The sequence below is a fragment of the Numenius arquata genome, chromosome 12 (genome assembly GCF_964106895.1).
Source record: "Numenius arquata chromosome 12, bNumArq3.hap1.1, whole genome shotgun sequence".
In the NCBI taxonomy this organism is placed as follows: Eukaryota; Metazoa; Chordata; class Aves; order Charadriiformes; family Scolopacidae; genus Numenius; species Numenius arquata.
Genome location: NC_133587.1, coordinates 36,668,059 through 36,732,303, shown reverse-complemented (window position 1 = coordinate 36,732,303; position 64,245 = coordinate 36,668,059). Strand labels below are relative to the sequence as shown.

Here is a 64,245-nt window from a genome sequence, read left to right as displayed (position 1 = left end):
CGGACAGCTCCTGTGGTTCTTGAAAGACTATTTCTTGGCAGGTTCTGTTTTTGACTCTAATTGAAAGGTTAATCAAATCAGTCATACTTGTATGTTGGCTAAATAAACACACTGTCTCCACTGATGATGAAACAGATGCATCACCACTCACGTTTCCCACGGGGTTCATTTGTTCCATGATTGCATTTGGTTTTCTTCAAGCTTCTCCGTGCACCGTCTGACAGCATTTTGGATAGTTTTCATAAGGACGTTTACCTTTCAGATGCTATTGCATTCACATGTCTCTTAACTCTTTGGCAAAGGTGTCGTAGATCCTCAGCACTGCTTCGTTGTGGAAAACGTGGAAGTTAATCCTAAAAAAGGTGAGGCACAAATGCATTATCGAGTCTAGCAGTTTATGTTGCTGAGACAGAACCTGCAAACACATTCAAACCCGGGTTCTCTCTGCCTCTTCTCCCTCTGTGCTAAGTTTCATTCTGCAGAAAGCTGTTCTAGCCTCTAGAACCCAGTCCTGCAAATTCATCTATCTCGTGTTTGATTTCACGCACAGTTAAACAGCGCCCCTGACTCATTACCTGTGTGGCTCTCTCTTTAGCACTTACATTTGATATGCCAGTTCATCATTCGTAAGGCATACAGGAGATATGTTGAGTCATAGAATGGTTAATTGGAAGGGACCTTAAAGATCATCTTGTTCCAACCCCCCTGCCATGGGCAGGGACACCTCCACTAGACCAGGCTACTCAAAGACCCGTCCAGCCAGGTCTTGAACACCTCAAGGGATGGGGCAGCCACAGCTTCTCTGGGCAACCCGTTCCAGTGTCTCACCACCCTCACAGTAAAGAATTTCTTTCCAGTATCTAATCTAAATCTCCCCTCTTTCAATTTAAACCGTTACCCCTCATCCTATCACATTCCCTGATAAAGAGTCCCTCCCCATCTCTCCTGTAGGTCCCCTTCAGGTGCTGGAAGGCTGCTGTAAGGTCTCCCCAGAGCCTTCCCTTCTCCAGGCTGAACAACCCCAGCTCTCTCAGCCTGTCTTCACAGGAGAGGTGCTCCAGCCCTCTGATCATTTTCATGGCCCTCTGCTGGACCTGTTCCAACAGGTCCATGTCCTTCCTGTGTTGAGGACTCCAAAGCTGGACACAGTGCTCCAGGTGGGGCCTCACGAGAGCAGAGTAGAGGGGCAGAATCACTTACCTCGACCTGCCGGCCACGCTTCTTTTGATGCAGCCCAGGATGCGGACATGTAGGAAATATTTATTCAAGGTAAGAAGTTTTGTTTATCACATTTCCGAAAGTCCAGAAACTACAACAGCTGACACTGGTTTTAAAGGAAAAGGTTTCCAAAAACTTTCTGCAACCTGGTAACCAATACAATGAATTAAACCTGAAGCCATTTAGAGATTAACACAGATTTAGGTAATTTCAGCATTACACATTCTGAAGTGCATTTGAAGGGATTTAAAAAAAAGTGTACTTTTTTCTACACTAAAAAACCCATAGTATTGACGCAACGCATTATTGAAGTTCTTCAAGCTGGGATTTCTCTCACCTATTTTCTGTATTCAAAAAGATGTACATAACTCAGGTAGTTTGCTAAACTGTTAAAAGACGCTAAATTGTTAAAAAACTCTCTGAAGGGGTCTTTAAGTCAGGTTTTAGAGACATGCTCTCCCTCCACTGACAGAAAACAGAGACCAGACTTGCCAGGTAGGTCTACATGTCGGAACAATTTAAGTCCTTTGCATAACTCATCAGCCAACAATTAACTCCCACTGCATTCCTTCCTCCTTTTTTCACTATTTTTAAAAGTTAAAGCATAAAATCATGTCACCGGCTTCCAACCTTAGGTCTCCACATTAAAGACTTTATCTATCTCATTATGAAGAGGTAACTGTATTATGGAGAGCTGAACATCACACTAAGAAAAAGCTCATCACTCTGTTGTTACAATTAAATGGCATTTGGGGAAACGTACCATTTTCTTCCACCCTGTACTGTACCTTTTTAACTTCTGATGCACCTAAAACCATCTTGAGCCAAAGTGTAACATTCTCATTAACTACATTTTGTCACCTTCCCAAAAGTCACACTGATAAAAATTTTACCATTATTGTTATCATCCTGTAGTCCCTTACTGATTACAACAGAAATGCCAAATACAGGAGTAAGTCGGAAAAGCTGAGGAACCCAGAGCCAGCAGTAACTTTTAAGCCATAGCACAACAGATTTGAAAGTAATAATTTCTCTGTAGAAAGCTTTGCATAAGCTAAAAATAGCAGCTTACCTCCATTTAATGATACTGTATTTGTAAAGGCTTCTCTGTAAAATGGTTCTGCATAGAAATACAAAATGTTTGGAAAAAAGAGCATGATAAGCTATTGTTTAAAGTAGTTTTTTATCTTGTACTTTGAATTGCTCTGTGAATGGTTCACAAGGTGCTGTAATACACTTGATGACGTACAGAGAAGTAGATATCTGCAATCCCCAGCTGGAGTTTAATGGCTTGCTGATCAGAGAAAATATGCTTTTAGGGTAACTTTTTCATCTACTAGAATCTAAACTGATAAAAATGGAAAATTCAGATTATTAGAACTGTGTGTGTATTAGGAAATAAAACTGAATATAGAATTGGGAGACTGGTTTTTAATATTTATTTAGTAAAACTCACTATACAAACAGAAGTTATCACAACAGCATAATATGCGGGTTTATATTTTCTCCTTCCTTCAAGCTATTTCTTTGTTGCAGTAAAAACACATATATACATTTACAATTATTTCCCTTTAAAGCACTGGGATTTCATGTATTAAAACATACCTGGTAAAATAATTTTAAAATAATTTTACATTGCTCAGAAAAAGATTTGAGTAATTTACTCTTACCAGAGTGCCATTGTTGCACAGTATTCAAAAAAATGAACCACCACTAAAATATAGAGTAAAACATTTAAAAGTACATTTATTTAAAATGTGGGCAAAATATCAATATAAAAGAAAATAGAGTATAAGAAATAAAAATAAAGTACAAAACATTTTCATCTTCAACATCCATAATTTAATAGATAGCAAGCCCTTTTATTTTTACATCCAAATTACACTTCTGGCTGAAGTACCATCATTTACGTTAAAATGTTTAAAAACAGCCTAATCGTGATAGCTAAAGTGGGCTCTTTTAAAATGGTAGTATAATACAAAACATAGTAAATTATGTTTCAGCATAATAAAATTACACATCCTAAAAAAGATGCAGTTTATTTTTGCTTTCCTGCTTTAAACTGCTCATCATCCCTAGGAAAACAGCTGGAAAACAGCATCCACAGGAAGTTTTAGTTGCTTTGTACAATGGCTGAACAGCTAGATTTAATGCTCCAAGGATTCCGAAGCAGTAAGGCATTTTACTATCCATCAAGTAAATTTATATGTATGTTTGTTAAGAAAGAACAACTTTAAGAAATGACTGCAAAATAGAACTTTTATAAAAAACGCACATACAGACATAGAACCCCTACTGGTTCCTACGCTGCATTTATCAAACAGGGTTTATAGTCTTCAGTAAAAAGCTGTTTTCCTCACCTGCAAGTAACTCATGACAAATATTTTCCTTAGTGACAAGTTTTTTTTTCCTATTGCTTAATATTCTAGTATTGTGACTTTCTGACAACCCTAACTCCCACCTCCACTGAAGTATTTCCTATCAAAAATTAATTCCGCTTTGAATTTAAGCTAGGTTTCTGGGTGTTAGACTACCCTCCTATCAAGTAAACATTACACATCCTAAAACATTATAAATAATTAGTTTGTAATTAAGAAAAACTTTCAGTAAACTACCCTCCTATCAAGTAAACATTACAAATCCTAAAACATTATAAATAATTAGTTCGTAATTAAGAAAAACTTTCAGTCAACCACAGCTCCCTAAGCAGCAGAGAGCCTTTACACAAAAAGGATATGATTCATAATCCAGTGTTTGAGTAAGTACTCCAGTCAGGACAAACTCAGCGTTGTGGACATCTGGAAATATCAAAAACATGCATACATTTTATACCCTACAAACACATTCTTCCTCATTCTACATGTGTGTCAGAAAAAGCCATTCTGTACCTTTCTGCTCTCCACGCAAAGGCGTTAAGGCAGTATTGCCCCACCGCTCCCAGGGCCCTACTGTTACCCATCACACACTGCACTAGACATCCAGTGCGAAAAATACTGCATGTCTTGGGGTTCTACAAATAGATAAAGTGAAAATCCCCAAATCTTCAACTGATTTGGTGAATACTGAGACAGTAATCTTGCCTCAGGCAGGACAGTAGCCTCAGGTTCAAGCCTACCCTTCCAAAGATTTATGGTGACCAGGCTATAAAATACCTGTATTAGGAATACCCAGCAAACAGCTGGCTCAGATTTCTCTGTGGTTTGAAAGACAGACCACGTATTCCTTTACTATTACACAAAAGCTTCAAAAGACATCTACCTGTAAAATAATAATAATTTTTAAAATCAGAACAGCTGTACTGTTCAAATTACATTGATAGCTTATACATACCTATGGCTCTTGCGAAATATTCTCGACATAAATGAAGATCATTTTCACAGGAAATCAAGATTATCTCAGGCAGACTCTAAACAAAAGAAATTATTTGTAAGCTCAGAATAGCACAGTAAGGTATTACCACTACATTTTAGAAAGCAACACTGTACACACCTTATTCTGTTTATGCTCCATGAGTTTTCGAAAAGAAGGTTGTTTAGATAATACCTTTCCTCCCGCACATTCCACAATAGCTTTCATGGTGGAAAGACTGGGACAAATTCCAGGTGTAATGTAAAAATACTTTCCCTAAAAAGAGAAGAGAAAGAATATGAAAAAGCGTTATTTTGTTCACTGATTTCTCCAAGGTGTTGTTTTGTTATCATGTGATTATTCTCTTATACAATCACGGCGCAAGCTTTGTAAACTGGGGTTAGATACCATAGCTTATAGCAACAAATTCATCAGCTGTTGAGTTCTTAATTACCACTGATCTGTTTTCACTGTAGGGGCAAACCCACAATTTTCATAAATTTGAATAGCGTAGGGATGCTTATTTCAAGACCTTTGAAATAGCAACCAGGAAACCTTCAAGTGACCACAGGTTAAACTGTGGTTCGGAAAAAAAAAAAAAAAACCAAAAACCAAACCCTACAAAATAAAAAATAATAATAATTTAAAAAAAACCCAAACCAAAAAAAACCCCAAAGTTAACTGCAGCTTGGTAAAACATTGCAACAGTGCTCCTTGCTTCTTTAAGCACAGGGACATCTCAAGCGTTGCAAAAGAGCTTTCAGCTTTTAATTAACAGCCAATGGATTACTTTCTGACAAAAAATATCCTACTGCTTGAGTGAGACTGATACACGTGATCAGATCAAAGTGGATTATCTCTGCTTACCAACTAGGAATAAAAAAAAAACAACCCACTTTGCTATTTAGACTGCAAAACTGAGTGAAAAGTATTATGTAGACCTAATAACAACATAGGTTCTTATTCATTACAAATTGCAAAAATAGCCATTTTAGGTGGTTTGCCTCAAGAAAAAGTCTCAAATTCAGTTACACTGAAGAATCTCTAGCAATTTGGATCTTCAGATACCTCTCTGCACTGTAATATAGTTTTAACCAGGGGCATGAAAACCATCTCACATCACCCTTGCAAACAGCCTGGTGGTGAGTGCAGTCTTCAAGGAGAATTGGACTGTAACTCCCTGAAGCTGACGTGCAATCTCACTCTCAGACCCCCATTTTTATGAGCAAGTACTTTAACTACCAGGCTGCTCTTAAAAAAAAAAGTCCCTTCCGTAAGTGGCATTTTACAAATAATAGAGCAATGTTCTAAATTTTGTAAGGGAACAAATACTGAGCATGTTTTGCTCACATCTACAGGATCCAGTCACTTAGAGAGCTTAGATCCATCCCCACGCTTAGGCAGGAAATAGGCATAAAGGCAAAAGCACAATTTAAAACAAATTCTTCATGTTATACGTTCGTCTATTTTATTGTCCCTGACTACAAAAGCTGTGGTCCTAATGATGAAAAAATTACATTGAAAAGCTCCAAGTATTTAAATGTTCTTCTAAACTGCTTACCTTGAACAGTGGAGCAACCTGAGCTCTCTTTAGAGACTCCTCTAAGCTAAAGCAGAATAGCACCTCAGCTTCAGCATCTCTGAGCACAAAGTTCTGCTCATCTGAAAAAAAACAGACTGATGATGTAATGCAGGAGAGAAAAAAAACATCCATGTAACCCAAGATCTATTATGATCAGAAAACATTAGTGGGAGGGTGACTCTAAATGGTAAACATTCACTAATTTTTACATTATTATAATATTACCTTTTATTAGGCGTCTTACGAGGATGACCCATGATTACTTGGAGAATAAAATTGTGTGTGTGTTTTACACTTGTGTATCTAGCAACAACCACTGCCTTATAAAGTCCCTTTTTCGAACTTATTGGAGGAACTTGTAAACTTTTAGTTGTTGATTCTCCACAAAGAAAGGAGCAGAATGATTAAGTTCAAGTTCAAATCACTGTGACAACGTATGACAGAGGCTGTCTTCAACTCCTCATGCAGACTTAACAGAACAAACTTTCCATCTGTTTCCCAGGTCCTATTATTCAGCTGATTTTTCTTTTTTTCTTTTTTTTTATTTTTAATTATTATTAAGAGGGATGGAATTTCAATCTTATCTTTCCACAAAAACCTGCGTCAAATATATTTCTAAACCACATTTAATTCAAAAGACCTAAGCCTACAGAAAAATAGAATTTATATGGAGAACAAGTTGGTCTTTCCAAGGATAATTCTGAGAACCCCTAAGAGATTGTGTTAATACTCTTCCATAAGACAAAAGATAACCAATAGGACAATTTTTCTAAACAATGGCCATATTTTCCATCACTGTACTAAATACAAAAGTGAAGGCCGCCCATTAGCTACAAATTGACTAAATTTCAGTAGACGAGTAAAGTATTTCAGGTCCTACATCAAGAGAGTCATCCTTCTATATCCCCAGACCTCCTTTATCTAACGGCTTTCAAATGGATTGATTTCTCAGTTCACTGATGCTGAACCAAGCAAGTTGCCTTCTCCAGAGTTATAAAAATGTTTGCTGGTTTATTGATTAATTATCCATAGATTTACGTCTTTGTGATGGTTAGGCAGCAATGTTATATAGTTGCTCCTTTCAAACGTATTATATAAAAAGCATAAAGCAATCATAAAACAAATTATCAGCCTTTTAAGAAGATTTTCTTCAGATCCAACATCGTTGTCAAGCAGACTTAAACATCTATTTTTTTCTTTTCAGCTGTGAACAGAAAAGCAGTGCAAACACAAAGTCTACATATTCCAACACAGTTACGGTACTAGACTAATTAATTTTAATTATTTAAATGCATTTTTGGTATTTCCAACAGTGGCTTAGCTCCTTACAACTAACATTTTCGAAAAAATATTGAAAACAAAAGCATTTGGGGTTTAAAAAGCAATGTAATCAAATCTGCAAATGGCTAAACGGGAAAGAAAAATAATGCTTAACAACATCCAACTACTTAATCACTCTAAAGTCAACTTTCAAAGTATTTTGTTACTTCATTTAATGGAAACTGTATTAAATCAAATGAAAATTAAAGAAAACAAAATGTTCTGTTGAAAAAGAACTTAATAAAAAAACCCCATAATTTCTTCTTATGACAGCTTTATTTAATGATACGAACATAACCTTCTACCTCAAGTGAAATACAAACTAGCTGCCAGTATAATTGTTTAAACATAACATGAGTTATTAACTATGCCTGTCAGATTTGCTGTAGACTTAAAATCTCTGCTGTCAAAACTGAACTCTTTACAAAACTGGCAAGAGACACTAAAGTCAGAAGTCAAAACAATTAAGTCTATTTAAATATGCATACTTAAATCAGCAAACCTTGTGTTTACTACATAAGTCAATACTAGTTTAACTTACCAACAAACTTCTGGCATTTGAAACACTCTTCTAACCACTCTGGAGTTACTATGTGCTTGACTACAGAAATTGCTGTCAGGAACTTGACAGTTCGGGTCACTTTACTGGCAATTAGATGGGTACATTTCTGGGCAGATTCTGCTACTTCACCTCCAAGGATATATAGTTTCTGAAAAGTTGTACAAACACAAATCAGAATGGAGTAGTCCTTTAAAAACTGGAGGAAAAAATGAATCATAACATCACCATCAAATAAAACTAAGCTCTTAATGAAACAGTAAATGTGGGAGAATTCTGTATTACAGTCATTCCGTTACTAAAGATGATTAAAGGACAGAATTTACAGTATTGAATATCCAGACGTAAATTTCATCTGGCAAAACCGAAAGCTACATTCCGCTTCTGCAGTATTCCTGTTTGGGGTTTTGGGTTTTTTCAGTAAGGAAAGAAATAAGATACAAATTTAAATTTTCAAGTGATACATGCTGTTAAATTTAAGCAAGCAGAAAATGTAATGATTTTGCTCTTTTCTGTGGAAGGTGTAACACTTCCTGTAGCTACAGTAAACTAAATTTTGCTGTATTTTCTTTGAAGAGCAAAGCAACTCATGAAAAACATGTATCCTTTAAATCCACTAGTTCCACATGTATTTTTGATGACACTGAGTAACCACCCCGCTTTCCTTGGTTTAAACTACCAAATACAAACTAATTCTTCACAGTTTTTATCTTGTCAATTAAGATACAAGTCATTATCTGAAGGGATTAGCAATACAACTTATCAACTGGTGAAGCATATCAAATTACCATAGGTGTTAGTTACAAATAGAGTGCTTCCTCTCATAAAAATTTAAAGAATGAAAAAATATTTTGACAACTTTAGTATCTACGCACCATGGATTTCTGATTTTCTACGACAAGTGTTTTGTACCAAAAATAAAAACCCCACCAATATCTTTAAGCATAAATATTTAACATACTGGGGTGATTTTATTACAACAGTCATCAGGAGTCACCCAAGCGAGAAGACCTACTGGGTTATTAGAAGCCCTGAAAGATCCCTGGCATCCTTCTGTACTGCTCTGATGATAACGAACAAGTAGGATAGACAGGGACAATGTTTTCAGCTTGTCTTTACCATGCTGGCTTACTTTGATGGTTTGCATAAAGATGATACATGAAAGTATTATTCAGTGATACTGAATCTCTCTACTATTTATCTCCTTCAGGGTATGTAAAAACACATTCTGAACAGCACACTTGTACACCTATGAAAGGCAAAGGCTGTTATTTCCATAGTTAATACATGTTCACCTCAAACGCTGTATATCTACGAGTGCAAAACTTCTAAAGTTTTCCATCCTGATGTTCAAGGACCCCTTTGGGCATACAGGAAAAAAGACCACCCCTCCATCTCAAGATGATGGGAAGTATCCAGCCTCAGTGAAGTACCCAAACTCTGAAATGTCTTGATGATATCATCACTGCCAAGGTTAGATTCAACTTCACAAGCCTTGAGGCTGAAGTTCATTTCTTATATTTGTGAGCCATAGCTGTTACCAAAACAGATTTTATTAGCTATTTTTGAGCACATTGACTCAGCCTCATTTACTTTTGATTAGCCAGAGCAAGCATCAGTGGCAGGATCTTTCATACACTACTGAGGTCAGTGGTTAAAAAAAAACCCCTGTGCCTCAAACCTGAGCTAATACATGACAAATAACATAAATAAAAAATTCTTTTGGAACAAATATTTATTAGCTACTAAGGTTCAAGGAGTGATTGGATTTTTTTTTACTATTAAAAGAACGTTATAAATTATTTAGAGGTAAGTTTTGGTATAGCTTTAATAGGGAACAGAATAAAATCTCCATGGGAACTTATTATCTCACACCTGCCATAAGCTTTGTCATCAGCTTTCTACAAAGCATTTGGCATTACAGATAACAACTAGATTAGAAGAGTCTTGGGTCTCATCCAGTAGAACTATCACAACTTTTCTCACCTAAATTTGGTCATGAAGTTTGCTGATTTAAAAACAAACGCGGAAGGGGCCTTCTTGCTTTTTCACATAATCATATGGAAGGAACAAACAAGTAGTACAGAAGCCTGAAGTAGTTAACTAAAACAGAACAGTTACCAAATAAAGGTCATTTCACGTAAATCTACACTTTAACCTCAGCCCCAGTAAGTATGGGGTTTTATCCAATAGATGTATCCCAATCAAGTCTCAGATTGCAAAAATTCAACATCAAGAAAATATTTCACACATGTTTCAATGTAGTTCACAGGAGATAAACATGAAAGTCACCTTAATGTACTGTTGAACTTGCATAGGTTCAAATCCTGTGAAGAGCACCATCGGTGTCAGTTCTGGGGTGAGTTTCTTAGTAGGTGGTGGTAGGTCTTCAATCCTACAAAATCCATTAAATACAGCAGAATGTCAAGTTTGGGCCCAAATTTGTATTATTATTATTATTATTATTATTTTAAAACTACATAAGTGCACTCTTGCAACTTTTATCAATGGAAGTACTCAGATGAATGAGAACTAGGCAGGATCAATCTTCTGAAGAAAAAATTGTTATGCTGAGAACAGGGCATTTTCTCCTGCTTCTGTTCTCTCACAATTCTCTTACTGCTTCACTCTCTAGTTATTATTTTATTGCTGCCAGTTGAGTAGCTGGAAATATGCGAAAACTATTGATAGTTATTTCAATTAGTGGGGTACAGGATGGAAACAACCTGATGGCCACCTGACACTTCTGTGGAAAGGTCAATTAAGGGTTACTGGCACTGAGTACACACTCTTCTTACCTTGCTCTTTTGGCTGATGGCTGAAGACTGGATTCATTTTGCTTTGGTTTCAAAGGCAACCTCACACCCTGAAATTAGATCATCTACATGTTTATATCTGAATTGAGAAGGGAAACTGGCTTCTGTTCTAAAAGAGGAAAACTATACACCGATATTCTGAGACTATATTAAAGAAAGTTAAACACAGATGAAGAAGGCACATTACTGAATGTGTAGTGGTGCACCTATTGCTTACACAACTGATTCAAGAGCAAAGCTGAGCATTAACTAAAGCTTCTCCACAAAGTTATGTAAAGATTTAAGTGTACATCATACAAAATAGTGTGGGAGTCTTTTCCTTTAAATAAAGCTGGTAATCATCAATGGAAAACCCAAAGAATCAAATGAGAAAGAGACTGAAAAAGCTGTCCATTTGTTAAATACATGAAGACTACAATATTCTTCCAGGTGCTTAAGTATCAACAGGAAATACTGGTACCTGCATTTTAAATGCTTGAGTTCCCTAACTACAGAAAGAGAAGCTCCAGTGGATGCTCAGGAACTCACTGGATAGACACTCCTGCCTCTCCAGTACTAGAGCAGCCACTACAGCATTTGCCCAGAAATAGAGAAATGTAGCTTTTAGGCTCTCCCTGGCCTGAGTAACTTGAAACCACAGCTCTCACTTGGAGGAGCGTTTTTAACCTTTAAATTACACTTGAAATGTAATGAGGAATGCTAGAGGCACAGGCAGTATTATTCCAGCCTTGCTGTGAGGACAGGCTTTTGGGAGGAACAGGCCATGGGGTTTGTTCCCTGCTCTCAGGGATGTGTGGTTTTATGCTAAACAATCGCTAGCAAGAGTGGTTAGAAAGAAAAGCGCATGCGCTCACTTTTTGATAGACATTTCAACTATGAAATGAAAGCTACATGAAAATGCAAAAGGTAGGTGCCATCAACACTGTAAGACAGGCACCTGTCCTCAAAAGAGGATCCCAAACTTTAAATCCCAAGACAAATAGAAATGCCTACTGTGAAGGCAGTGAAGTACCTTGTCTAACACCTCCACATGCCCAGCATTTTCTATTACCAAATCATATTTCATATATGGGCATCCTGAGGGAAGCTGGGTAAGACTACCTCCAGGAGTCCCTTTTTAATGTAACTTACGAGATTCTTACTTCACATGGGCAAGAAGAGTCCCCATATAGTAAATGCAGCCTAATTTAGTACCTCTCTTTCCTTCTGATCCCTTAAGTTCTCTCCATTTGCTACATAAGACAAAACACGGACCACCACCTGGTCTGATTAAGTCACACAAAGAAGGTACACACACAATTTAAAGATTCAGCTGCATGGGGACACAAATGGTGGTGGTAACAAACCTAAAACTGAGCTAGTTAAAAGCTATTTTAAATATTAATAGTGCACACTGAATCTCTTCAAGGATTTTTTATTTTGCCGCTAGTAGAATGCATCCTTCTTCAGGAAAATATGAAGTACACCAATTTTTAAAGGCAGTTTATTTCCTACAAATTAGTTTCCTACAGCCCTAAAAAACAGGGGTCTATAAGCAGAAGAACGTTTCAAACTTATGGCCGGGGATACAGTATGACCATTTCTAAAGCTGAAAGGTATTAAATCAACAAATAGTGCCCAAACCCCATTTGAAGTATTAGTACAAATTAAGTTATGACAGTTCTTAAGCTCCTCTTTTCTGAAAAGTGAAAAAAACAACTGAGATAAGAAGAGATCCAGAACACAAGAGGTATGGCAAAAATGTTTGTGTGCAATATAAAATGTTATCCAACAATCATCTGCTGTACAAATGAACTGACAGCTCACTAGCTCAAATTGGGATTTTCCTATGTCAAGACAGACACTGTGAAAACAGTTGTACAGTACAAATCTGAAATGGGAAGAGAACTTAAAATCCAAAATCTGAAATAGTTTTCTACATACTCAGAACAATGAAACAGTTTGGAAGATAAGCCGCAGTTTCCACCTCAGCTCTTACACCTGTCTTATGTTTTGCATGTTTCACAGAACACAGTAAGTGACAAAACCTAAATGTTTTGTATCTTTTTTAAGGTACATTCTTCCTATCCTTACTGTTCACTTACACTGCTGTTATTTCCAGCGTTACCAACTACACTTTTTAAAGCAAGCTATATTTTTAAATTATAAAGTATGTAGTATATATGCCCATGGTTTTAATTCTTAGAATATTTCAAAGAGATGATATAAAGTAGTTCCACCCTTAATTTACATTATCTGTTTTGTCAATATTGTAACGGAATTCTTACTGATTTTTGGTGCTTTGCCTTAAAAACCTTTACATGGGCTGATTTTCAGATAGTGTAAGGTATTGGCTCAAAAAATACCAAGTCTTTTCTAAAGTTCTGTTGTAAAAATTGAAGAGTGAAGCACTAGCCCAAGATGTCTCACAAGTAACTTGATTTTGTGCATCATAGTGCAAGCTCTTAGTTTTGCAAAGACTGTTGCTCCGATTTCTCAAAATAAAACGGAGAGAACACTAGCAGGAAGTAAAGCCAGGAGGTTCAGTACAGCTCTGCGTAAGTCCTTCTGGCTTGTTGCTCACACCATAGACACGTGTGTTCACACATTAAAAACACTAAAGAGTAATCTTACCAAAAAAGCTGTATATATACACAATAATTCAACATACCATTAGAAGTTCCGGTGACACCTTTAATGGGACTCTCCAAGCATCTAGGAAATGAAGAACAAGACAAAAATGAAACCATTGCAAAGTTATTTATTACAGAAGACACATACTTCTACTGATTAAACAGGTACATATATAAATGCTACAAGAACACAGGATTTTGGGACTGACACTCTTACCCAAAAGGTTTAGAACTAGATGTTGACTAGGAGAAAGCGGATCCTGAAGATTGAATACTGTGTATCGACTGTGCTGTATCTGCCGTAAAGCTTCAAAATTTCCTAGCAGTATGTCACAGAGCCATTGCGCATTGACACATGGTATTCTCCACTCTTTAGCCTTCTCATACTTCAATCCACTGGCCCTTATTGTTCACAGATGAAGAAAGAAAATTTATTTTAATAAAATAGTTAAAATAGCAATTTCTAATAATAAACCTAAAATACCAATATTTCTGTGTCGGCCTGTTATATATTTTAACTAACAAAGTAGATACTCTGAAAAAATACTTTTGCTTTATGTGCTAGAACAAGTCAATTAGGGGAGTATTTCTACTCTAAACGGAATCAAGTTAGACCTGAATGTAACTTAATCTTCCTACGCCCAACATTTTAAAACAATTATTTATGAATAAATAAATAACTACTTTACTTATAGATGATGTAACAGTCAGCATCACTTACAAAATAATGTAAAACAGCGGAAGTAAAAATGACTCTTCTTTTGCCTGTCTTCAGAAGGCCAAATTTATCATGTAACAGTGTGCGGTAATTTAGTTCAAGAAAAAACATCACTAAGTTTATTGCTATCAAATTGCAAAATTGATTAACATTAACATTCTTATGATGCGTTGTAATTAGCACCTCACTTTAAGAAAAGCATTAACTGGCAAGAGGCAACTGAGAATGTGAGTACCGCAGAGATAAACCACTTACTCTTTACAGATGAGAACTGTATTGCTGCGACACAGGTAGCCCGTGTATTTGGCACCCGCTAGGTAGGCCATTAGTTTGAGGTCATCTCTGTCACTATCCACAAATCCTGTCACAGAGATTATCTACAGATAGAAAGAGACAGTTACAAGTAACTGAACATCTATGGTACTTACAAAACACTCCCATTGAAAGTATTTTTGTTACTAACATTTTTACATTACAATGAAATACACAGTATCATATCTGTGGCACACCGGCACTTAATTAAAACATGGCTTGCAGAATACATAGAGAACAATTTCAAAGTGATTTGTTTATACATAAACATTTCAGGTTTTTGGCACTAGTTCTGACTCTAGTCAGAACTCTAGGAAGAGCAGTTTTCATTTTGCTGGTCAGCTTTTTCTCACTTCAAGACTACGAAGACCACAGTTTTACTATGAAAGAGCTCACAGCTAGTTTTCTTCTCGCACATGTCTCCTCTCCTGCTGCTGCTGCTGACTATATTCAGGGAGACAGAGAAATGCATATACTTGCCCTACTCTACTTATAAACATCTCCTGAACGCCCTGCTCTACCCTGCCATGAAGCCAAATAAACTGTGCCAGCTGATCACAGGTGGTGAACTGTATGTAATTCCACCTCTCCCGTTCCTATCCTTAGTCTTGTCAAGTTTTCGTTTTTGCCATTCTCTCCTTTTATTTCAGAAAAAGGCACCAGCAATTTTGTTGTTGATAATAAACTACATTTATTATATATTACATTTGTTACTAACCACTGTGTTCACATGCACGTTGTTATATTCTAATTTTCCCAAACCTGTACTTCTTTTCATGCCTTTTAGAACAGGCTAGTAGCAAGGCCGTCATCCTGTACATCTGCATCCGGCACAAAGAAATCCAACGCCAAGACATACTTTGGCATCTTGTTTCATGTTGCACAGTGTATTTCAATATGCAACCAATTCAACTGGAAGTTTGTTTCAACCCCACAAACTCCAGCTTCCCCGGTGCTCCTCTTTGCACGGGCTACTGGAACTGTGACCTCCTGTTCTCTGATTAACAGAACAGACTTCTTTTTATGGTACGTGCTAGGAATTGACCCAGAAAAACCCTCAAAAAATCCCCTCAAAATATTGCGTTTTGGTACAGGGAGCAGATACTGTTAGACATGCTGTTAGTCAAAAACTAAGCAGCTCGGATTCCTGCTGTCTTGCTACATACAACTCGTGTAATCTTTGCACCTCAGTTTCTCAGAGAACAATTCACAAGAGGTGTTACTCCTCACCCCTCAGAACTCAGACTTACAAAGCACCCTGGATCACTGGGCAGTATGCACCACATACACAGGAGCTTAAGAAGGTCGTCTTCTAAGACAAAAGAAATGTGTATTTTACTCTGAGTAAGCGCTTTCTAGCTATATTTTAACTGCTTATGTAACAAACCAAGCATTTATTAGAAGCAAGCTTTTTCTTCTTACATGTTGAGAGCATGGCTTTCCTCCTGGCGGAAATGCCACCGGAAAATGAAGGGCTCGATGAGGTGGTACCATTTTCTTCTTCTTCAAGATTGAGTTCAGCCAATGTGCTGTAATACATCTCTTCCTTTCTCTTAAAGCCTATGAATACATGTGTAAACAGCTTTTAAAAACCAAAATACACATTTGTTTTATTTTAAACTTTTCCTACAATACAAAGCTTTGATTTTAAACCTTTGTTTTCCTCTACTTTTTCAGAATCCCTCTTCTCATAGCACCTTCCTTATTGTTCTCTGGGATAAATCTACTACATGCATTATGAAAGTCTGTTATACCATAAACCACAAATCATAAAAAAAGAACATAATGAAAAGCTTTAATTTTATACTTACAATCTAAGCATGAAGCACATACTGGAAAGCCCTACCTTTCCAGTAATAAAATGAGAGCATGCATGAATACACATTCCTAGTTTGCTTACCTGAGCATACATGTTACTGACTTGGCTTTCACAAAGAAGATGGGTACACCTGCTTGTAAGGGTAGGGTCCACTGTCCCACCATGTGCTTGAATGATCTGGTAAAAGAACAAACCCAAAACTTCTAATGTATATAACAATTTTCAAGTTACCCTAAGAAACAAACTGTCTTAAATTAAAGTCTGCTCTTTAGGACACCGCCACCATTAGCACCATTTGACTGAAGAGTTACCCCCCCAAAAAGATTTGTTGTCTAGCTTAAAAACATTTTTGGGGAAAAAAAAAAAAAAAAAAAAAAAGGAGAAAACAAAATTAAATATGCACCTTTTCAACGAGCTACAAAAAGTCTATTTTTTTAGAATCAATTAAAAAAATAAAAATAAAGATATATAAACAAAAAAGCCCTTCTCATGGTTTTTTATTTTTTCAGTATAACTATTAAACATTTTTTCATGAACTATTCAATTCTATCTCAGCAATAAACACAAGTGCTGTTAAAAATGTCAACAGCTTACTTGATTATGCAAAATTGAAGGGAAAATTCAACTATAAAATCCATCAGAAGTTTCTGAAGAACATCAAAGTCCTCTCATTTAGGAAAGGATACAATCAGATTTTTCTGAAAAATAGAAGTTGGCAAAAAATAGAAACACTCTATTCCTCCATCTTTTTCACTCAGGTGGATACCTCATAGGCTATTAAATGCCAAAATTATATGCAAAAAAAAAATCTTTTCATACAATCAAGTTAAAGGTAGAGAGCAATGCATTATTACATTTGCTGCACTACAGCTGCCTGATTAAAAGCATTAATAGTCAGGAAATTGTGAAGGCTGCAATTTATTTAGCCAATATTCAGACTAAAGACCTAATTCAACCAGGCTTCACATCTATGGAATGTTTATTACTTTTTCTGGTCAGCTGCAGCAGAATAATGTTTTTTTTAGGTTGTAACACAAACATTACACAAAAGGGTGCCTAAAGAAAAGCGAAAAGTGCTGAAATACTTCCAGTGATTTCTTTTAGAATTTAGTTACTATGACATTATGTTATCATAGTTTTTTAAAAATACAGTGGAATCTTACCCGTTTCCAGGTCGCTAACAGCTGTTTGTCAGACATCTGTTCTGGGTAATCAGCAATTGCAAAGACACAGCCCAGTAGGAAATACTCCTCTGGAACTAAAATAGTTTGGCACAGAAAAGAAGAAAAAATTAAATACTTGCAAGTCTGAAGAGTTAATCTCAGAACTTACTTGCTACACTAATCTTTCCTATTACCAGGCTATAAATGTCATTCAATTTTGAAGTAAAACTTTCTTGGAAAAAGCAGGATTCAAAATTTCAAAGCTGACAGCCACATCTAAAAGTACAGTTCAGCTCAGGGTTTGTTTTTGTTCTGGGTGGTTTTTTTCTTGGATGAAGGGGGGGTCAAGGGGCAGAAGGAAGAGGCACCAAAAGGAAAACATAAGGCAACAACTTACTCTTTTATACAGATCAGCTATGAATAGTCAAAACAATCAAAAAGCTTTCAGTTCTACTAGCATGGACAGAATTCAAAGTAAGGTATAACAACTTTCTATCTGGTACCAAATCCTCATTAATTTACTAGTATTTCCTAAATCTAAGCTGTCTTTCCAGTTGTTATGCTGTTTGACAGCTTCCCCCTTCCTCTTTTCCAAAGGAAAAAAAAAATTAAAAATTTATGGTATGCATAGACATTCTCATAGTATAACTTATATGCTAGTGGCATAAAATATATATTTGAAAGGAGAACGTTCTCAGTGCTGTCATGTGTTTCAGATTTCTGGATCATCCTTGATTATAATTCAAATCTGTTTGCCTAAAAATTAGTAAAACAGGTCCTGAGCCATGAATGGCATTTGTAAGTGTTACAAACCCACACTGTAAACACAGCATTACTTTTTTATATTCTAACCCACATTTTTTCATGTCATTAGCCACTTTTTCCAGGATCAGAAGGCAATAATTACTAACTCTCTGCTGCTGGATCGTGCCCAAAAAGCGGTTGCTGTTGCAGTTGTTGCTGTTGCTGCTGGTGGTGCTGTGGCTGCTGGGCTGCAACTTGATGCTGTAGTGTTTGAGATGTCTGCGTTAAGTGTTGCGTCGCCTGATTCTGCATTTGCTGTTGCTGATGCTGTTGGTGTAATCGCTGCAGGTGCTGCTGCTGCAACTGCTGCTGCTGCATTTGCTGCTGATGATGTTGTAGCTGCTGCTGTTGCAGATTCTGTTGCTGTAGCTGCTGCAGTTGTTGCTGTTGTAGCTGCTGCTGCTGCAACTGATGGAGTTGCTGTTGCAAAGCATGCTGCTGTTGGAACTGGAGCTGTTGCTGGGGTCGGTGTAGCTGCTGTTGTGCATGTAACTGCTGCTGTGGAAACGGAAGCTGCTGCTGTGTGAACTGGTGCTGCTGATGAACCTGCTGTTGCTGCTGCGGAAACTGATGAGGCTGTTGCTGTTGGAAAGTCTGCTGGGAAATCTGGGGTTGTTGCTGCTGCTGCTGCTGCTGGAGCTGCATAAGTTGTTGAGGTTGAAGGTGTAAAAGAGGATGGTGCTGCTGCTGCTGTGCTTGATTTGACTGCTGTAATAAATGTGTCTCTGGTGTTAGTTTCACTTGACTAAACAGCACTGCATTTGGATGTCCCTGTTGGCTATGATTTACTTGTTGTTCTAAACTTTTTGTAGGTGCTGAAAGTGATTGTAATATCTAGAAAACAAAATTAGTTTTGTGACCTTTTTGTTGCCATTCAATTTTAAAAATATTTAAAGAACTACTGGGAAAACACAATTCTCAAAGATAAAGAACCCTATGCTTAAACACATTGCGAGCTAAACAAAAATCTTTAACTTAATAGCAAAGTGAAAAGAAAGGACTTACACACAGAAAAGCATGGACCTACACATGGCTCCTAATATAAGGCAAAGAACATCTTAGCAAAATTTAAGATAAAAACCCATCCCTGTATTATTGATGGTAACTCCAATAGTATTACAACTACTAACACTATATTAGTAATTACATTTATCAACTATAATATTCACTTTACAATCCTGTTGGCCCATTAAGTTCATAGTTTACTTCCATAGTCCTATTTTCTTTAACTTAAAAATTGCTAGTAACGCCTCTACTAATTAGTGCTGTTTGAAACTTAATACAACCTTGCTTTCTTTTGAACTGATTCAGGAATATTTAGCTCTACTTTTTAAATTGAATCTCAAAATATAAAGAAAAACGGTGATCTGATGATCACTAATAGCTTCTTAGGAAAAAAATCCACTAACCAACCCATACTTAATAATGGATTTTCAGTTCATACAGAGTGCTGAAGTAATTTATTTATTTAAATAAAAATTTATTTTATTTTTAGATGTGTAACTCGCTCTTAAGGGAAAAATCATTTCACACTGAGCAGACACAAGGTAGCAAGTGAGTTTTTAAAGAATTAGAAAAGGGAAAATTAGGCAAATTCTTAATAGATTAGGATGAGTTCTTACTTATTGATTAAGGTATTTTAATATAACCTACCTATTAAAAATTAGAAAGAGCAATAGGAACCTCTAGACTCGCCATTCTTCATCTTTTAAACATGAAATCAGCTTTGGTGAATCGTGCAAAGTTTGTTTCCTTCACCCACACTATGTCATCACATACAGAGTAAACTTCAGTGACGTGCGTGTGAGAGGAATCAAAGCACATCACTAAAACACAAAGCCAAATAACTGATTCCTCTCAATGAGACGTCCATCTTCATTAGAGGTGGCTGAAGTGTTTTTTTACAATGCACTTCAAAACATCTCAGGTTTCATCTAAGTAATTTTGATATTGTTGGTACAGCATACATTCACAACCATGATTATCAATGCATCACCCATCCCTAGACAGCACTACAGTATAAACATTCAATAACTAAAAATAACACACACAAAAAGAATGTTTCTGTGGCTCAGTATGAGGAGAGATCTTCATGCTGCTCTCCACAAAAAGTCCCAAAAGTCAAAATTACAAAAGCTTCAGGACATAGATTTCAAAATAAAGGGATAAAACTTTCAAAAGTATCCTAGGGCTCTATTCAGAAAGTAACTTTGTATCTGCAAAATGCCTTATTATTACAGATCTTGCCATTTGGCAGAAATCTGAGGTTCAAATTAAACACTAACTTTCCAAGATTGTGCACCAAGACATGGAATCCACCCAAGACCGGTTCCCAAGCGGGATAAAAGTACAATTTAAGCTAGCCAGAGGGAAGTTATGAGGAAAAAGGTAGAATTGTTATTCCTCCCTCTATGAAGTAGATTCACAATTCTAAGATGCAGTGCTTTTCTCCACACGCTGGAAGTAGCACAGCAACCTACCCAGCAGCCTGATTCGGTACTTGAGAACAGCCCCTGCACACCATAGCCCCTAGTCTAACTGACTTCTGGAGAACAAAGTCTAGCTGAAGCACAATACCATCAACTGCCCTGTAGCTCTATAAATATTACTTACAGAAAAATACTTCCACAGGAACACCACTAAAGCGTATTTGATAGCACAACGACTGGGTTGTAGATGAGGTGTTCAGGCATGAAAGCATCAGCCAACTTACCAGCGCTGGACAACCCACCAGGACTTTGGTGGTTCAGCTCAGTCCTTAAACAATTCAAGGCACTGAGAAGAGGAATCTAAGTCTCAGTTTTAAAAGAAAGCCTGTATTTCTGTTTCATATTCAGCAGTCATGCAGACAACAAGGAACCAACATTTCTGAGTGACTCCTCTTCTTGTGTTTAAGTACTAGCTGTAAGCTTCTATATTATTCAGGCACCTTTGAAAGTTTTACCTTAAGATGAACATCCAAATAAATGCACCAGTACAATTATTTAAGTAAAAGATATGTCTAACATTTACCAGCACCTACTTTTCTCACGTTCCCTTCCCATGAACATCTCAGAATTTCAGTGCTGCAAGTTATTTCAGTGCATGCTCACTCGCTTTTTGTTTTCTTGTAAAAATAAATTCAATACAAAAGCTGCAATTATTTCAACTATACGAGTGGCATAAGAACTTGTAAGTTAGGGCTTCTGCACCATAATCCTGACTATACTATATAACAACTTAATGATGCCCAGCAGAACAACACAGCATAGAACTGAACCTACTGTGAGAACAATCCATTTCACGGCTTTATGTGTTTATAGCACAAATAATTCCTTGCACTGAATAAAAAGCTTGAAAGGTATGAAATCAAGTTTCCCGAACTAGCCAAATAATTCTACATTAATGAATTATTTTTTTTTTTTTTGCTCCTACCGTGAAATCACTACTGAAACTCTGAACCACACTATAGTTAAACACAGCTTTACTCTTTCAAACAATTTTTCCAAATGCATTCTTACTTCTGTGAACCTGCTAGGAATGAAGTTACTTACTATAGGGAGGTTACTAATTTGGCCTCAACTTCTAAGTAATACGGAGAACCTTTAATCCATTGTACATTTAAAGAACAACAAAAGGAAATTGAAGTTCTTGGCTACGATAGTTCCTAAGAAAAAGTCCAATATCTTATAAATTAAAAATCCAACACTTACATGTGCTACATTTGATGGTCTATTAATCTGCTGAATATCAGCACTATTAGTAATATTCCTTAATGTCCGCACAGCTGGACTCCACGTAGCCATCATTTCTTGTCGATCAGAACTTTGGGCACCTTGGACTGAAGCCATTAGATTGCCTCTCAGATCTGGCGGCAAAATATTACCTGGCACTGGTGGGACATTGGCACATAAATTAATTAACCCAGAGTCTTTCCCTTGAGGCAACCTACGCTTTGCTGCAGATGCCTGTGGGACTTCAGCTGGTGTCCAATTCAAATTCCTTTCTTGCTTTTCTGGAGAGGAGTCTGAAGAATCATCAAACATCAGTTCCCCTTTTGCCTTATCAGCAGTAGTAGATTTTGGTGAAAAAACTTGATCACCCAAAGGTGATCCTTCTCGAGAAGATGCTGGGCTTGATAATTTCTCATCAGTACTAGCTTCATTTTGAGAATCTTGTTCTTCATTTTCTGCTTCCTCCTCCTCTTCTTCCTCCTCCTCTTCTTCCTCCTCGTATATAATTAAACGAGGATGATACGGAGTCTCTTCTTTTTTAGTCTTATCAGCTACAGAATCCAGTACCCAGTCTGGTGTCACAATTTTAATGCTGTCCCGTTTACAAGCACACTCATATTTTTCCTGGGGAAAAAAAAATGAAATATTTTATTTAAAGATGTAAAATCCCAAGTAACTTTTTTGAGGGCAGGGCTAGAGCATGGAGAGGCAGATCACAAGGGGCTGTCCAATAATAGAAAGTGATCTCTCCCAGAACCAAGAAGACAAACTATACTGCTGTGCGTAACCACAAGTTCCAAGAGATTAAAATAAAAATCTCCATATTTACAATATAAAGGACTCAGAAGGCACAACTGCAGAACATTAAGTCTTCACTTGCAAAAACACCACTACCCAAATTCTTCTCAAACCCATTCACCAAAGGATTTGAAAATCATGAAATTTGGTTGTGAAAAAGCTTTCAGAACTCCAGCAGCTTGGAACCTCACAGACAATACTAAGATGCAGCTGATTTTTAGGTAGACTTTAAAGTGAATCTAAATACATTTTATACTTACATTTTCTCCATGAAAAAAAAAAAACCAAACCAAAAAAACATCACCATGAAAAAGAACTTAGGGAAAAATCAGAATTTCACAATAAAGTAGAGACAAATATTTACAAGGTGATCACTGAAAAAAATGCATTTCAGCAGGGATACAAATCAGAAACTGGTCAGATGCTTCCCATACACCTTCTCAGAAGCTGCAAACTGTAATGTTGCCCTCAACTTGGAAGTTACACTTCTGTCCTAATATTAGCTAAATCCATTTCAATGAGAGGTTACAATGCTGACAAAGTAGAAAACTTTACCCCTCCCTCCTTCCTTATCATTTCATCATTTGGAGATATATACAAATAGTAAACCTTCACTGTTTCATTTCCTAAGAAATACAAATAGACAGAGGAGCAGTGCTCTATTTATTCAAAACACCTTCTCTGATGGAAACTGCTCACAAATATCAAGACAGGAAAAAAATAAAACTTTTTTCAGAAGATTTGAAACTAATTTCAGGATCTAATATTTAAAAGTGATTGAACTGGGATTTTCTTTGTATGTCAAACAATACAAATTAACAACCAGCACATTCAGAGGAAATTAATTTAATTTAATGATTCTCTAGAGTTATTTCCTACAATGAAACTGTCATTCATACACAATAAAGAGATTACAAATGAAACCGAGTTTATTTGCAGATATGAGTTTTCATTCTTTCTTTGTGGTGAGAATTATTAAGAATCTTGTTTTATCATCTTGTGTCTAGTCAAAGCAACCATTTACGTTTTCACTAGTGTCAAAAATGTTCCCATCATGAACTGCTGCAGATTCCCTTGTAGCAGTGTGTCAGAGCAGCAGGACTAGAAGCATTTTAAGTAATCATCCTATAAAATTTTTCCTATTCAATGATTACAAAAATGAAACAAGTTATTTATTTTATCCTACAGATACGAAATGCTAACGTGTTTTTTTCAGTTTCTTGACTGACAAGCTCAAGACAACACCCTTTGCTCTAAAAAGCTTATGATTTAAGGCAACATTTCTTAAACGTATATCATTGCCTCTTAAAAACATCATTTTAGGTAGCAAAGGTCTTTGTCCAAGCATTACATTTTGTTGCGATGGAGGAGACAACTAGGCTGGTGTCCAGTACACCCTTCCAACTCTTCCACAGAAGAATGATCATGTACTAAAAACAAACCAAAACAAACCACAAGACCAAAAACCACCACCCCAAAAAACCCTACAAAGGTTCTTATAGTTTTAAATTAAACAGGGAAGAAAAAGCAGGCATTTCCCATGTCCACTTTGTCTTCTCCCAATGCCAGCCCATGTTTTATTCTAAAGCACTCTCCTATGTATTACACTTGTAAGTTTATTGTCATCCTACTAGCCACATGTTCTTCTCTATCTTAGTATTAGATAGTTTACATTAACTCCAAAATAGTAAACAGGTCATTGCTGGGACAATAATATACAATTTGTATAAAACAACATTAAAAACTTGACAAAGTTTTACAGATTTATGTAAGGAGGTAGTGTATAGAACCTATCTTAAGAGTTACATTCAAATAACTAACCTGTGTGACCCATTCCACTGATTGAAAATTTAAAATAAAATGGTGATGGAAACGTGCTTATATTATTAAAAGACAAAAAAATAAAACACACAAAAACAAAACCAAAAACTTGCTCCATCCACCACATTAACTAAAAGCATCCAAGCAATTATTTTTAAGTGAGCTTCAATTTGTTTTAAGTATTTTCAGTCTCTGAACAAACACACTAAATCATTACAAATGTATTTCTTCTTCAGGAAGAGGAATACCCAAACACTTCATGAAATTTCAGCAAACTATTACAACCAAAGCATGACTAGCATTATAGTAGAGAAGGCTAGTCTGATGTGCTCAATGCTGTGTTCAGCCAGTTACCTAATCTTTGTGATTCAGTTTCTGCATCTGCATAAAGGCAGCAACATTTGACTTCCTACACAGGAATAGGAAATCCAATGATGATACTAAATTAAGAGGAGCTGTGAACTGAGGGTAGAGAGGCTTACAGAGACACCTGCATAGACTAGAGACAATCACCAACTGTATGAAACTTAACAAGTGCCCAATTCTGCAGCTGGGATGGGGTAATCCTGGTTATACGTACAAACTGGGGGACAAGAGGCTGGAGAGCAACCCCACAAAATGACATCTGGGGGTTTGGGTTGATGGCAAGTCAAATATGAGTCAACAGTGTGCCCTCGCAGCCAAAAGGGACAACCGTGAGCTGGGGTGCATCAAGCACAACATAGCTAGCCCATCAAGGGAGGCGATTGTCCCACTTTACAGTGCAGTGGCCCCACCTCAAGTTCTATGTGCAGTTCTGAGCACCTCAGTGTAAGAAGGACATCAAACTATTAGTGTGTCTCCAGAGGAGGCACTTCTCCAGAGGAGGGTGCCCAAGGTGGTGAAAGGTCTTGAGGCCAAGACTTATAAGGAGCAGCTGAGGTCACTTGGCTTGTTCAGCTTGGAGAAGGCTGAGGGGTTACCTCACCACTGAGGGGTGACCTTATCAAGGTCTACAATTTCCTCAAGGGGGGCAGCAGAGGGAAGGTACTGATCTCCTCTCTCAGGTGACCAGGGATAGGACGCTAGGAAATGGAATGAAGCTGAGTCAGGGGAAGTTCAGAATGGACATTAGGAAAAGGCTCTTCATTGAGAGAGTGATTGGTCACTAAAACAGGCTCTCCCCAGGATCACGCCACCAAGCCTGTCAGAGTTCAGGGAGCATCCGGGTGATGCTCTTAGTCATATGGTTTAATTTCAGGTAGTCCTGCAAGGAGCAGGGCATTGGATTCGATGATCCTTATGTGTCCCTTCCAACTTGAAAGATTCTATGATGGGAGTGACTAGAAGTATGGCTACTTTATCAGCAGTTGGACAGGAATGTTGTGTGCTGTTTATGCTACCATCTCACTTTAAGAGGAATGACTTGGGGGATTCTCAAAGTTCTCTTTGCTTTAAGAAAAAAACAACAACAAAAGAGAAAATAACCTGTTCTTCCTTGTACTCTCTTTATTCCTCTTTCCCTTATAACATCGAAGGGAATTTAACACAATTTTTCAATTTTGTCCTTCATTTTTTTTCCACTGATTCTGTATCTATAGATTTACAAATCACAATCACTAATTATTATGACGTGTCAAAATTAGGTTAAGACAAATAGAATAAAATGCTTTACTCAACCAGAAATACAAATACCACTATGAAATTGGACATCTTTTGAATTAATCAGGCTTAAAGCCATACAGAAAATAAATACAAACTGAATAGCTACAATGCATAATTGAGTTGAATTTAGCTGTTCAAGACTAACCACCAGTCTTAAGAATCCTGACTTCAGGGAGATGGAAAATTTTTGATTATTCAAAAGCAAACGGGAGCTACAACAAAAAGAATTGTACATGTAATAAACTCTTACCCCCTTTGGCTCAGGCACAATCAAATGAGTACACTTATTATTGAGGCTCAGCTGGCAATTCCCTCCATAAAAAGTAATCAAAGCCCACAGCGTACTTCGGTCTTCAGATGAAACCTAAAAGGAAGGTAAATAAGCATTTTAGTTCTATGCAACCAGCTGCCTTCTGCTCAAAGAATTTTAGTACAATCTATGACATACCATTAACAAGTCTCACTAATGTATTACTTATCACTTTTAAATCCTAAATTAACATGAAACTTAGGGAGAAAAAAGGGTGACAAAGAGACACAACAAGAAAAGACACTAAATGATGATTTTTAACCTGCACAGAGAAAAAGAAAGCATTCTTCACTTCCATAAACTCAAGACCAATATATCACCTTCCACAAGAGAATAAGGTTACTGATCAAGCAAACAAGAATTATTTCTCTTAGGCAAACTGTTTAAATCCATTAACAAAATTTCAACAAGCAGCCCAAATTCACAGCCTGTATAAAAACATGAAGTGTTTATTTCTAACAATTTCTGTCACAGTGACGTCCCCCTCCCCTGCCAAGAAAGCCACATGTATTTAAGCCATTAACCATTCAGAATTACTGACAGTATTAGAGGAATAATTTGTTAAAAGGTCTAAAGCAACTATACGCATATATACCATTAGCACCTAGGGCCTTATCCTGTCTATCTATCTGCACACAGATGCTGGTCACCCACAGATCTATAGACCTGGCTACCAACACAAGCCACCGAAACACCACCTTGCCACTTACTTTACTCACTGGCACCCTTGTTAAGGTTTCAGTGCATAAGTAGGTAAAAAATCTGTTGGATATTGTGTTAAAGCAGAAATAGAAGAACAGGAGCAAAGACTTTATAGTCTTAGGGTACTCTGCATTTTACAATCACCATATGGCTGAACACAAGATAAATTACTGGGTGAATGTTCGCAGTTTGAAATGTTCATGCCCTCTTTTTCAGTGAAAAACTGTTTTAGGTGATAATTCACCTAACAGAGCAAAGAAGTCTTAGAACAACAGAAAAACTGGTATCTCTCCTCAAAAAACCAAAGCATTGCACACATACTGTACATTGGAGTAGACTGAAATATGGTTCCCTTCTTACCTGAGAGAGACAGGCAGTGACTCCAAAAAAGATCTGACACGATTCTGGAGAAAAGCCATTTACACTGGAAAGCAGGTGTCAAGGATGCAAAATAATTTAAATGAGATTTTCCTGATGGACATTAGAAAGAAGTTAAACAGCGTGCATAGTACTTCTCAGATATTACCAAGTATTTGACCATTCAAAAACTTCTGTCTTTAAAAGCATGCTATCTTTTACCAATTCAGACTGTATACATCAGGAAAAAACAGACATGCAAACTGGATCAGAACACCTCTAATATTATGGCTATTTTTGGTAACATTACAAACTTGCCTCATCCCAGAACATCTCCCTCAGGCCATCTTAGGATGTTATACACAGGAAATTTAGCTTATAGGACTCAAGTCATTGCAAGAGCTTCCTTTCATTATCAAGTGTTTAATTCCATCTTTAAAATACAGGAGAATCCGAAGAAGGATTCTAGGAACTACTGGGAAAAATGAACTGAGAAAACACCATACTGGGATGTAAAAACAGAAACACAGCCTGAATCTAACATGAAGTTTTCCACAATGCTTCAAAATTCAACAAGACCTCTAGCAGCAATGGATATTTTTTTCAGATTCACGAAAGAGACAGATAAATGAAACAGCATGCAAAAAAAAAAGAGCAGTGAGAATTTTTACAGACCTAATAAATATGACTTAGAAGAGGAAACTGAAAGGCCAGAATTGATATGCTAAGAGGCTAAGACAACACATCTTCAAATCCTTTAAAGGCTGCCAAATGAAAAGTAATTTGTTCTCCCTGTTCAGAATGGCTCAGATAAAACAGCGTTAGACTGCAGCATGGTAATGGGGTTAAACTCTAGCAACACAATAGTGAGGTGACCGGGAAATAAGTCAATACAATAGTAAGGTGACTGGGGAGACTATGAAATTTCCACTACAGGAGAGGCTTTGTGAAACAGGAGAGCAAAGTGTGACAGAAGTGACCTGGGAGAGACAGACGGACCAGCTGACTTCTGTAACTTCCCTCCCTTTCCTGTATTTTCATATGATTTTGTGTTTAAGATACACACATACCATGTTGGAAAAAAAGGACTACAGAAACAGATGTGCACTGTGTTATAAGTACACACCGAGATTTTTGTAATGAAACAAAAATCATTTCCCCTGTGCTGTTGACAGATGCACCAGCAATGCTTAAATTTTGAGATGCTGAAGAGACAATGCACAGCAAGCTGACAACAAAGCCCAGAGCACTTTAACACTTCAGAATACATTACTGCCATTATCCAGAACATTCCGAGAAGTTCAAGTCTGATGAATGTCCTAAATTTCATGGTGTTGCTCAGTATCTCGTCTAAGGTAGAGATTCAGTACTGGATCTTTCAAAAGTGTACAGTTTTCTACTCCCTGGCTTAACATCTGCTCCTAGTGCATAAAGCAGCAACAGCTCGGTATTTAACTTTTAAGAGGTCCATCAGTTTGACTACAGCTTGCACTCTCTAAAGAATAGGAGTGAAACAGACACTCTTTAAAACAATTACAAGCAGCACAATAGTAAGGTTCCAAGTGGGTCCACAAAACAAAAAAGAGGGAATGCAACAAAACTCACTTTTTTTTTCTTTCCTCCCAGCAACAAAAATTCAGAAGCGCTTGGACCCTCTTTCATCTGTACAAGACCATGGAAAAATAATCCTTCCTCATTCTTGCTTTTTCTGCTATCAAAAGAATTAATTAAGAAATCATCAATCCTCTTTATGGCATTGTAACTGAGGTTTTAACGCACAAAATTGTATTTCCTTCTTCAGGAAGGCTGCTTCCAGATTTAATTTTTCTGTTACTTCCAGATCAGTCTGATTTTGCAAACATCAGTTTGGAACAAGAAAACACTCTGCTTTCTGAAGTTCCCCCCGATGAAAACAACTTTCACAGTGGAATGTTAAAATGTATTTTTAAGAAACAAGCAAAATTATTATGCTTCCAAATTGCATTAGATCTTTCTACATTAAACTTCACCAACTGGCAGGCAAATGCCCATCAAATAAGTAGCAGAATTGGTAAGCAAACATAAAATCTTTAAGGCTCTTATTAGATCCATATATCTAACTGACAAAAGATATTTCGTTTGGACTTGTTTCTTCATTCAATTCAATGACAACTGAAAATAAAAATGTAAACAAAAGACAAAATGCAGAATCTCAAACCTCTGCCTAAACAGGGTCCAAAACCAATCAACTGGATAAAGTAAGCTATTCCTATTAATTACATTTTTTTCATTATGGTAGTACCTAAATCCTTAATGAAAGGCCGGATGCCACGGCACTAACAGTCGTAAAAAGCCTGAAACAGAACAAAGTTAAGACTTAACAACCCATTTTAGTGAGCACTATACGGCTCAGAATAAAATCTAAATCTACCAGGTTCTAAGGACACGAAGCGCTAGAAAGAATAAAGGACATGTTTATGGCTGACAGGTGTACAAAACTTCCTTCTTCCATGCAACCCAAGAATATGATACTACTGAGACCAGGTCTTTTCATTTGGCCATTCCTACAAACCCACAATAAAGACTTCCTGAGCAATAGCCATTCAGGGCTACATTCACACATTTATTGCTACAATTTAGTTATGGACTGCATCACTCAATGGTTTTATCTGTTGATTTCTCTTCTGGGTACATATAACGTCAGCTCTTAGAGCATCCTTTTGAAAAACCTTGGTTTCAGACAGAAGACCAATTTTCTAATAGTGAAACTTCTCCATGGGAAAGAATAACACTAATAATGCAATGCTAGATTACTTAAGCCTGAAAATGTAGCTAATTCCAAGCTACTTTATTATTTTTTTAACCAGTCCTCAGGAATAGGGAGAAGGCTTACCGATGTATGACACAACCAACCTTACACTCCCATCCTGATGATGAAAGAATAAACACACTATTTCCAGATGCAAAACACAAACATAACCAGCCCAGAGCACATCACAATAATCAAATTATTTTTAATACAGGGGTAGCTCTGCTAATTTGGGTTTTGCTATGTAATGTTTGGTGTCTTTTTTTCATTTGGAAGCCAAGTCATTAATGGAAAACTTTCTTCTGCTTAGGTCAGAAGACTATCCATAACTATGGCAAGTGTTTCATACTAACGGCTGGAACCTATCCAACAGGCTGATTATTGTGATCAAAAAAAAAAGATTCAAAGACCTCGCTATATCATTTTATCTGATGAATTCAATGTTTTCTCTTCCTACAGTTCACCCCCTGGAGCTGAATTCTCTTGAGGAAGTAGAGAATATACAGGCTATTTCCAAAGTAGTCGAAACACAGCAAGACGCAAAAGCCCATACATTGAAATACTGGGTATAAAGCATGAATTCTGATCACTGAAGCACATTAAGACCTGAATTCCTAATATGAACACCTGGATTCTTGCATCTACCACCTCTTGTTTTCCATTATAGACATAACCACCTGCTAACTTGACTCCAAAATGAGATCTCATGTCTGACATCGTACCTCCCTAGTCCTGGCATTCTTTGTTGCAATCATCCACTCATACCTGCACCGAAATGTATTGCTCTGCTTCAGCTTTTCCACGCACAGAATATTTGTTGTGAATGGCCTGAGAAAAAGATGCATGAATTTTTTCTATAGTAGCAGCCCTTATTAGTATACCTATGATCCAAAGAAAAAAACTGAGGGGAACATAAAGATAAAACACTAATAACTAACAAGCAGAGAAATGTGCCACCCATATGCAAGAATATATCCTCCAAACAAGTTAAGAAACACAAAACTAGCCAAATATGAACAACAAGAGTCTACCAAAGGCAAAGACAGACTATCCCAAAAATGGGAATACTACCACTATCTGTTAATAAAGCGTTATGTGTAACAGTGTCGACATGAGTCATTGCATATTTATTCCTTACTTAATTCTGCTACTAGAAAAAGCAGAATAGGCCATTCTACTATGAACCAACATTTGCCCACTTCCTGCACTCCAGCATTTTTTCCTGGATCCTCACAGTTAATTATCAACTACCAACTAAAATGTTTTGAGTCCATTTGATGACAGTTTTCTTGCAAGTGCCTATTAAGCATCCAAAAAAGCCAGAGGGACAGGAAAACTGAAGTAAGACAAAGAAGCTTCAAGCGGACTGCAATCTTAGCAGGAAAACCACATCCTATTATTTTAAAAATTTAAGCTGTACATACTTGAAGCAGTCTTTAATCCCTTGATGGTATCTATCGTAACATGTCTCCTATAGAATTGATTCAAATTTGAACTTAAAGGATACGGCAAAAGAGCTCCACAGCGAACAGACAAGATCACCCAGGAAGGCTGAAAAATAAAAACCACAAAACATTAAAAACCTTGTTCTCAACATCAACTGACGTTCAAAAAACATCAATTTCCTTCCAGGTTCATCCTATAGCTAGTTTCAATATACATCTCCCAGGTTTAAGTATTTCACAGACATTGTACTTAGGCCTTTATAAAAAACACTGTTCTGATTTATTCATGGGAGTTAATATAAAGACTGCTCAAAGATGGTGCAGCAATATGGGAGCAGGACCCCTTTCTCCCATCCTTCTATTGTGCCATGAAAATCATTATTTATCCCTCTTCTCCCATTTTTCAGTTTTTCCTGCTCAAAAAAGAAAAAAAAAAAGAAAAATCTCCTACCTTACACTCATCACCAAGGAGTCAGGAACCTTAACCCTATATAGAAAGAAGTTTCTCAACACACAGCAATGAGGGCTGCTAAACACACAGGTGATGACTCCTAACTGACAGTGCTCCGGGACAGTATGCCCCCTCCGGGAGAGAGGTGGGAGGTGGAGCAGGGAAGAGATGTAGGACAGCCAATACAGCATATAAGGAAGGGGAAAGAGTGGCATCACATTCAGTATGAAGTTACTTTTTCTTAAAAAAAACAAACATACATACTGTGGTAACTATCTACATGTTGTCCCAATTCTTGCTATTCTCTCTCCCTTAGAAAAGGCATAAAAAATTAACTAAAAATATCTAATTCATAACTCCTTAATCCTCTGCAAAAAAACCTGGGAGATTTTCCTCCCTCAAGTTTTTCGCTTTCTTATTCTCTATGCCTTTTCTCTCGATAACAAGCCACCTTTGCCTCAGACTTCCCTTCCCTTAATAATTAGTGTAATCATCTTGATTACAGATCATGCTGTGATGCTTTCAGGTCAAACTAAGTGACATTACTGAAAGACTTGTTCTCGTTTGGCAAATGAAAAAGTTTAGCTAGTATCAGTTATAAAGAAAATTAAATTATTTAAGTAAAAGGCATTAGAAAGCAGGAAGCACTGGTACGACACCGATGTCCTTCCTTCACAGGAGAATGGCAGCAGTTTTCTTTATCAGATTAAAATTATGCCACAGAACACTTCAGAAAAAGGAACTAAAAATTAATCAGCACACCCACTGTAAGTATAAGGTCTCTAGCACCTTTTATTTTTTGGACTTAATTCATGCTTCTACACTGTCAGGTGAGCTTTTATGACATAAGCTATCAAAATTCTCTACTGCCACCTTCAACCATATGGAAAAAATAACCCCAAATCATGTACCCAAAGGTAGTGGCAGTGAAATACTAGTGTTTTTTCTTCTAATCACTCTCATGACTTGCAGAGTGAAAAGCTCACATTTTCAAGCATGAAGCCCAGAATCTTTCACTGGAAAAATAACCCAGTATTGCAAGATAGCAACAAAATACTGGTAATTTCAATATGAGAAAAAAAAAAAACAAAAACCACTAAAATCAAGAGGAAAAAAAAAAAATCTATCTTTCTGCAAGTTCCTATTGTTTAAAATTAGCGTAGCACACATATGCAGAATCAACAAAATCATTTTGCACCTTGCCAATTATATGTGTTTAAAAAAACCCTCAGCAGTCTACTGCTTATTCTAAATTGAGGTTTTCCATTGCCAGAAGCCTGTAAGAACCTTCTCACCAGAAGCATATCTAAAGTACAGGTAATAGGACAACATCTCACAAAAGACTGAAGGAAGAATCTGAAAGAAAAAAAAAAAAAGAAAACCAGAAAACAAAACAAACAAACAAACAAACAAACAAAAAGCCACCAAAAAAAAAAAACAAACCCAAAGCCCCAATAGATACAGAGCAACAAGACAAAGGAGAAAACAGACCTGTAAAAGAAGTCTATAAATCAGACAAAGTTTGTGTAACAAGGATAAAAGACTTTTAAAGATATGTTTCATTTGGTCATCATCCAAACATGAATATTTTCAGTTATAATAATGAAATAGTCAAAACCACTACTTTGACAGTATCATGGATGAGTCAGTCACCTTTACCACAGGAAGATCAAAAACTTCACGAGATTCTCCAACTTCTGGATTGTCCCCATCTTCTGCAATAATATGTGAAGCCAGTGCATTGTAAGAAACTTCCTTTGCTTTCCCAGCTTTCAGAAGTTGAATAACCTAGACCCAAAAGAGAACAGGAAGAAGTCAACAATTTTTAGCACCTTTTATTTGAGAAAAACGTTAATGCAAGAACACAGTAACACGAGATGAATGAATATGACCTTCTCTTTCCATTGTCCTCCTGTAAGTGGCTAACACTTTTTAAAGTTTCCAAATGCATCTCATTTAAAACCTGATTGCCAATGGTTTACACCTGTGCCATATTTTAACCATACAAGTCGAAAATTTTCTTTCCAAAATAATTCAGGCTGGGGCAGAAATCTGGAAAGTGTCAAAATTCTTCCAAAACATATATTCCTCAAAAAACATCTCAAAAGAATTTTCAGTGTCAGAAAACCCTTCTCCTCATTGTTTGCTTTTGTATATGGTATGTAGCTTTTGTATATAGGTTTGGAAGACTTTGAATATACTTTAAAAGAAGAGCTTGAAGTTTGAAAAAAGGTAATCCAACGATTACCTTAGAAAAGGTAACATTGTGACTGTACATTGCAGTCTTCGTTGGAATTCTTCCAGATTTAGCCAGTGTTGGTCACCTGCCTAATTTAACTCATGTCAACTTCAAAACTCCTCTCAGAACACATGACTTCTGTTTAAGTAGAGCCTGGACTACTGTTGTATTGGCACAGTTAAAGAAGTTCATCTATACTAGTATCAAGCATATACCTGTAATTAGAAAATAAAATGCTTAAAACCATTGATAAACCATGATACGACCATTATACAAATCCTGCACTTCAGGTGTTAGCTTAAACCCCTTTAGTGAAATTTCCTTTTTTTGGGAATATAAATTTTATCTTTGTTCTCTCCCACTAAAATCTGTGTTAGAAAAAACAAGAGGAATAATTCAAAACTAAGAAGTAAGACGATGGGCATAAAATTAAAATAATAATAAAACAAAAGAGAACCAGAAACCAAATACACTTCTCAAAGTCCTCATGCTGCATTGCATTACTTTTCATCTCTTTCTGTATGAAATACTGATCTTAACTTGTGTTACCAAAGCATGATGGTTTGGGTTTACATCTTTTTTTTAATAAATCCTGTTTTCCTACAATAATAGCTGATATCTACTCATCACCCTCTGTAAGGTGTGAGCAGCCAAGTGCACATCCCAATGGAATGGATTCAAAGTTGAGAGCCAGAAGCCTAATTCTCCCTCATTTGCCAAAAAACATCTAGGCACAATTCCAGACTTTTGTTTCCCTTCTAGTTCATGCTGCATACGTTTTAACAGGTAGTGGGTTTGCAGTTATTCACCTGAATATATTACTCTTTTTTCTTACTCTTGGATTTGTTTTGATTAGAGCGCTCCCTTGTGCTAGGCCTGTTTTAATATTTATTAAGACAACTGGTCTTCCATGAAACCATTTGGAAATTTAAGCTGATCAAAGTGTGCTCCTCATAAAAAGATGAAGGAAATTTCTTTTCAAAATCAAGCTAGCATCTATTTGCATATAAAGAAGTAAAAACTTCAAATATATTTGTAAGGTTTATATTAGTAAAGGAACAACATTTCCCTATAAAAACTGTGTTTAAAAACTATTTCTAGAGTTCACTTTAGAATTTCTCCTTTCTGCCTCCGTTTAAAACACAATCAATAAATACTCCTCTCGTTGGGATTGCTCCCAGGGTACCACAGAGAGCAGCTGCAGAAGGGAGGACAAAGGCACCCAGGAAGAACTGTCCCCAAGCCCAGTACAGCACACTTACTTGCTCTGACTCAGCTCTGCAACCCAAACCAGGCAGGACTCTGCCCTCCCCAGTGCCTCCTGCTCCCAAGAGTTCACCAGCGCAGACAGGAGCCAGCCCTGGCCTCCCCGTAACACTGTGCCACACCAGCAAGCCATCTCAGAAACCAGAGAACCGGAGGGAACAGTATTTAAACAGGCTAGCCAGCAGCAGAAACAACTCAGATCCGCAGGACTTCTCATTTCAGGCATCGCTCTTGATGAGAGAGTGGCTCCACAGCTTCCAGCAAGACCTGATCACGGAAGCAGCGTGGCCACCTCTGTGCAGTGCCGCACCTGACCTTATCAACTCCGCCAGAGCCTCCTCTGGTGTCTGCCTGCAACCCAGGGAAGCCATCCACAAACAGAGGAGAATTTAGTGTACTTAATTAAGAGCAAATCAAAGCCTTAAGACGATGGCAGTGACTGCTAAGAATAATAAAACTTCACATAAGAAAGAAAACTAGCTTAAGAGAATGCTTGTTTACTCACTCTATGGGAATACCGATGACTGCCCTGCTATGTCAACACAAAGCTAACTACATGCCTTTTGGGACACTATTTATATGATAAATGATATCTAAGAGTCCTATTGTTTTGTGCACTCATCTTCACACACGTAAGATTGCTGCTATAGGTTTTTTTAAAATACAGGAATTGTTATTCAAGCTCTAACACATTGTCAAAAATTTTATGTCTAAAGACCTTAGGGGCTTTTTTTTCCTGCTCCTTAACTATATTCCTAGACTGTGTTTCTTTTAGCATATAACCCTATTCCTATGACTAAAAACCATCTCAACAGGTCAGTACCTATGCCTCAAGTTCACTGAAAGGCCTACAAGACTCAGTGAACGCCAGGACACGAGATTAAAGGAACCCAGCGCCAAACAGAGATTCAACTGCAGCAACTACCAAAAAAGCAAAGACTTTAATTTCAGTGTGAAACATGCAGGAACCTGTTTGCAGGAAGGTGCTGTCCTAAAGCTAGATATGGTACACTTCAAACACTTCTCTAACTGGACATGCCACAGAAACTTTTTTTAACCACCTTCGCCCAACACGACTGGGTGTTATTAACCATAAGGCCAACCATGCCATCCCGGGTATGGCCCTAGGCCAGAGCAGGCCAACCTTGTCATCCCGGGTACAGCCCTAGGCTGGAGGGCCAGATGGTCGTTTGTCAGCACCTTCTGCCCCGCGCCTCCTCTGGATGCGGGCAGGGAAAACGCAGAGGTGACACCTAAACCATATGGGATGGCCCTGGGCCACCTCTGGGCACCCAACGGCTCTGGAAGGTCCCGGTGGGTGACACCAGGGGGGTGCGGGGCGAGGCGGGCAATGAGGGGACAGCTCGCCTCGCCTCGCCCCGCCGAGAGCGGCCTGTCACCCTCCCCGTCCTGCCTGCAGATAGAGCGGCGGGGCGGGGGCCGGGGGCCAGTTCGGCGGGACGCTGCGGGCGGTAGGGGGGAGCCGAGCGCGGCCCAGAGGAGCGTCGGGCAGAGCCGCTGCCCCCCGCCCGGCCCGGGCTATGACAGGAAATCCCCGCGCCCGCCCCTCCTCCGCTCCGGCGGCCACGGGGCCTGCGCGGCGGGGGCCGCGGGCTCCCATGGCGGGTGGCGGCCCGCGGGCACCACCGTTAACGGCTATTAACGGTCGCTACCCCTCCCCACTCCCCCACCCCCCCTGGTAAACCCCCGGCCCGCGCAGGGAAGTACTCGGGGTAATGTGTCTGCGTGGGGGGGGGTGGCTTAGAGGAGCTGGGCGATCCCACAGTGCCCCCCCGGGGGGGGAGGGAGGTGCAGAGGGGTGGGAGGGTAGCAGGAAGGCGCTGAGGGAAGGGGGCGAGGGTGACCCGGTACCTTGGGGTCGATGTCTCCCACCACGAAGAACTTGACATCTTTGAACATCTCCTCCGGCACTTTCAGCTCCTCCTCGTCCGCCGACATGGTCCCGGCCGCCGGCACCGCGGCCCCCCCGCACCCGCCGTAGAGAAGCGCCGGGGCCCGGGTCTCCCGTCCCCCTCCCCCCGCCGAGCCGCCGAACCGCGCGAGCAAGGCGCGCGCTGCGGGACACACCATCCCCCGCCGGGGTGCAGGGGGGACGGAAGGGGGAGGGGAGAGCCGCCCGGACCAAGCGGCTCCCCCCGCCCGATCAGCCAACCCCGCTGCCGCAGGAGAGTGCCCGCTCCTGAGCCACCGCCGCTATCTCTGCTCCCCCCTCTCTCTCCGAACCGGACCGGCAACCAGCATCCGGGTCCGAAGTTCCCCCCCCCGCACGGAACGCAATGGACTCGCCCCGACCGACAGAGGCGGGCGGCGGGGATACCCGGCCCCGCCCATCGGCGCACGGGCGAGGGAGGGGGGGGGAGGGGAGCGCGCCGCCCGCAGGCCACGCCCCTCTGTCGCGCCCCAGGCCACGCCCTCCGTGTCAGGCCACACCCCCCTGCTCGCGCCCTCGGGCAGTGGACGCCATGGCGCCGGGTCTCGTCAGCGGCCCCGGTGGGGCCTGAGGGGGGCAGCGGGGGGCGGCCGGCCGAGCCCCCCAGCGGTGGGTTCCAGTGTCCCGCTGCCCCGTCCCGCTCCGTGAGCCGGGCCTCGCAGGGCTCCGAGGGCCCGAGCTGGGCTGGAGCCGCGGCCGCAGGATCCAAACCGTGGTGAAAGGCGGGAGTGGAGGCCTGTGGTACTCCCGGTTCCTTCGGTATTGCGGGCTCTCATCTGCGCATCGGCAAAGTGAGCAACAGCGGGCGATTTCACCACTGCAAGCGGTGGCGGACAATATAGACTATATATCGACAATATACTATATAAGCTCTACATAAGTTACAACATTTTGCACTCTCCAGTTTCAAACCGTTGTTTCAGTTCATCAAGAAGGTTTCAAAATTCAGTCCTCTCCCAAAATACCCAGCTGGGAGTCTCTACAAATCCAACAGGCAGCATATAATGTTATAGAATCATAGAACCATAGAATGGTTAGAGTTGGAAGAGACCTTAAAGATCATCAAGTTCCAGCCCCCTCATCTAACTTATTAATGAACAGACTACTACCCAAATCAGACATTTTTCCTCAAAAGCCTGCTCCAAGCATCCTTTTATGTCGATAGTAAACCATCCAAACCTGGAAGGGGGTGTATCTTGCCTAACTTTAGAGAACTGACCAGAAAACTGAAATCATCACTTTAAATTACCTTTATAGTCGGCAGAGAGAAATGTGCACTTCCAGAGCTTGATTCATCTGGCCTATTTTAAACATCTGTGTATTGTCAGATAAATCTTGCCCCCGCACCATGCTTTCAAAGGAATTTTGGACCCCTCATAGTACCTTTATGTGGACAATTATTTCCCTCCTATAATTAAGAATAAAGTTACGAGATGGCATCACCAAGCTTATTGAGATAAAAATACAGGACGCTTATAGTTTGTCTCCTATCTACAAGGCCTTCACGCTTTCTCAGGAAAAAAAATCAGATTTATTCAACTTGACGTATTCTTGTAACAGACCTGGTAGAAACTATTCATCTGTTTACAAGAAATTTATTATTTATCCAGTATTTTGGGGGGGGGTTAAAGGGAAATTTGTAGTATCCAAGTTCCTAACATCCCTTTCCTCCCTTTTCAAGGAAGGCGCTTCATCTGCCTTTCTTCTGGTCTGGTGGATCTCCACATGACATCTACCCCTTTCTACTCCAGTTGTATAAGAAATACCCAACTTATCGCCTGTTCTTTTCCTACTCCAGAAAGAGATCTTACCCTTTGGTGTGGGTTTTATTGTATTGCCCTCCCAATTACAATTTACCTTTTCAGTGAAAACCAAGGCAAGAAGTTCTTAAACTTTTATATGATAAACTTTTTTCATAGTACAGGGCAAAAAAGTAGACATAACTATCTGCTTTTAAATCTGTGTATCTCTTTCATCCAATAATTCATATTCTCATATCTTTTCTAATAACTCATTTAGGGTCATTTTCTTCTGCCCCAAGTATTTCCTGGACTGCCTTTGAAGAACACTTCTCTGAGCCTCGCCTTGCTTCATAGCTGCTGTCCTGGCCCCAAAGTCCAGCCCTCGCTTTCTTTGTTCCATAATTTTCAATTCCATTTTTGATCCATTTTGTCTTCTTAGTAAATTATAACTACTTTGACCAAAATCTTCATTCACCCGCAGCGAAATATTTTTCTTATTCTTCTTGATCTACCAGATATCATTAACATTATTGCTTCCTGAGTCCTTTCCTTTTGGATTTCACTGTCTCTGTAATCACCTGCATCTTCCAGCATGGGTAATTCTCACCTTTTTTCTTTCATAAGTATCACTGTCTCTTATATTTCTGTTACGCATTTTTTTTCTGAGGTTTTTTTTTTTTCTTCATGATGTCATTTATTACTTGGCTTCATCTTCTTTCTCAGTGTGATTGCTAAATTGCCCCTTCTCACAAGAGTAATTTCCTTATATCTAATCTCATACACTATTGCATATTCCCACTCCACACAAAGAAAACCAAAGTGATTTGTCCTCTTGATTTCCCTTCTCAGCCTATTTTTTTTTGTTACTCTAATGAGTTCCCCTGGCCTTCCTATCCTTTGGATTTACCATAGCCACATTATTTTTAGTTCTTCGTACAAACTCCAAGATTGCAAGTATTTCAAATCAGACACTATTCTAATACTGACAAAGATGCATAATGCAAACAACCAGCACACTTTGAATGTGATTTTTAATAATAATAATAATGCCCCTTCCCAAACCTCCAGCTGAAACTGTGCTATTGCAGCACCAGGTTGGACCACTGTTTTTTCAGCTAGTTAAATTGGAAGAATATGAGATAAATTCAGTATTTTAAATCCCAACAATTTGAAAATTCTCTACAATATATCATATATTAGCAATACAAGGTCACATTGCTGCGTTAAATCACTGAAATTCATTGCAAAAACCGTTTTCCACAAGAAGATACCCATTAATAAGGTACCAGCGTTAAACAGAATGTTTTTTGACTAATTATGACAAAAATCCAAGAATAAAGTTTAGTTCCATCCACAGTATGGAATTGTAATGTAATGTCAAAAAAAAAAAAAGACAGGTTAAGAATTGACTAATTGAGGAAAGTCATCCTCCCCCTCTAATCTGCCCTGGTGAGGCCATATCTGGAGCACTGTGTCCAGTTCTGGCCTCCCCAGTTCAAGAAGGACAGGGAACTACTGGAGAGAGTCCAGCAAAGGGCTGTGAAGATAATCAAGGTATTGGAGCACCTCTCGTTTGAGGAAAGGCTGAGAGACCTGGGTCTGTTTAGCCCAGAGAAGAGAAGACTGAGGGGAGACCTTATCAATGCTTATAAATATCTAAAGGGTGGGTGTCAAGAGGATGGGGTCAGGCTCTTCTCAGCGGTACCCAGTGACAGGACAAGGGGCAACAGGCATAAGCTGGAATACAAGAAATTCCATCTCAACATGAGGAAAAACTTTTCTTGAAGGGTGGCAGAGCAGTGGAACAGGCTGCCCAGAGAGGTTGCGGAGTCTCCTTCTCTGGAGATATTCAAAGTCTGCTTGGATGTGTTCCTGTCCAGCCTGCTCTAGGTGACCATGCTTTGGTAGGGGGGTTGGACTAGATGATCTCCGAAGGTCCCTTCCAACCCTTACCTCTCTGTGATTCTGTGACTAAAATATCTTTACCAGAATAAATTTGTTTTATAAATTCAGCCCTGGAAAGCAAAGATAAAGTTGTCAGAGCCCTGACGTGGTATGTGGGATATGGACATTTGGGCCTGTCCTTCTCTTTCTGAACGGAGTAAAAGCAACTTCACTGAGGCACAAGGTAGGTATGTCCACCGGATGCCTGCATCCCCTGTACGTTCTCTAAGCACGGGGCTTGAGATAAAAATGGGAAGAATGAGACCATCACAAACGAATAAGCCCTGAAAGCAGCTCCTGGGCAGAGCCCGTAGATGTGCTTGGTAAAGGAAGGACGTGGAAGATCTTGCCTGAGTTCAAGTAGACGTCAGGTCAGCAATCAGCTGTGCAGCACAGCCAACGCAAAGGCATTTTGGTCTGTGCCATGAAACAATGCACAACAACAGGTCTACAGAGAATTTGCCTCGAAGAAGTTTAGACACCTAATGGTTTTAGTGGCCCCCCAGAAGCAGTTTTGTAATTCTTAATACTGGACTCCGGGTCACAGAGTGTCTATTAGCAGTGACACTAATCCTCCTGCATGAAAGTATCTTTTTCTTATCCACAGTTTTGTTGGCTTCAAGATGACCACACCCAGAAGAAAAGACTACTCACATCAATCACAAATTCTTCCCCTTAATTATCTTCTGAAAAAGCAGTAGAATTAAATTAATGAACCTATTTTTTCCTTCTTTATGTATTTCATGAGTCACCTGTCAACAAGTTATTTAAATTCTAGTAATTAGACTATTTCTAACAAAAATGAATAGCTGCAGTGTCTGCATCGTGTGCGTGATCCACTTTACGAACTGTAAGAAGAGAAAACTAGATTGACAAAGTATGTTATTGAACATGAAAAATATCCCCTGTATTTGCCAGAAATAAATTCTGGGTTCTCCTCACGGGTCAGCACACACAACTGAGTCAAATCAAGTGGGCTGGTGCCACTGCTTAGTCATAGCATGGTGTAGAACAAAGTACTTACCTATATCTAGCCTCGATACGGATTTATTTATCAGATAAAGCTCATCTGCACGAGCTCCGAGCAGCAATGGCAGGAGGGGGAGCCCGGAGAACACCCTGCCAGGCTGCTCCCAGGCCTGTCCCAGGGGTCATCTGCACAAGCCAGAGGAGTACATGGGCACACTGCCAGGTGGGAACCCAAACCAAGGTACCACCACCTTGTCTGGACCCCTCCCAGGGCTGTCCCAGCAAAGCCATCAGCTCCAGATCAATCTGGAGCAGGTGGTGAATAGATGAAGCGGCCATGGGGCAAAGGGGGTGAGTGGGTCTCTAAGGGCCAGCTCTGGGTGTGACAGCACTTGTGTATCTCTAGGGGCAATAGCACAGCGGGGTCACCTAGGGGACCTGAGAAGTCTTTCAGGTTCAGAAGGTGCAGATTCATCTCATCCTCTTTCAGAAGGGTCTGCAGATGTTCCTGTCACATCATAGAATCATAGCATTGTCTAGGTTGGAAGGGACCTTCAAGGTCATGGAATCCAACCGTCAGCCTGACACATCGCTAGATGCAACGTGGGATGCTCAGCCATGTGGTGGCATGCTCGTGTGTCAAGCCTAGTGACTGTTGGATGCATGTAGGTCTGATCACCACACACAGGGATGAGAGTAGTTCAAAGGAACTTGACTCTTGCCGAGGTGCCAAACACATGGCTGTTGTGGCAGAACCTTAATCTACCCAAGAAACACCCAAGATCGGACTCTTACTTTAAGTACAGTCTCTGCTTTGATGCAGCCACAACAGTAATTGCATGGGAGCAACCACTCGCAGAGATCAGTTATGTTTTAATATGAGTTCATTTCTGGGCTTAATTACTCTAGTGAAGAAACTGAACAGAGATGGTGCACATTGCCCCAGCCCACAGTGATCTGAACAGCACATTATCTGTACTATAAACACACCAAGCACAGTATCTAATATATCTTAATGGGGAGAGTTCTGTACATAGAAGTTTATGACCATGTTCTCAGAAAAGCTGTAAAGCAATGTTTATTTTGCAATGGGCGTTGCTTGCACATAGTGAAAGCCCACTGAGTTGACAAGATTTGTGCAATTAGTCTTTGCTTACATAAGTGCCTTATTTGTGTGCACAAATGATTAAATGAAAAATTCATGTGCACCTACAATATCATATTTAGGCATAATTGCTTGTGAAAAAACAACAGTTTGATTTTTTTCTTGCAGTTAATTGAATTCAGAACTTAGATTAAATTGTATATTTGTTTTACTCCAATGAGCAGAAGGCTTTCCAAGCTCTTTGTTAATAATACATACTCGTTTGGTAGCAGCTGGCTCTCTAGACATTACTTTTCCAATAAAATATATATCTTCACAAAGTACCCAGTCTTTTACAGAAAGCTGATATTAGTTTCAATGAGTCTGTAAAGTTGTTGAGAAGCCACAGAAGGCGTGCTTCCTGCATTATTTCTTAACATCAATAAGAATCTGGTTTTATAATCTGAACCAAAATATGCAAAATGGGTACACAGAGGGCTCTGCTTTGGCTGGAACTGTCTACGCATTTTTCTCTTTCCTTCAGTGAGACTATTGCAATAGCAAATACGATTTATAATTAAAAACTTTCTTTTTATCTGCACTGCAAGACTGAATCCTAAAAGGCTCTCTTGGAACTAATCGTCTCATTTTCGTTTCTCTTCCAGTTCCAGAGCTGCACTGAGAATGCCTTTGTCAGTTGCTTGACAGTTTTCTTTTTTAATGTAATAGTTACAAAATGTTTTGCACTGCCAAGTACCTTTACTATAACTGTGCATAAACGGGCAGGGGATGAGAATGCTCTCCTTAGCACATCTAACGTCAGGGCATTTTTTATCAGAAGTGAGAGGCAGTATTAAAGGAGGAGATACACTCCTTTCTATTACCTGCTAAGGAATGTGTCTGGCATACTAGTCCACAGGGAAAGGTGAATGGGATGTTGCATGTCATATTGCAGGGATAAAAAAACAGCCCTGAGCTGCAGCTGGGTATGCCTTTATCAAAATATAGCTGGCGGGATGGTACACGGTGTAATTGCACTAGTTACACTTGTCTAAAGCCGCTCCTGCTCCAATATCTCCAAAAAGTGCAACACAGCATCGCATTTACAGGCCTTGCTTGAAGTAGGTCTACTGGGAGGGCTGCATAATAGTTTTTAGCTAATAAGGGAATTAATTACACAGACTGGAGCAGGGCTCTTCAAAACTGCAGAGTCGCCACGCAAACAGCTGAAAGGAGCCGCCAGCATGGATGGGGGAGAGCAGGAGGAACTCCTAGTTAATCCCTCTCCTTTAAAACTTCCACTGATAACATCTACACAACCTTCCCCAGTACCTTGGTCTTGTCTTGAAAAAATTCCTTATGATTAAACGGTGTTCACTGATATCTGATCTAAATCTGCTGTTCTGTAAATGAGGCTGATTCTTTCTTTCTGTCTTTCCTTCAGACTTCCAGTAACCCTCTCTATCTAAATTGTCTAGCTACATACATACTTTTACATATATGTAAGTATATAAAATATATATATAACACTATGTTATAATACTTTCTTAATAAGTTCTGGACCTGATTGTGATGCACCAGGAAAGAAGAATGCAAGTCCTCCCAGTACTCTGGGTGAGAACAAATAATATGCCACAAATAAAATGTGATACTATAATTTATAGGCTCCATTCTTTGCATCTCAGGAGAAGTCTTTGCTTCTGCCCTTACAAAGCTACCTGCCAATTTCTGTATATTTTCTGAGTTTGAGAAAAAATGCTTGTGAAATGTGGAGGGTAATTATCCCTACAGCCCTTCTTTGTAGCTTGTCAAGATTTCCTTCATCTACAGGCTTCCCTTTTGGGTAAATTAGTACCAGCCAAACAATGGAGAATGGAATTTGCCTTTGAGCCTGGGCTTTCATTCATTGAAAAAAAAAAAGTTAATGAAACCTGGAGTTACTAAAATGAGTTTTTCTAGAAAGTAACAAACTTGGCACTATTTGTGCCAAATCTTTATTATGTGATTCAAAGGACTCTAACACTTGTATTTGTTTTTATATTATTAATGCATAAATGCAGAAAAAGCGACTGAAGTTGGTGGAATTCCAGAGCATGTTACAGAGCAGTGTGAAGCGTGAGTCTGGGTACTTCTCTGGATGATCTCCATTATTCATTTATGGCTTCGTATTTATGAGTAGAGTAAAAATCCCCAATTCATGCTGATGAAACCTTTACATCACATTGCTCTCTTTCTGTGTGTTGTCCAGAAAGTTAAAAGTTTGGTTTATGTATCTGGAAAGAGGAACGGGCAGAAAATGCTTGCCTGAGGATGTGGCATCCCATCAGAGCTGTGCTATTCTGCTGCCTCGCTGATGCTGCAAAGAGGGGCAGGTTTCCTCCTTCCTTTCCATGGCAGCCTGGTCTCACGGTTGGTTGGTTGGTTGGTTGGTTGTTTTTTGCCATAATTCTGTTGTTCCTCTTAAACAGTTTGTGACTCTTATCTGACCAACATGGAGCCAAACTCATTGAAAGTGAACCATCTGGTTTAGTTCGTTGAGCCAGCTCAGCCTGGATTTATGCAAGGCCCGAAGCAGCACGAAGGAGAGGTCCATGCTGAGATGGGAGGAGTTGTCTCCTTCTAGTTTAGAGCCTCCCGCCCGCAATCTCACTTAAGTTGACTTGAACCACCCCAAAACCTCCCCTGGTTCTGGTCGCTCATTTCTGCCTCTGCCCCTTTTTCAGTCCTACACTGACACAAAAGTTTCAGTGCCTCGGGGTGACCCACACTGATCTTGCTGAGAACAGGCTATTAAAAATGGTTGGTTTTTCAGCAGGTCTTTCTCCTGACTCAGTTGACCTCCTGGTGCTGGCTTGGAGCGGGCAGTGACTCAGGGTTCATGGAGTGGGAGACGGAGGGCAGCAGCCACGCGAGCCCGTCTGGCCGCCTGTGCCGCCAGGGAAATTCATATGTAGCCACGGGGTCTTAGTGCTAAAACCTATGAAAAATATTTCTGCCAGGAAACTTTCCCTGGCTGACGTCAATTCATAGCAACTCCATCATCTTCGGAGCAGTGCCTCCAGCTTCCAGAGTGTAAGGCCAGAAGGTCACTTAAATTAACCTTTCACAGGGAGCACTGGGAGCAGAATTGATCGCTCCATTGTTTTTTCTCTAAAAACAGCCCCAGTGTGGGGGCACATTTCTGCTTTACGACCTTCCCAAATGCTGAAGCTTAGAGCTGCATTTTCAGGGTAGCCAAAAGGCATGTGCCTGCATGTCCTTCAACACAGACGCAGAGGTATAGACACTTCTCTGCCTGTGACACGGTACAAACGGAGAAGCTGATTGCATTTGTCACACGTTTGTGGCTGCAGCTTTGGGGGGCTCCCGGTACTTACAGGTGGATGTTACTGTACTATGCAGACAAGTAGTTATCGCTGCCGGGTTGGACTAACACTTCCTTTTTCTGTGGAAGGAACCTAATTTCTATTTCTCACGTATTTTCAAATGAAACGAAGAACTTGCATTGGCATTCTTGAAAAATATGTTCTGACAGTATTCTGGTAACAGCCTCAAGGCTGGAAGAAACCAGTAGATCTTTTGGTCAGCCTTTCTTATAATTTGCCCCTAAATTTCATCCAAAATACTCTTGATCTGAGCCGAGTACCTTGTGTGACTGGTTAGTCAAAGTGGAACTTCCTGAAAGATATTGAATCTTGATCTGAAGACATCAAGAGATGAAGAATCCACTTCTGCTCTTAGTTGATCAATAATTTTAACACAACCTCAGAGCCAGCTTAATTAATTAGCGATTGATATCTAGAACTCTCTGCCTCTTTAGTAAGCCAAGCAAAAAACATTATGAAGTAACACATTTGTTACTTAAGTCCCTAATAGTCGGCCATTCTTCAATGCAAAAAACAAATTAGAATTATTAATTGGGTATCTAGAGTAAGTCTGTTTTAAAGATCTCAGCTACTCAGTACTAACCAGGAGTTGGGATTCAAGAGAACAGCTCTCACTTTCCAGACTTCTCTCATTAGAGCTAAGCTGAGGACGAATGCAGCCAAACTGCTTATACTCTCCAGCCAGTCCTGGCTCTAACCTTCCTTTTTTGCTTCCTGGAGGCTTTCAGGGAAATAAAAGCTCTGTAAGTCCCTAAATGTTCTGCTACTTGAAAGATATGCTCTGTGATATGCCGAAACTCCCACAGTATGAACAAATATTTCTCTGAACCAAGAAAGCCTACGATTGATGTGTGTCTCAAGGTCCAATTCCTCCATGAACTGGCTGAGGCCGAATAAGGATTAAGTTCACAATGTGGCTCCATCAGCGTCTAATAATGTCTTTCACCCCTACCATATCCCTGATGCCTCTACAGCCCAGTCAGATATGGTTGAAACTACCACGGAATTGGGGAAAAGAGGCAACTGCCATAGCACATGCAAGAAAAAGTCATCCCATTGAACCTCTCCAAGACACCAGGCTACAAAAAAGCTGTTTATTTTGATTTTGGCATACTACAGCCTGAACTTGTTTGCTCTCCTATGTGCTTAAAGGACCGTCTTCCTCCTTAAAGGACAGTCCTTAAAGGACCGTCCTCCTCCTTCATCACTGTGGCTTTTGCCATATTCATGTCAATGATGTTGGTCATTTTTTAACCTATGGCAGTGTGGTAGACACTCACAGATACAAGTTTAACCTCAAAGAAGCCACTGAAAACTTCTCTGGGTTTATTTAGGGCTCGCTGAGTTCCCTATGTAAATTAGAGGAGCCTCAGGGTCCCAGGACTAGCCAAGTCTGAATTCTCAGTGTTGCAAATGGAAGAAATCATGGCATGAGGCAGCGAGAACCAAAGCTGTAATGATCTTCCTTTGGGGTGTCAATTAAATTTGCTGTTTGCCTTATGGCACACGTAGGTGATTACAGAGTGAAAGCCAGGATGCATTTGTTTAATGTATCCTTGAACTCTAGTACATTTTCCACTCGTCTTGCTAGAGCCTTATCTTCAATTACACTCCTTTCCATATGCCCCAAGCTGTTATTTGTTACAAGACCAACCTGACCCTCTTGTATCCAAAATGTCAGTGAATTAAATCAAATTTTTATACTTTTCAACTTGAACAGTTATCTCACGATGCACATAACAAACAGATAATGAGATCTGCATTTTATTAGACACAGTAGCGCTTACTGATGTTTAACTATTAGGCAGAACCATTTTGCTGCTCGCAGTTACAATTACATTATTTTTCTCTGTGGCTGGATAGCTGTCAATTGATTTAACTCATTCTAAATGTGTAGTATAGTATTTTCCTTCACGTTGCTTGCACTCATACTTAGAGAACTGGATACATTTCTATTCTTTTTTACTAAAAGGGAAGGGACATTTCCATAGTTACATTTCTCTACAGTCTAAGCTTTTTGCCTCCTATATTTTGTGACAATTTTCCCAAGGCTTCTCTCTGAGTCAGGAATGTTCCAAAATCACATTCTTAGCTTTAAGCATACCCTCAAACCCGGCTCATTTTGATAGGACTAAACCACATACTTGAAATTAAACACAGTTGTGAATGAGGATGCATTCCTGAAATAAGTTCATGTGAAAAATGACCCACTGGGCACGTTCCAATGGCTAATATATACACCAGCTAGTTGTAGTGCTCTACGCATTTTATGCTTTATATGTACATGCGTATAATTTGTGATTCATACAGTGCTCATAACGATTAAATGATAAAAGCACCAAACTGGCATCTAATCAACGCAAATATTTAGGTCGTCACAGGATACACGAAGATCTGCCCTCCCCAGAAGAGCTACCACGTGTCTCTCCTACACGCCGGGAGTCGACTCACACGTTCATAAATAATCCAGCTGGCAAATATCAAAAGGTTACATACCCTGACTGGTTTTGTGTGCATACTCCTGTTCTGGCTGCGGGCAAGGGAAGGAAGAGAGCTACGCAGGGAGGTAAATCTAACCCTCTTTACATTAAACCGACAAGAGCAGAAGCATATATGTCATCATTTACTGCATCTCAATTCGCGGAGGGTAATTTCTCATAATAGGCTGACTTGATTGCTTACTGAACATACCTTGGAGACTGTTTGGTCTTGCTTTTGTACAGCAAAAGCTCACCCACGTCTCTCTTGACTCTGAAAGGCTAAAGGATATAAAAGCTACTATAGGAATATTATTATTCAGATAAAGAAAAGAAAGCTTGATTCAGATAGGGATGTCTTTTTGAGACTTACTAAGCAGTCCAGAGGATTTAGTACCTATGTTCTTGCCATTTCAGTTTTATAAAAAATTTTATTACATTTTAAAATCATAATCCCGCCCCTGAAATGAATGGAAGAGAGGCACCCAGAGCCATGGATTGCTTAAGAAAATCTATTTCCTCACCTATTTCACCGATGCTCACAGAAAGCAGCTGCCATAAATCTTTATAATAAACGCTGGGCATATTGATGGCTAACTCTGTTTACACAACCCAAGCCCTTGCACTAAACCTCACCTGTGTAAAATAGTCCAGCTGGGTGTTTATCAGTAATTGTTTACGAGATGCACGCTAATGAACTCCTTGTGGTTCTCCACGACCCATGGTGCTCTTCTGTAACGCTTGTCATTAATCTGAAGCTGTAATGCGGTGTTTAATGAGGCATGCCTCTCACTGGGCAGGAGGGATTATCTGGGGCAAGGACATCAAGATTTATGGTTCCTTACAGTCACAGCTGTCATAAAAACAGAAAAGCTGAAAGAAAACCTCCTAGAAACAGAAATCATATCCTGTGGCAGAGACTATTTGTCTTTGTGCCTCTTCCTCACAACGTATCAAGCCCTGGTCTTCACTTACAGACTCCCACCAAGCTGTGGCTGTGCCACAGGAGGGACAATAGCAGGAGAAGGAGGGAGCACCAGCAGCCAGACTGGCTGGAGTGTGACCAAACCAGGAGGGATGGAGAGTACATGTGTGTGTGGGCAGCTCTGCAAGACTGAGAATGGTGCTAGGAGTCAATGTTGAGGGACAGGAGGTGTTGAATGCGTGAATGTTGGATGAAAGGCTTTAAAACAGCAAAATGTTAAGTGGGTTTTTTCTCATTTTTCTATTCCATTATTGGTCATGGTTACAAAATGGCATTCATAACCCCCCTGCCAATTCAGTTGCTAGTGGTGATGGTTTAAAAGCTGACCATGTTAACTATTCTAGGGCTTAATAAAGCATAGAAGGAAGGAGAGGCATTAGCATACGGTGAAGATGGTAAAGTGTCTGGAGGAGGAAGGACACTGAGAATCTGGCTAGAAAGCTCTGAAGATGTATCAGGTCAGATGAGGAGTCCTCTTACAAAACACAGCAAGATTTCTTTGTTTCCAAAACGAGATTCAACTTTTAAAGTAGTACATGAGCCATTTTCTGTGCAGATGGATAATGCCTTCTTTAATGAAGACACCCCATGAACCATGTTCATGTAAGACCCTGAAAGAATTCAGTGCTATTGAAATGGAAGATTTTGACTAAATTTATGCTGAAATTCTGATAGGAAAGTCACCTTTTTGTTCTTTTAGCATCTGAATTCACTGTGATACAGTCAAAACCTGAAAGTAGAAAGTAACCACAAGAGAGGGTCTGTGGTACTTACAGGTAGAAAAAGGACATATGGAAAATGCACTTACAGAAGCCAACAGCTTAACAAGGCCAGCCAGGTCCCTCGCCTTTCAGGTCACATACTAAAATCTCTGCAGGGACAAGAATTACAAGACACATTGCATCCGCCTGGAGGCACCTGAATAAAGGTGGGGCTCCAAAAAGGAAGGAGAAACTCACTGGTGGCAGATGCCAGCTTTTCCCTCCAAGCTTGGTGGCTTCCCTGCAGGACAGGGCATGGATGGGCACCCAGCTGTACCCCAGAGTAACTCAGAGATGCTGGCCTCAGCCGCTCTTGCTGGATGGGTTTTCCCACCACCAGCTCTTGCAAAAGCACGCTCCTGCTGTCACACGTCACGTCCCCAGTGAGGGAGCTGAACGTGAACCACTGGTGAGATGCTGCAGCTCACAAACCACTGGGCCCTCACTTCTGAGTTACAGTTGACCAACCTTGCCTCTCAGACCAGCAGACAGAAAAAAAATCAGCTATTTTATAGCAAAATGCATTGCTAGACAATTAAGAAAGGTCTGGCAATATTTTGCTGTCAAGGTAGTGAATGCGGGTTGTCAAAAATAATGATGTTACGAATAAAAATCCTTGTGAAAAATAGAGGCACATTTAGACACATTTATACAACCACTTTCATCGCATGGGTTCAGAGAATTTTATAGCTGTAGCAAGAAGACACTGCTTGATCAGGTGCCTGCTGTGGTAGAAGGAAGCAAAATAAAATATTTGATACATGATACTGCCCAATTCTATGAGAGAAATGATGGTTTAGGTCCTTTAAAAATGGCTGTCTCTGTTCAAATAGCTGGAAAAGTTTGCTGTCTTGCCTGTGATCAAGAGGCAAGCTTTTTGTCAGCCTACAGATGTCTGCAAACGCTTTTCTTGCACAGGCACGTCAGCAGACTCATTGTAGTTGCAGAAAGAAAATGTGTGGTCTTATCCTACCAGTTGGCTTTTTGTAACTTGTAAATAATTCCTCTTATTTGTATGAGCGTCTGACTCGCTTAAATAGCAACATGGATATGAAATATAAGTAAGTAAAACTCCACAGCTTTCCCATTTTCTCTAATGACCTGCCATGTTGCACGGCTTGAAAACAGTGGGAGTTTACCTTACTTAAATTAATAGCAGTTTTGCTGATCTGTGTGACCTGGGCAGGCAGGAGCAGGGAAACATACAGGTACACCAAATAATCAGGATGAGGAAAATACTCCACAGCCGAAAGGAAACAGCATGTGAATATGAATCTGAGACTCTCATCAGCGATACCCAAGCTGAGAAAGCTGCACAACTGTGCCAGTGCCTCCTTCAGCAGGTAGAGATATGGCTGTGGCTGTTCAGAAATCTCCAGGGAAGAAGGCAGAAACCAACGAATAAAGAAATTAGACGATTGGGGTGGAAGAAGTTAAAAGAATCTCCCACTGAAGACATCATTTGATGAGGGGCATCGGTGGCTTCGTTTTTGCACATACTGCCAATTTGTCACAATTAGAAAACCAGTCTTGAATGCTAAAGTTAATGGTGGTTTGAAGACAGGGTGCTCCAACCAAGGACAACATGGGCATGGGAACACACTGCCCAGGAGTCACAGGGAGAAGAATGGGGGTGGAAGGAGAACAAAAAAAAAGAAAAAAAATTGAAGAACTGCTGGCCTGGAAAACTCTTATTTCTCTCCTTATTATGGTAAATGGATCTTAAAACGTTTTGGCTCTGGAGTTCTGAAAGAACATTTCCAGACTACGGATGGATTTATGTAAATAACGGTTCAGAAACTTACCACCGGCACAGAAGCGAAGAGGTAACCTGGAAAACAACACGCAACAGAAAAACCCATGTTCAGCCTAACACTATCACAGTCTTCCCTATAACTTCACACCTATGCAAATTATCTGCCAAAATGTATAAAGCTCAAGATAAACAAATCTCTTCCACAACTTGGCATATGGAAAAAGGGTCTGAACTGAAATGATAATTGAGTTTTAGAGACCCATCCATTTGCTGTCATCATGCCATCTGTCTCCCTGGCAGAGTCCTGATAGCTTGCATTGGAAGCTTTGATTGCCAAAGCTCATGTATTAAGTTAGAGGTACCTAGTCTTCCCACAGGCAGTTTCTTATTATTTTTCTCTAGGCCTTCCATTCTAGATGATTGACAGAACTACAGGACACCGTGTATTCCCAGAGACATAATATATTTTTACATAGGTGTTTGGGTTTTTTTTCAAACAGAAATATGGATAATTTTGTATTGCAGTCAAGTCCATCAGAGTCCAGAGAAAGGTTTACTTCTCAGGGACTGACGAAAGGTAAAGAAGATCACAGGTGCTGGTGTATATTTGTGTTAAGTACTTGCTATCACCAGAGTAATAAATGGAAACTGCGGATGGCTTATGAGGGCAGTACCCCCTGAGGCTGGCTCCAAGTTATTGCATTACTGTCATAACTACTCCCTGCAATATGACGCCGAGCACAACTCTGCTGACTCCCCCGAAATTACACAGCTGATTAGTGTTGACCCTTAAGGTATGAAAGAAGTGATAAAATTATTTACATTTCATTTATTTACACAGAGTGAAACTTTAACTGCGGCAGTGAAGGATGTGGGAGTTGCCCTAAGACTTTATGAAGTTATGTTCCATCTGGTCCTTTGACCATGAACATGTTTTTTTGCTACGCAAAACCAGAGGATCTAATTCCAGCAGGAGTTAATTCACATTGGACCGAAGACAGATAAACACTCCTGGCAGCTCATTTACTGAGACATACAGAGTAGCGCAAGGTACCGGAGTCCATCCTCCCTTTAGGCTGGCTGTGTAATAGATTGTGGCCAAATTCAAGAGACACAAGGACTGAGACACTCACCAGGGAGTTTACAGAAGAGAGGGCTGTGCTCTAGGCAAGAGGGGTACACAAAGTGGCTGCTCTGTTGAACAGCTTTTGTTCTTGTTCAACTTTGTTCCTATTGCAGAATTAAACAATACTTTAGGTACGTCACTGAAGTCATACAATCGGGGACAATTCCTAAAGGAAAGCTTGCATGCCCTAAACTGAATGAGACCTGCTCTTAGAGGCTGGATGAGGAATAGTTTTCCAGCCATACAAATAAAAAGACAACAGAATTTCAACTCATTTTAATTTCTGCCCCAAGACAGAAGGACTTTTCGAAGTTCCTCCTAAGCATCAGGAGCAAGAGAAGCCAGTTTGGCAGACTGGGGCACTCTGGGGATGTGGAACACTCAGGTCCTCCTTGTTCCTGCTCCATTGTGCTCCCACAGTCCTGCTGAGTGTCCTACTAACACACGGCAAGATTAATCTCTGCTTCTCAATCAGTAGGAATTGCTCCACTTTGCCGTAAGTAATTACATGCTACTGGGAGAGAAAGGCTGACTCCATCTTTCAGCTGCTGTGGCTGGGAAGTTAGAAAACCTCAGGTAAGTCCATGCTCCAGTAAACAGGTGATTATTAAACAGCTTCAACATAAGAAACCAGAGAGAGAGCTACCCAGAACAGCCAGCCACTTGGCAATTAAATTGCTTACGTGGGATATGAGGCATCATGATTCAAGCCCATAGTCTGAGCTGGGATGCTTTGAACCTTGATTTCCCATGCCCCAAATAAATGCTCTAACTCATGGACCACTGGAGAGGGAGGGTATCACTCAGTCCTCCTCCCAGTTAGAGCTACTACCCTGGACCCGAGACCGCTTTTATGGAATGAATTAGACAGAGAGATGAAAGTTTTGTAAAAGCTGGTGCATGTCCATGAAGAGCTCTGGGTCAGCATTCCACCTCCCTGCGCCCAAAATGACATTTCTAACACCACAGGACACTTGAGCCAGAGGTGGGACATCATGAGAGTCTATCACAGTGCGGATAGACTAGAGTAGAAGACTAGAGTGAGACTCGGATGTGTGGATGAGCTCTGAAGGTGTGAGAACAACCTCACACTCTGTGATTCTAACTGTGTTCGCATTTGAACATTTAGTTTTTATAGGAGAGGAGTGGGTGGTCTGCAAGTGTGTTCAACAAGCATGTCTGGATGTAAAAAGTGTGAGCTGGAGTTGATGGACATTAAATGAAATTTAAATGGTGATTACCTGAGTGTTAGAAATTGCCTTGACAGGATGCACACTTACTGAGCAGTCTGGCTGGCAACTGAGCAGAGCCTTCAGTGTTGGTGTATATATACGGCAAGTATACGTGTTCATTTAGTCCTTGTTTAACCTAGCAGCTCCACCTACCCTGTAGACTGAAATTCTCATGTATGCATTAAGTATGCTCAACAAAAACACCTCCTGAGACTTTTTTCTGCCAGATATAAGTGCAGAGGTTCAAAGGATTTGCATGCAGATTCACAATATGAGTCCATTCACCCTGTCCCAAAGAGCAGATGCTACTTGGTGCACACAGGCAGTGGCACTGATTGTGTTGAGAATTCCCTCCCAGCCTCCAACTAGCATCTACATATTTTTAATTGGAAGGTACCTCTAGTAAATCATATTTAGCAGCAAGCAGCATTTACTCATCTATTTTGGAGGGAACCCTGCTATATCTAGAGAAGTCCTGTCACTTTTAATTCTTCTGGCTCCATCAGTGCGGATGTGAGATAATCCTGACTTTGTACTGTAGATCCTGTTCTTAGAGAGTTTCATGGATGTGATCATTCCATAAACATTACCCACTCACTGCAGATCCCAGCCTTCCACTCGCTTTATAAATATCAACAGTTCTGAGGAAAGGAATGGGTTTACTGATCTGTGTAAAGTAAACAGCACTTTGTCCTTAAAAATAACAACATTCAGTCACCTCCAGAATCTGGTGCATTCAGCCAACGTGCTTAAAGATTTCAGAATTGGAATTGTGGAATGATCTAAATTGGAAGGGACCTCTGGAGAACACCTAGTCCCAGCCTCATTAAAGAGGGGCCAAATTCAGAGTTGGATCCGGCCCCTCACAGTACGGTCCAGCTGAATTTTGAGCATCACCAGGAATGGAGATTTCACAGCCTCTCTGGACCCATTTCAGTGTTTGACCACTCATCAGGTGTATATTTATTTCCTGATTTCTAACTGGAATTGGATATTGTGACTTGCATTCATTGCATCTTGTCCTCCCGCTGTGCATCTCTAAGAACGCCTGCACCCTCTCTATACCCTCCCCTGAGGGATCTGGAGACAGCAGTAATATTTTCCCCTAAACCTTCTCTTTTTAAGATTGAGAAACTCAGTTATCCCTCTCCTTATACGTCGTATGACAGTCACTCCTCATCTTGATGACCTTCCACTGGACTTCGTAGAATCATAGACTGGTTTAGGTTGGAAGGGACCTTAAAGATCATCCAGTTCCAACCCCCCTGCAGGGACACCACCTCCCACTAGACCAGGTTGCTCAAAGCCCCATCCAGCCCAGTCTTGAACCCCTCCAGGGGTGGGGACTTCCCCCAGTATTTCAGTGTCTTGCACTGAGGAACCCCAAACTGGACATAAAATTCCAAGGTTTGTTGCACAGAGGGGGAATAGTTACATCCCTCAACCTGATGGCCACACTATTGCCAACACAGCCTAGGATGCTACTGGCCTTCTTTGCCCCAATGGCACCTTGCAGACAGCAACTTTTCGTCCAAGAGGCCACCCAAGTTCTCTTCTGCAAAATGCTGCCTCCCCAGTCAGTCTCCAGCCTGTGCTGTCATATAGGTTTCTTCCACCCCAGGTGCAGAACTTTGTATTTCCATATATGTTATCTATATATGTATTTGTCTACATTTTCTATTTCCAATTAGTCCGCAACTGACCCATTCAACTCCAGAATCTGCCAATATATACCTTTAAAAGTCCAGTAAGATAATTAAAATATTCATAATTTTTCATTAGAGCATAATCTAGTTTTACTTCTTCAGATTTAATACATTTTATTTCCATTTCCCTTTAAATGTAATTTTTATCTATTTGTTCCTGAAGCAAAAAAATAGTAATATCTTTTCAGAAGCACATATTCCATAATTTGTGGTTGATTCTGTTCATTCTGGGCTTCACAGGCTTCTCTGGAAAGGGCCCACGCAACAAAAAGCTCCCAGTCCTAGCAGTTGCTAAGTGTTTTGATCAATTGAATGACAGTCAAGGATGTTTGGCACCTTGCAAACCAGGAATTTTAAATCAGGAGGCTTTATGAAAGCCTGCAAACCCCATTTGTCCTTTGAGTTGTAAGTAAAAAACCTACTCATTCCAAAATTGTCAGTATTCATGTATATAAAAGATAAAATAATCATCTGTCCCCAAAAAGACGGCAGTATATTTCCAAAATTAATTTACAGTCTCTAAGGCTACATCTGTTCTTACAATAGGCCAAGTCCTGTTCTCTGGCTCCGAGGACGAATACCACAGCACAACATGAGGGGGATTTCCCATACGGGGAAGTTTCCATCCCACCAAAACAAGGTCCTGAACCTGTTTGGGATATGCTGCCCTGTGTTTCACTTGACAGCATGGAGCCCTCGTTATTGTTACTTTGCTATTTGTCATTAAAAAGTCCAGAGAGGTTCAGAAGAGACAGCAGGAAGCTGTGTGTGACCTTACCCTCCATATACCACCAGCACAGTGTGCATCGGGTACTCCCCGCAACATCTCTTTCATTCATGTTCTCTCCCCCAACTCTCTCAAAGTGTAGTTCACCGGCAAGTGTCATTGTCCCCGATTCTTAACACTGATGCCCTTCCTTCCTTCCTTCCTTCTCCCCTCCCCAGATGCAGACTGTGAGCCCCGTGTTAGTGCCTGCCGGCTTCTCACATCCTGTGTCAGCCCAGACCCGAAAGCTCTTTGGACCCGTTATCCCGGGACCGCCAGAGAAGCAGGGTGCCAGGGCCAGCACAGCCCTGCCTGAACGCCGTCCAAGGCTTGCAGGCTGGAGCTGGCTGGCATCCCTGCACGGAGCCGGTGCGTGGGGACACCTGCTCGGTGGGTTTAAATTCTGCCTTACGCTATGAGGCCCAGAATCCCACTTCTCATCACAAGTAGCATGATAAAAACCAGGCGAAATGCTCAAACATTTCATCAACGGTTAACGTTAATAATTCAACGATTAATAGCAAGTGACAGATTATTTCTAATAAGAAGCCCGCCAATTGCTAACAAGTTAGGAAATGCCAGAGCAGAAGTTCTCAAAGAAATAATCCCTTGCCACATCCCCCCGGCACAGAATAACCAGGATTGCTAACGGGTGTGCTGGACGCGCATATGGGAGCTATAAAATCCCGGCGGCACCTGGCTCACACATTTTTACAAGAGCCCGGGTACCATTTCACAGGGATGCTAACTTTCTGCGCCTGATAACGGCGTACGCCCCACGGGGTTGGGGGGGAGAAGCCACCCCGAGCCGGAGCGGGGCAGACAAAGCCGGGGGCTGCCCCCCGCTGGCTGCGGGCAGGGGGCTGCGGGCAGGGGGCTGCCGGCGCTGCCTTCGCCCCGCTCCGACCGGCGCTGGCTCCCGGGGACAATCCGCGCCCTGAAATGACTAAGCACGAACTCGCAAGCCGCCCCCCCCCGCCCCAGCCGCTCCCCGGCTTGCTCCGCACCCGCGCAAGGCGGGGAGGGAGGGGGGGACGGACGGACTCACCTGCCCGCCCCGAGCCCCGCCAGCGCCGACTCCTCCGCAGGGGCAGCCGCTCCTCCGCCCGGGCTCCGCCGCCGCGGCCGCAACCCAGCGCCGCCCCGCTCCGCGCCGCCCCGCGGCCGCGCACCCCGCCGCGCCCGCGGAGCCGCCGCCTCCCGCCGCCGGGGCTGGCGCGGCGGGGCGGGCCGGGGGTTGCCGTCAGCCGGCGGCTGACGCAGGGCTCCTCTTCCTCCCGGGGATGAAGACCCCGGCGGCGGGCAGCGAGGAGCCGCCGCGCCCGGCTCCGCTCGGGGTGCCCGGGGACCCTCCGCGCCCGCGGTAGGGCGGCGCTCCCCCCGCCCCGCATCCCGAGCACCGCCGCCTCGTCCCGAGGAGCCCTGGTGCCCCGGAGCCCCCGGCATGGAGCGCCTGCTCAACCACAGCTGCTTCGCCGATACGACGCTGGACACTAGCAACCGGAGCGGGTCCTCCGCCAGCCCAGATGATGGCCGGGCGCATCTCTCTGTCTTCAGCGTGCTGGTCCTCACCCTCTTGGCCATGCTGGTGGTGGCCACATTCCTCTGGAACGGGCTGGTCCTGGCCACCATCTTCCGGGTGCGCACTTTTCACCGGGTGCCCCACAACCTGGTTGCCTCCATGGCCATCTCCGACGTGATGGTGGCAGCCCTCGTCATGCCCCTCAGCTTGGTGCATGAGTTGTCCGGGCGACGGTGGCGGCTGGGCCGGTCGCTCTGCCAGGTGTGGATCTCCTTTGACGTGCTGTGCTGCACCGCCAGCATCTGGAATGTCACGGCCATTGCCCTTGACCGCTACTGGTCCATCACCCGCCACCTGGAGTACACGCTCCGCATCCGGCGCCGCATCTCCAACATCATGATTGCCCTCACCTGGGCACTCTCTGCCTTCATCTCCTTGGCCCCGCTGCTCTTTGGCTGGGGAGAGACTTACTCAGAGGACAGTGAGGAGTGCCAAGTCAGCCAGGAGCCTTCCTACACCATCTTCTCCACCTTTGGCGCCTTCTACCTGCCCCTCTGCGTAGTGCTCTTTGTGTACTGGAAGATCTACAAGGCTGCCAAGTTTCGAATTGGATCTCGGAAGAGTAATTCCATCACCCCCATCACCCCAGAAGCCCTGGAGGTAGGTGAGCTCAGTTGTATGTTGCTTTAGTCAACTGCTGGTGGCAACCAAACACTTGCAGAAGTGAGGGAAACTTAGAGCTAAAGCATGCAAGCAAGCAGCAGCCCACCAAAGTCCTGTGAATCCTGGAGGCTTTCAAGGGAAAGTTGACTGCAAAGCTTGCAAGCCCAGTCTTTTGACTCCTTCCGAGTCCCCAGCTGTGAGCACGCAAGGTGTAGGTAGAACAACTTTGGGCCAGATTGCGAGCCTGAGCTCCACGTGGGCGTGCGGTGACTCACAGATGTCCCCCCATGGAATGCTGAATCAGTCTGAGTAAGGGGTCACCGTTCCTCCCATGGGGAGGCATGTGGGGGTGTGAATGGATGGGATCCCATCTCTGTTGTGGACGATAACCTGGAAAGCAGCTGGGGCTTTGGGGAGGCTCTGAATCTACCCACACAGAAGGCACACGTGCAGAACGTCCTTATAAATCCTCCCTAATCATGGCTGCATCGTGTCAGTTCATTGCAGGCACGGTGACTGTGCGCTGTAAAGACTTCTTGGGGGGAGGACGGAAATGTATGCTCACTCTCTTGCCTCTCCTGCTAAAGACTCCTAATGGGTGGAGACAAAGCAAGGAGACTTTTGTGCACGGCATGTGGGTGTGTGTCTGTTCTACCGATCTGATTGTATATGGGGAAATAATCTTACTGGGATGCTGTGTGAGCAATTCCGTGTGCCCGTATATCACTACTCTAGTTTCTAGCCTCATTTAAAAACAGACTCTTGCTACCCAGAAGAGGGTCATACAACCAATCTCCCCTCTGTTAGAGCGTGACATAGGTGGCCTGCGTTTGCCGGTGAGCTCTGGCCATCACTTGCATAGTGTGGTTGTGTACCTGCTGGGTGGGATCAGCTGACTGAGGCACATATGGTGCAACTTGTGTTTGTGTTTGGCAGGTAAAAGAAGCTGCCCAGCAGCCACAGATGGTCTTCACTGTCCGTCATGCCACTGTTACGTTCCAGACGGACGGAGACACGTGGAGAGAGCAGAAGGAAAAGAAAGCTGCCCTCATGGTGGGCATCCTTATTGGGGTCTTTGTGCTCTGCTGGATCCCTTTCTTCATCACGGAGCTCATCAACCCCCTCTGCTCATGCGACATCCCACCCATTTGGAAGAGTATTTTTCTATGGCTAGGCTATTCAAATTCCTTTTTTAATCCACTCATCTACACTGCTTTCAACAAAAACTACAACAATGCCTTCAGGAACCTATTCTTTAGACAGCACTGAGCAGAAAAAGCTTTTCCACTGCCCCAGGAACCTGATTTCAACTCTCAATGAACCCTACCAAACACTTGAGGAAGTTCAAAGCCACAGATACCGAGGTGATGCTAAAGACGCATCCCCATGGGCTGTATGTCCCAGCAACGGTCCTGGTTCCTACACAGACTCTCCATCCCAGCCTCTAAGGCAGTTGCTATTTTCCCTGCAAGCAGCATGTAAAGGTTTCTCTGGCCAGCAGCACAGCATTCTTCCTCCAGTGCCCCACGGCTTTCCACTCGCCTTCCTAGTGGCGTTCTGTTTGGTGACAGTAGCGGTGCAGAGGAGTCTTCTGGCAAAGAGTCATATTTGAAACTCTGGTTCGGCCGCTGCTAGTCTCTCACAGCATTAATCAACTTTGTCCCGTGTACAAAGCTGGGACCCTTTAGCATCTGGAGGTTTTGTGATTATGTATGAAACTAGATATTTTCTGGCTTGGTTGAAAAAGGTCTTTTGTCTTGTCTTTCGACGTTAGAGATTAAGTGTTTGTATTTGGGGAATGAAATCCTCGTAAGGGTTAAAAGCAGACTCCAAGTAGAAAGCGTTTTCTCTCATATTTTATCAACAATGAATTGTGCTATTTGCTATGGGATTGTGTGTAGCAAGTTTTTTAAAAAAATACTTATTGTGAAAGCTCTATGCATGGTGTACACTGGAATGAGAGAGAATGCGTGGGAACTCCACCTCTCGTTCTCTGACTGCTACGTGTGAGCATCTGCCTCAGACCTTTACTTTCAGAAACACCAGCTGTAAATGTTAACCTTTGTGTCTGTGTTTCCCATTCCAAACCATAAATGCATTTTGAGCAGCTGTGGGGCAGGTTTCCTGTAGTTGCAGGGGATGCGAAGAGTGTGTTTCAAATTGCCTGTCAATGAGGAGCTGTGTTTTGCTATTTCTGAGTGTGATTCAGGTCTTCTTGAAACCAAAGCAAAGACCTCACTTTATTTCTGTGGGCACTGGATTGCAGGCAAATGGCAGTTAATGACCAGTGATGTTTCATTCTGGAAGCATAACCAAACCATAGGGGTGCTCTGCTGCAAGGACCGGACTTAAATATTTATTCTTTTGCCCACCCTTTCTTCTTTCCTTTCCCCCTGAGGCTCCAGTCCTGCCTGGTCGTTATTGCTCTGCTGCCTCCCTGCCTTTCCATGTTGCCAATGTAATTATAGTAGTTGGCATTTCACTCCTAGAATTAAAATTATACACTCGATGCTGCACCACTGGAAGACTGACGGGCCTTCAGATAAAGGAAAGCATTAGTTTTAACTATCGGTTCTTATAGGGCAGCCACTGAAATCAGACCAGAACTGAAATGGTGGAGGAAAAGACAAGATGGGAATCGGAGTGATGTGATTTCGTGTCAGATATCTCAAGAAGAGATAAAAGAGAAAAATGTCAATACATCATGGGAAAGCTCCCTCGGGGCGGATAGGATTAGTTCTTATCTTTAGCAGATCATGAGACATCAGATGTTAAAATTGTCACTGGTTCTTTAAACCAGTCAAAAATCCCAGTAGAGTTGGTTAAAAAGTGCTTTTTCTTTTCATATCTTGGGACAGGTGAAAATGGAAGCAGAGCTCAAGGTGCCATCGAGTGTTGCAGCTCTTTCAGGACCAGTTACACAAATGTCCATCAGGACTGACATAAATGTAGCTGATCCTGCCTTGTGGCAAGAGGAGAGATAGGATGGCCCTTGCAATCTTTTTCCACACTATTCTATAAAAGTCTCTTAGAAATATTAGGTAAAATCCTGCCTTTATTGAAAACAATGGGCAAATTCTTGGTGACTTCAAGCAAATCAGAATTTTATTCAGCCTGTCTTGTAAAAGCATAATTTTAATTAATTCAAGGAGAAGATGGGTGGGATGGGAGCAGTCTTCTAACTCCCCTGAAAGAGTCTGATCTGTGCTAACCCTGGACCAATCTCTCTACAGCTAGTAAAGAGCATTTTATTTCTTTGCTATGTATTTTAAAGTATTATTAGTGACCTCTCTGACATATCAAAAATTGTAATAAACTCTTGAGTTGCTTTTTTTACTGAGGATGTAAAGGTTGCATTGCTTTCTCTGGACAGCCCATCACCAATGCAGACTTGTTCTTTTGGGAATTTACTACTTTTGTTGTGTCAAATATTGTTCAGCCAAAAATGAGTCGGAAAAAATGCTTCCTTGCCCAAGCCAGACCTTCAGCTAAGCTCGGTACTTCCTGAAATTAGAAGACTACTTGTTAGGCCACCATGGCAACACTTCAAATGCTAAAGCATGGATTGACCGTGAAGCTGGACTTTAGTCCACCGTTTTAACACATAACACCATGTCTACACAACTCTATTTCAGGCTAGGCTGTGTTCATCCCCGGTTTTATTTGCTCTTTGATGAGCATTGCAGATTCTCCATCTGTGTTATGTGAGATCCTTCCACAGGTCGTGGAATCAACTGCAAACTCAAATAAGTATCCGGTGTAAGCAGACAAAAGTTAAACTGAAATCAATGGGAAAAATCCCTACTTTTGGCACAGCTCAGTGCTGGGATGAAGCTCCCTTTCGTTATATCCTGTGTTTATTCATGCTATGCCTTAAGCGGTGACAAGGGCACGGGGAAGAATCTTAAAATCTAATTTGTATATGGTCATGGAGAGTCCACCATCCTGGTGGAAATAATACCCACATTTGACAGCCCACATCCCATACAACCTATATTGATCTGCTGCAAATAACAGCTTCCACTTGGTCATAAGTTTTGTTCCTTTGAATCTTGACATAATTAGCAGTTATGTTAGGGACCAATTCCTACTGCTCTTACTTGAGATCTAAGACCATTGCCTTTTTGTCTGAATACCATTCCTGCAATGCAATATGGTCATGCAGGAAAAATGTCAGTATTCTGGAGAGAGTGTTGAAGAATCATACCAAAACATGCCATGGTGGGCTGAGCACAGCAAAGGGGCACAAAGAAACCTTGACTTCTGATCCTGGCTCCGAGGCTTTTTACAAACCTCTCAGTATTCAAACACAGATGCCGAGTGGGGTCCCAGAGACCCAAATCATGTTTGAAGACATACACAGCCCCAGC

General features: G+C 40.9%; 2 protein-coding genes across 2 annotated transcripts; one reads left to right on the top strand and one right to left on the bottom strand.

Moving 5' to 3' along the window:
* Positions 1–3,906: 3,906 nt before the first annotated feature.
* On the bottom strand, positions 3,907–37,896 carry PAXIP1 (PAX interacting protein 1). Its single transcript, XM_074157637.1, has 20 exons — positions 37,678–37,896; positions 33,954–34,088; positions 31,912–31,955; positions 27,620–27,683; positions 26,498–26,611; positions 21,964–22,608; positions 18,379–19,105; positions 17,468–17,562; positions 16,386–16,481; positions 15,908–16,045; positions 14,429–14,550; positions 13,673–13,857; positions 13,494–13,537; positions 10,826–10,893; positions 10,320–10,422; positions 8,010–8,178; positions 6,128–6,228; positions 4,708–4,842; positions 4,549–4,624; positions 3,907–4,016 (listed from the first exon to the last, which is right to left on the bottom strand). The coding sequence occupies exons 1-20, from the start codon at positions 37,894–37,896 to the stop codon at positions 3,907–3,909; spliced, it is 3,390 nt and encodes a 1,129-aa protein (XP_074013738.1).
* Positions 37,897–59,134: 21,238 nt separating this feature from the next.
* HTR5A (5-hydroxytryptamine receptor 5A) lies at positions 59,135–61,144 on the top strand. The gene is made up of 2 exons (XM_074157500.1): positions 59,135–59,872; positions 60,812–61,144. The coding sequence occupies exons 1-2, from the start codon at positions 59,135–59,137 to the stop codon at positions 61,142–61,144; spliced, it is 1,071 nt and encodes a 356-aa protein (XP_074013601.1).
* Positions 61,145–64,245: the final 3,101 nt, after the last annotated feature.

Excerpts from the sequence above, each read along its gene's own strand:
- PAXIP1 (XM_074157637.1), bottom strand. The coding sequence starts at position 37,896 with ATGGTGTGTCCCGCAGCGCGCGCCTTGCTCGCGCGGTTCGGCGGCTCG. Across the intron at positions 26,612-27,619 it reads TCACTGCCTGTCTCTCTCAG|GTTTCATCTGAAGACCGAAG; the intron begins GTAAGAAGGGAA and ends CCTTCCTTTTAG. Across the intron at positions 16,482-17,467 it reads TGTTAGCGACCTGGAAACGG|ATCATTCAAGCACATGGTGG; the intron begins GTAAGATTCCAC and ends TTCTTTTACCAG.
- HTR5A (XM_074157500.1), top strand. The coding sequence starts at position 59,135 with ATGGAGCGCCTGCTCAACCACAGCTGCTTCGCCGATACGACGCTGGAC. Across the intron at positions 59,873-60,811 it reads TCACCCCAGAAGCCCTGGAG|GTAAAAGAAGCTGCCCAGCA; the intron begins GTAGGTGAGCTC and ends TGTGTTTGGCAG.